Source organism: Sabethes cyaneus, chromosome 3, assembly GCF_943734655.1.
Source record: "Sabethes cyaneus chromosome 3, idSabCyanKW18_F2, whole genome shotgun sequence".
NCBI classification, from domain to species: Eukaryota; Metazoa; Arthropoda; class Insecta; order Diptera; family Culicidae; genus Sabethes; species Sabethes cyaneus.
Window position 1 is genome coordinate 86,180,786 of NC_071355.1, and position 72,089 is coordinate 86,252,874.

The 72,089-nt window shown below is 39.3% G+C and overlaps 2 protein-coding genes across 3 annotated transcripts in view; one reads left to right on the forward strand and one right to left on the reverse strand.

Annotated features, from left to right (window-relative positions):
- Positions 1 to 36,038: 36,038 nt before the first annotated feature.
- On the forward strand, positions 36,039 to 58,009 carry LOC128742203 (GATA-binding factor A-like). Its single transcript, XM_053838476.1, has 5 exons — positions 36,039 to 36,261; positions 48,027 to 48,131; positions 48,510 to 48,688; positions 48,864 to 49,128; positions 57,324 to 58,009. The coding sequence occupies exons 1-5, from the start codon at positions 36,039 to 36,041 to the stop codon at positions 58,007 to 58,009; spliced, it is 1,458 nt and encodes a 485-aa protein (XP_053694451.1).
- Positions 58,010 to 67,044: 9,035 nt separating this feature from the next.
- The window catches only part of LOC128742627 (phosphatidylserine decarboxylase proenzyme, mitochondrial), an 8,746-nt gene continuing 3,701 nt past the window's right edge, over positions 67,045 to 72,089 (reverse strand). The window contains exons 2-8 of one of the 2 annotated variants that reach the window (XM_053839045.1): positions 70,109 to 70,275; positions 69,879 to 70,021; positions 69,421 to 69,578; positions 68,790 to 68,931; positions 68,406 to 68,730; positions 67,733 to 67,940; positions 67,045 to 67,661 (exon numbers count right to left, since the gene is read on the reverse strand). In XM_053839045.1, the coding sequence (XP_053695020.1) occupies positions 67,544 to 67,661; positions 67,733 to 67,940; positions 68,406 to 68,730; positions 68,790 to 68,931; positions 69,421 to 69,578; positions 69,879 to 70,021; positions 70,109 to 70,275 (1,261 nt within the window). In that variant the 3' untranslated portion in view covers positions 67,045 to 67,543. Of the gene's footprint in view, positions 67,662 to 67,732; positions 67,941 to 68,405; positions 68,731 to 68,789; positions 68,932 to 69,420; positions 69,579 to 69,878; positions 70,276 to 72,089 lie in introns of both variants that reach the window. The other variant, XM_053839044.1, reaches the window with a different exon arrangement.

Genomic DNA, 72,089 nt, shown 5'->3' on the forward strand with positions numbered 1-72,089 from the left:
TTCGCCGGGCCTACCTCCGTGTGGTCAGTGCACGTTTATAATGGTGCAGTTGCAGAAAAGGGCTTTTTACCCTTAATATATCAATCCTCTCGTTGATCGTCTATTAGTCCATCACGCGATCCTGCATTCTGCCCATCACTACAAAACACCGTTCCCAGCTTGTTGGTCGTGGTCACTACACCGCTCTGATAAAATTGGGCCACCACGGATCGTCTACAAACTTGCCGTCTTTCTTTACAACAGAACTCCTACAGTGTCACGATTCTGAATTTGTGATGGGGCTGTCATCTTAGGTGTACTATCGAGGCAACACATTTCTTAATTCGGCCGCCCGCTCTGGATCAGACGCTGTCGTCAGCCGCTCCTAACCTGGAGTACAACCGAGCGCTTGAGTGCCTCCTTCCCTGTCGGTATACGACCTTAGTTTCCACCGGAGTTGGTTATCCGATATCTGCTCGAGGTTGCTCGTATTTCAGCTGGTACCACGAGGAAGTAAAGATCGAAATTGCTAGATAAGACTGTTCCCCAACCAACGGAATGACGTGCGGGCACGGTAAAATGATTGAGGCTTTCTATGATTGGATACTAACAGACATGATGTTCAGCTCTTCGATGACTGTTACCAACAATTTGGAAGCCAGCGCACCGTTGAAATCCGATAAGAATGTAGAATATATATCGAGAGATAGCTTGTAATGGAAGACTGGACTAGAAAAATATTGTCCGGAAAATCATAATCGTCTTTCTCTTTTTCATGTCGTACCTGTATGTCTATGTTTTGAATTACCAATTATGTTTCATCTCGGCCAGTCAGGAATATTATTAGTTCTAGTGAAGTTTCTGCCCAGTTAGCTTAAGGGTACGAACTGGTTTAACAAGCCACTCGTGGCCCTGTAGTTGTCCTATACTCTAACAGCCGGCTGCGAAGTCTGCAGGTAAAGAAGGGTCAAGTCTCGAAAAGCCTTTTAAGCCACTTTGTTTATAGTGAAGTACATTCTAAGCACGTTATTTACGGGTAATTTGCCTTCAAATATTTTTTTACAGAAACAATAAGTATTGTGCTGTCTTCGATGCGTATAGTTATGTAAGTTCCTGAAATACGGTTAACGCTAGATTGCTCCAATCTCTAACTATTCTGGCATAATTAATTAAAATACAGTGAAACAATACTTCTCTTGGATATTGTCAAGACTTAAAATGTCATTAATTTTACTTCGCGGTATGAATTCAACTGAAACAATGTGATACATAGTAACACAATATCAATAATGAAGATGAAAATGGTTTCTTTTATCTTATATCATTTACCTACTTGCAGCGGTGTTATTATTATTTTGCCACCTTTTGATCCACTCTGACTGCGTACCGTCGAGCACCGTGTCCTTCGATGTACATACAAAACATACAATTTCCATTAAAATCAGTAATGTGATCAAGACTTAAATTATCATATAATATGCATTTTGTCGTTTCTCTCCTTTCTGTTTCCTTTCCTGTTTGTTAGTGTCATGAGTGTTTTTTTTTGCATTTCGCTTTGTTGGCCAGCTTCGAATTGAGTTCAACTGTTTACATTAGCCAAGATCGATCATACGCGCTGCAGTTGAGAGTTCTACTGATTCTCAATCACTCGGAGGTGCTTCCGGTGACTAACGAAACCCCAGTCCTGATCTTTCTGCATGAGTTCAGAGAAGATACGATTAATTGCAAACCCAGGCAAGCCGCAGCACTCACTGGTAACGTACGGTCAATGGTGACTGATTGTCCTAAGAAAGGAGAGCAAAAGATACGGGCCTTGAGTTGAGAGCTGACCGGCGCAGTTCCATCAGGCGAAAAGTGTTTTCCGTACGCGTAAGTGCGTTCCGGCTGTAAAAGAAGCCGAGCGAAAGCATCGGCAGAACCTTAAGTGCCTCATAATATACGGTTATGGTGGTCGTAAAAATGTCTCATTTGTGAGCGGCGGAAATTTGCATACCTGTTTCTCTGCTCCCTGCTCGATCGTTGGCCGTAGAGTGTCCGACGACGACGACGTTGATCGTACTTTCTGCGACAAAATTTCATCTCCTTTCCTGCGGTGGGTCGGACGGTGGAACAGAACATCGAGAAGACGCGCTCGAAGGAGAAGGTGAATTAATTAATCAAAACACAGAGTAACATTATTCGATAATCGAAGGTTTTCCGCCGAAAAGCATTCCAGAGCTGTTGAGGATTAAAGCCGAACGCCGCACGGGATGATTCGATCACGCCGCGCGGGTACACGGCGGGTCATTGCTGAGGCCAGTTAGTTATAACAGATGCAGTGCTATTATTTTCTTTGGGTTTTGGTCAAATTTTTACTCGCCGTGCATTGGCTAGTTGGTTGGTTTTGATGGTGGACCATGGCAGCAAAGAAGCGCAATCTCCGCTCCTGCCACCCTGTTGTCACCGAGAAGCCGAAAATCGTGTATCGGCAGGCGCTAAGACAAAGAAGGTGCGCCACAGAGCATTTTTAAGAATGGGGATGCTGAATGAGAATAAATAAAGCCGCGACGCTGGCTGTCGTCACCGACCGAGGTGATCGCGACTAGTAAGACTGTCACACCGCCGCCCGGTTGGTCGGCCGACACGGGAGGGGAACGCAAACCTATACGGTAGAGTGTCAACGGATGGTTCCAGATGATTTGGTTGATGTATGAGCTGTTGCTTGGATGTCGACGGAAAGTCGACGTAATTAACGGGGTCTCCGCGCGACCTGTGCCAGCTCTATGCAGCCGGCGGGAACGCCAGCATTTGTTGACGTTAGAAAATATTCACCGGGTGTTGACTTTGGACACTAATTATAAAACTTTTTGCTTTCTGTCTATCGGTAGCTAGTGGCTGTGAGATATGCCGGCGAAATAAATGGACCATTTCAATATTGAATAGTATTAGCATTAACAATAAGCGGCGGCCAGTAGTTCACTGGATTGATAAATTCGTAAAATACAATATTATAATAACTTTATCTGTGTATATATTATTTTAGGCTCCAAGTTTAAAATATACTAACCATTGTTGATTATGACATAATACCAATTTTGCTGTGTTGATGCTGTCTTAATAATATTTATTGACAATATAATTATTTAAAGCTATTGTTGAATTGAAAAATATTGTAGACTACTAAGAAGGAGTAGGAAAATTCATACAACATTGAATGAATTGCCTCCTAGCTTTTAAACGGAGTATTCCTTCACAAAAATTAAATTTTTGCCAAAAATTGTCCGTACCTGTCCTCTTTTCGTCCACTCTAAATCTCAGTAAATCACTGTATCACCTTTGCCGATTGACCGCCTTCGCTACCGATACTGATTAGATTTTCCGCTGCCGAAACCTCGGTGGCAAATTGCGATGGCTGCTGACGATAGGTATGTATAGGTGCCTGTATATTTAGACTTCACGGGGACCAAACCGTTTCGGCAAAAGATCAAAGCCGCAGCAAAAAAAAACGGCCGCTCTGATCGGACGGAAGCCCGCAATGTGAAAAGCCGCCGCACGCTGACCGAAAATAACGACCTGCGCGTCGTTCGATGATAATGGAGTCGTGCTAATGACGCTCGTAAAACTGTCGATTTACAGTGGCGATAAGGATTCAATTTAAGGGGAAAATAAAGTTTGAAAACCTTTTCGAAAATGTCTTCCCCAAAGGAAAATGACGTTCGAGCGGCCATTCTGCGGCCGGGAAAACCGCTTTATCGTTCCGTCGGTGGCTGATTTTTGGGCGATCCGAGGGCGGAACCACAACGGTGGTAAGAATTTGGCCATAAAAAAGCAATTTCAACGCCCTCATTGTTTATGTTTCTAATCAAACCGGGTGGAGTAGCTATTTGAGCTGGCGAAACTTTTCCTCTGGTTTCGTTTGTTTATCCATACATACATTTGAGCGGTCCGAACTATGGCAAAAGCCAACGGTGAATGAAATTAGAACGCTTGCTCTGCTCACGGCTGTAAAATCGTTATATAGTGCTGTAGAGCTAGGGAAGAACAGATCTATAAAACTATTGTATGAAAAAGCAGTAAAATTTATTTAGAAAAAATGAGCGAAACTGAGCCGGTACGCCTAGAAAACTAGAAGCAAGTCCCGTAGCGCGAAGCTTCGCGATATCGGTGTATCAGATAAGGTAATTGTATTTTTTCGGCTCGTAAAAATTAAGAAATCATCCCAAATCTGCGTTCGTGATGTGATATGATAATTTACACACCGGGTCAGCGCGGTGCTAAACGTACAGCCACAGTTAGAGGAAAGAGTTAGAGTGTACAACTCTAGTTAGCGGATAGAGTGTTGTCTTCCCCTGGAGCTTTCCTGTACCGATGCTTAGGAAATCGTAAAAATGTATCAAATTTTCATAATTCATCATTTTATTGCTCTCTATCATTTTGTTTCATAGCCAGTTTTATAGCTATTTCCAGGGTCACGTTTGATGGATGAAGAATGGTTCAAGTTAGAGCTGCAATGCATTAAAATAGACTCAATTTTAGTTATGAATTGAGGCTTTTTCATTACAAGTTTTATTAGGAATTAAAGACAGAAATTTTTTATTCTCACCTCTGAATAGGGTTACGAAATATTTGCTTTTATAATTATTTTCCTATAAAAAATAAAATATGCTTTTAGTAATGGATGTAATAATACCATAGTAGATCACATTAAATAAAACAGCAAAGTCTTGGGTACAAACGTCTTCAAGACTTTGCCCTTCGTTATCGACAGACATCGCAACCGGTTATTAGAGTACATGACAATTACGGAACTAGTGCAGTGATTCCAGAAGCCCACAAACCGAGATTCGAAAATACGACGACTCGCTTGTTAGTTTCAGGAAGCTAACTGGAAGATCGAATTAAATATAATGTATTAAAAAAGTAATCAAAAATTTGGCAGATAAATAGTATGAATTATGTTATGCTTCAGTACTATCAGTACCACTATGACATCATCATCTTTTATTTTCGCGGCATATTCATTCGTGATTAGGGTAAATTACCAATTCTTGCACAGCTAAGCACTCGTCTACAGCAATTTGATGATTTTGAACAAATAAAAGCAAATTTTTATTTGGCAAAACCGCTTAGTATGCCAATAAACTAATATAAAATAGGTTCCCATAGCCGCCATCTGTGTGGAATTTCTTACAAAACTCGTGTAAAAGACGGTTTTTGCATAGCAACTCTGCACCCACTTATTGCACACCTTCAAATTTGATTATTGCGCACCTTACGCTCAATTGTTGCACAGCTTTTGTTTTGTTTTTGACAAAGCCACTTACATATACATACTTTAGGATTGCCTTAGCACCCTAGAAACCTTAAGACCTAGAAACCTCGCAATAAACGGTGAAAACGGGAAAATCGCGATACGGAAAACTACGACTACCACCGCTTGCGTTGATAAACAAAAAGCAACACCGCGGAAAGTGACCTGTCAAATCGGCGTTGCAGAAACACAGGAGTTAGGACAAGCAAAACAGGTGTGCAATAAAATTGGAATGAATTTGGAGAGTCATATGTAGTTCCAATTATTGAACTTACGAATTTATTGGCAGTTTGTCTTAGAAAGAACCAATTTTATTCGTTTATTGAGTAAAGTAAATTTCTATTAATGCTACGAAACCCATAGAACATGTTTAGTTGCATCTAACGTTCGATGAAAGCTTATTTTGTAAATCAACTTTCTTAATAATTTTGACAAGAAAATCGTTTGGTGAAAGCGAAATTCGGACACATATAAGAAAATTTGTTATTACGCCTAAAAACCACGTTGATTTACTAAGAAAATAGTAATAATCTGATGAATAATGAAATTATCTAGCCGATGTTGTTGCCAAATTACATTTAACATAATAAACCGTCGTGAAAAGGTGCAAACCCTACGCAGTGTGCAATAATTGGCAAATTACCCTAATTTCATCACTACATATTTCCCGTATTTTCCGGATACGGATATGTTTTAGTGTCGTGAAATAAGGCAGGTACCGAAAAAGAATGTTTCCAATAAGGACGGAATCGAGTGCTTCGTTTACCTCTGGAGTCTACGCGACTTTGGTTCCAAAATGGAATAACTCGTGATCCTGATCGGGAAGGCTCTGTAGTGCATATATAACATTCTTGTACTGGCTGTATCTTGCAGTGCCGATTGTCTAGAAAGTTATAGTCTTCGGAAATGTTGTTAAAATGACTGTCACTTAAAGGTGACATGGCATGGAAAATAGTTCTGAAATTTCTCCATGGCTAACGCCACCTAGAGTGTACATGCCACCTTCTTTTATACGCTACATGGTCCATGTAACCTAAGATATTACATTCTTTGGAAAAGTTTGAGTAATAGCAACCTGGTATGGAAAGAAAATAAATAAATCTTGCGTTGCTGACTATCTAGAATGTTACAGTCTTCGCAAAGGTTATTCAGGTGATTTTCATCTATAATATAACATGCAGAACGGTTTTTTCCATATTTTTTTCAATTTGCGGCACTAGTGTAGGGTTTTTTTCTAATTCCCGTCGTACTAAGTAAAGTCATTCTAATTTTCATCATTCGTTGGATGGATTTAATGAATACTCCAAAAGTTCTTGTGCTGATTTGACTAAAACACACTTACCTTCCGATCCGTGAAGTTTGAAATCACTGAAAAGCGACTATTAAAGCATATTATTGAAATTACGCAACTGACTTCATTTCTCAAATTCGTCATACCGTTTTAAAATCCGTCCATCAAAATTTTTCATCGTCCGAACTAAAAATCACAACAACGTTTACGAAGCTAACGCGCATGTATTTGTGTAGGACGGCATGACAAAAGGTTATTCTGCAAAATTTCTGCAGGCCAGGCAAGTTTTCCTGGCTGTAGAATAACGACAATGCCTTGCGTGAGTTATTTTCATTTATGAATGACGGAAATTAAAACGATTAGTCGACATTGTCTTCTTCGTCGCACGAAAAAACGTAGGAAATTTGGCTGGTAGGACTTCTTTAATGATAAAAAGCATTTAAATGGATCTCAGCTCACTTTGATTGATCGCGTATGATAGACAAGAAACTAAAATATTAGGGAATAACTAGTTTTGCATTGTGTGTCATAAAAATGCTGATATTTTTAATAATTTCTGTTGGATAGGACGGGAATAGGCAATTACGACGATGTAGCAACATACCCTATATATAATCTATGAAATTGCTTTTTTCGGATATCTTTTCGGAGAATTACAGAAGTTGGTCCATATCTGTTTTTAACTTACTTGCTATGGCAACCAGCACAAAACCACATTTTCCATTTTGCCACATGGCACGTTTATGCTATTATTATTCAAAAATTTGAGGGATGAAGAAGCAGAACTAAATAGGGCACGGGAGGGTATTTTCGGCCCATTAAACGATTGCAGCCATTTTTCGGCCTATGGCCTAGTTCTAGTGGAAGAACAGATGGTTTTGACGTTCTTTTAATTCAAAACAGTAGATTACTTACAGTCTTGAGAAAATAGTTATAACATATTACTGTTGTATGTCAGCAAAGTATTTTTATTGGGGAAAAAAAAAGGCAAATAGGGCGAATTTAGAAACCTGCTGAAAATACCCTATGTAGCTTGTACGGATGTTTTCTTAGCTGGAATACTGTTGACGGTCTCCGACTTCCTCTTCTGTTGGGTACTCTTACCACTGCGTCCAGTATTTTGAACTATTGTGGTATGCCCCGTTTTACTATTTTACTATACGCTTCAAGCTTACCTATCACTTAATGAGGAAGTGACAGGCTGGTAGCTGGAGCGAGACATGTGCCAATCAGGGATGACTAGGTTTATGAACCTAGTACCCTGATCGGCGACGCCAACCAGATCTCTTCTTTTTGAGATCTGCGTATTATTTGTGCTCCACGATTGCAGAGCAAGTGTTCCAAGGTTAAATAGCATCTTGTACGAAACCGAGATTCCGAAGATGATATTTACTCGGACAATGTCCTGTCGCAACGACACTCACTGATTACGTGAAACGTGTGTCGCTGGTTTAATGATGACAAGTTCTCGCGAGCTACTGAGTTGCCATGGCCAGTCTCTCAATTCAGAACTCTAGAGTCACATCGTCGTTTGTCGACTCACAACAAGTCAGCGTGTTGAGGATAGACGAGTATCAGGACTGAAGCTCTGCTAGCGCATCGTTCAAGTCCTGTTCCTCCCCTATTATCCTCTCCTACTCTTTCGTTTCTTTGTTCGTTGCATGCAAGGTAAGAATTCTTCCACTGCATCAGTGACCGGCTTGATGCAGCAAGGGCAAATTACTGTGGAGGGCACCCTGGTACTCCACAGGCTCCGTTGCGGCGAGAGAATTTATAGAATACCCTTTATCCATTCATGTTTTTACATAATAGCCATGGATAACGGCTATTAAAACCATCCTCCTTTAGGGGCTTTGGAGCCTCTGTTTTGGTTCTTAGTAGTTATACTTTCTATAAGAACCGTCTTGCAGGCGGAGAGTTTACACTCAGCCTTCGTATAAGTGCCCCCTTCTCTGTCCGCATACGATCCTAATTTCCACCGGTTGTCCGATTTCCACTAAGGAACGTATCCCGGATGGTATCACGAGAAGGTAGAGATAGGAGTTGCTGAATAAGAGGTTGTGGTACTTCGTGGTAGTTCTAGAGCGCATTATTCAACCATTTACCATCCATCTCCGACTTAGATCAAAGAGAAATAGCTACCGACGAGACGTAATGATACGTAATGAAGGCAGACATTTTTCGGCGAGTGCCACTCCCGAAATGTAACCTTTTATATCATAATTTTTTCTCCATGTCAATGTTTGCTACAATAATTGAAGATTTGTTTTGAAATTGGAAAATCGTGAGGAAAATATAATAGTCTTGTTTCGTTTATACTCTGTCCGCAACAACTTTTGTTCGTATACGGTAAGTGCATGTACGTCTTCCTTGAGCAATGGTATAGTCCCAAGTCTCTAGACGATTACCGGTGTGATTAGCGTTTAGTACATCGTCAGTCCGATGTCAACTGGGAAGCGTTATTTCAACATTTACCTGCTTTTATATCAATTCGATTTTTTTTTGTCAAATGAAGAACCCTGACTATTAACCAAAATAGTTTATGATGATTGAAAATAATTCCCCATTTCCTGAATAAACTCCTTAAGGTTAGGGCATGTCAAATTTCTTTTTGTAAAACTAGCTCTACGACTTCTTCTTCTTCTTCTTCTACTTCTTCTTCTACCAGCAGGTGGCTGGTTGAGGTGGTTGAGGTGGCTCTTGCCGTATAAAGAATTCTTCTAGACTGTACTCGGTCCTGGGTCACCTCAGGTCGTTGAGCTTCTCGACATACGCAAGTCGGCTTCTATGGGGTTAGGTCCTGGTGCCGGTGGAATTCTTGGAGAGAACGGACTGACTGTAACATATACTGCCCTGAAATCTTCAAAATTATGATGCGTGAGCTCGTTGTACTCGTGTCATTTCTGAGGGATTTGTCGAGTGTGAAGCAGTAGTAGCAGTAGTAGCACAAGCCCCTATAAAGCCCGCTTGGTATCATCCTTCGAATTCTATTGGTATTGGAGATAAACGACGTAATACTGTTACGGAGAGACCCTTGAAGGCGGCGTTGATCAGGGTAATATCGTGGTAATTACAGCAATCAAGGCGATCTTCCCTTTTATAGATAATCCTTGCTAGTACCCATCCTCTGGTAGTTTCTCCACTTCTCGAATTTTTTCTATTCCAAACTTCTTCTGTTCTGGCACTTTTTCTTCTCAGAATCGAGGTGAACTATTGGGCATTAATCGATACTTGGCAAATTTCTCTCTGTCTCGCTCTCTCTCTCTCTCTCTCTCTCTCTCTCTCTCTCTCTCTCTCTCTCTCTCTCTCTCTCTCTCTCGCTTTCTCATTCTTAGTTAATTTTTCCAAACTTTTTTTTTCCAATCCACCGCTAGCTGGCATTAACAGTCAAACCAGATATTTCGCGCACTCAGGGTTTCCTTACTCAATGTTGTTGAGGCTAGTCTGATGGCAGCGCTTACCCTTATACATCTGTCTTCGACGGTGTAACCATCTTACTTTACAGAGGAAGGTGAAGACTTATTCAGCAGACCCGCAAGGCTCTCGGTTATTTACGGGTTATTCAAACGCTGAATGTTTGACCAAGAAGGACGAAATTGTCACGAATAATGATGGTCCCGCCATCGCTGAGAACGCGATAGATTCGGTTTATTGCTTATTGGTCAGGTGACCTCCAGATGACTTTGTGGGTATGCGCAAAAGATGTTACTCTAGTAGAAGTTACTTACAGGGGTATTATTTCTAACACCGCGGAGACATTGCTGGATTTTCTCCTCCATAATGTCCCGGTGAGCTTCCTTCTTTAAAATATCAATGAATCTTACGTTTTGCAATAAGAATATTAGTAGAGATTAGCTGCAAATCGAATGAACTATAGTTTCCCTTTGTCACGTTTCAAAATAATGAGCTGTTAAACTCTTATTGAGCAGATGGTCAAAACATATACATTAGAGTGTCCCAAAATAGCACTATGTCAGAAAACCCGGGGGCTCACCCCTCAAATGATAGCTTAGGGTGTCACAACAAAACTTTTATATGACGTCAACATTGGTTGCCGCGATTTAGGGGTCGCACATTTAAGTTTTATGAAAAAATGGCATTTTTCAGGAGTAAATTCAAAAAAATATTTTTAGAAATGTTATAATAGATGAAACAAGGTACCTAACTATTTTTTTCATAATCATTGGGATCTCATACATTCATAAAAAAGTTATGGTGGCATGTCTGGAGTCATATTTGATTACAAAAATTTATTGAATTTTAGAAAAATTCAAAATTTTCGAAATTTCATTTAAATAAACGTCAAAACAGGGTATCTTAGAGCAACGTAGCTATACTGTATAGATGGGAAATTTTATGACGAACAACTTTGCCGAAGAAAGTAAAGATGTATCTTTAAATCTCGCTGAGATATTCACCGTTTTCTGAAGGCAGAACAAAACACATTTCTGTAATTTTCAAATTTTAGCAGTTTCAGGTGCAAGAGGTAAATGAAAAAACTTGAACTGTTTACTCTAAACGTCACTTACGTTTTTGATAAGAGGAAACATGCACCTTCCAAAAAATTTGGCACCATTTAGGCTCAAGAATCACTTCTAAATAGGGCGTATTTATTTTAATAGGTACTATGTTTGAGAAATTGTATCTCCTGAAACTTGGTTTGCTCCATAATGAAGCCTAAGCGTGAGTTTTTGAAAATTGGGTTTTAAACATGAAAAAATAAACACTGAAAAAAAATTCACTATGCTCCAAAGTCAGGAAAAAATGTAAAATTAAAATATACAGGAAATGGTAACCTCGATTTTTTTTGGAAAAATAGTGGTGATTGAATACATTTGGAGACTTTTTCTGAAATGGTGCAACATTTATCAAAGGATTTTGTAGAACAACGACTTTTATTAATATTTTGTAACCTAAGATTATTATTATATTTCTTATTATTATTCTTATATTTATCGTTATACATATACGTAATTTGAATTTGAAAAACAACTTCATATGTGCTTGACAACACGTGTTCAAAATAATAATTAGCTTCTAAATGCAGCCGTATTTAAGATATTAAAAAAAAAAGTTTAATATATTTTATATTTTTATTATAAACGTGCCGTTTTCATATGTTATCCGCGTTATATTACCATGTTAGCAACTAGAATAAATATTACTAGAATTAATGTTTGTCTGAATACACCTTGCTGATTCTACTATCTACTGATAGAACAAAAAGGGTCAAAAAAAATTTCAGTATTTATTTTTTCAGGTTGAAAAATCAATTTTCTACAACTCACGCTTAGGCATAATTTTGGAGCAACCCTAGTTTCGGGAGATACGATTTTTCAAACATAGTACCTATTAAAATAAATACGCCCTTTTTTAAAGTGATTCTTGAGCCTAAATGGTGCCAAATTCTGTGGAAGGTGCATATTTCTTCCTATCCAACACGTAGGTAACGTTAAGAAGACATACTTCAAGTTTTATCATTTACCTTTTTCACGTGGAACTACTAAAATTGCGAAAATATGTTAGGTCCCGCCTTCAAAAAAACGTGAATACCTCAGCGAGATTTGAAGATACGTCCATACTTTCTTCGGCAAAGTTGTTCGCCATAAAATTTCCCATCTATACAGTATACGTACGTTACTCTGAGATACTATTCGATACCCTGCTTTGACGTTTATTTGAATGAAATTTCGAAAATTTTAAATTTTTGCCAAATTCAATAAATTTTTGTAACTAAATATGACTCCAGACATGCCACCATAACTTTTTTATGAATGTATCAGATCCCAATGATTGTGGAAAAAATAGTTAAGTACCTTTTTTCACCTACTTTAACGTTTCTAAAAATATTTTTCTGAAATAACTCCTGAAAAATGCCATTTTTTCATAAAACTCAAATGTGCGACCCCTAAATCGCGGCAACCAATGTTGACGTCATATAAAAGTTTTGTTGCGACACCCTAAGCTATCATTTGAGGGGTGAGCCCCCGGGTTTTCTGACATAGTGCTATTTTGGGACACTCTAATATACATGGAAATAAATCGTTATATATTTTGACCACACCTTTTATTTATTGATATTTCATGTTTTTACTAAAGTGAATCAAATTAAACAAAGTTTCTCTGAACCATTTAATGCAATTAGAATGGATACATTGCATTTCCTGTATCAAAAATATCAAATTGAACGTTGACCATCAAACGTTAAGTCGTCCTGAAAAAAGTGTATTTGATAGGCGGCTAGGATTACTGGTAATATTTTTATTTATTAGGGGAACTGTGGGTAAGATGAACAGGGTGGGTAAGACGGACAGGTGGTTGATTCTACCAGTTAAGCATGAAAATTTGTAAATGTTTTGATGGGCATGCAACCATCTTCCTATCTCATGATGCCTGAACGTTTCCATCATCATTTAGAACTTTCAAATTTTGATAAAGTACTGAAAAACTGAAAATTGGAAATGGTTCTGCGTCTGGATGTAACTTTTTTTCCATCGAAATTAAGCTTTTTGAGTGGTTTAATTCCAAAATGTTGCCCATGGCATGAAGTATTTCGATTCAATACCTTTTCAAGTAACCTCTGCATTAAAATAACACATAATTTCATTTGCGTATGAAAAATTGTGAACGCTTTAAAAATATGTATAATGGTGGGGTGAAATGGGCAACTGCTAGTGTGGGTAAGATGGTCAGTGAACATATCATAATAAAATGTTTGATTTTACTTCTTAGTGATATCTCAAGCATATAAATGAAAATTTAACCGGCAAACGTGAACTTCAAACAAATTAGCAGCGGCCAGGCATGAAACAGTTTATGGAATGCTTGTTCATATTGCCGCTGCCAAACAATTTTCTATTGGCTGCTTCTAGTGGGAGGGGGTAGACTACCCCCTTCATTTTTTGCACGCTATACCACCATATTTTACGTATTTAATTTGTTAAGGGTTAAAAATAATAATATGCTCGCAGTTGAGGGGATTTACAATACCTGTCCATCTTACCCCCACACATTGTCGGTTTCACCCGCAGCACTAAAAAAGTTCACTTTTTCGGACCATTTTTAATACCCAAAATACACATTGAAAAACATTTTTTGCTAAATATTTCACTAGCGGCTTTTGAAAACAATATATTGAACTGAAGTAAACTGTATTTAGGTTTTATAAATCATAAGTTCTCTGTATTATATTAGCTGTTCTTCTTAACCTGTTCGTCTTACCCACAGTTCCCCTACATGTGATAGGCTTACAAGTAAATAACAGCATGTAAAACATTCTGTAGTTGATGTGTAGTCCTATAAATCCAGATGTTGATTTAGCTTTATTGTTGTTTATTTTAGGCGAACAAAATGTTTTTTTATAGCCAGGTGGCGGAAATATATACGTGGCGAAAACATATTCGTTACCCTATATACAGGTGTGGCAATGTTGGTAAAGCAATGTTATTGAAATGAAGAAATTTCATCATTCTGTTGGTGGAAGTGGCGGTTAGTGGTTTGTTTTGGTACTCCATTACTGATGCTTTGCTACTAATTCCAATTAAACTCCTTCTTCTTCCACACCTTATTATACCTTATTGATTAAAAGTTGTGGTTCGTTCAGCTCATGTTTGGTTAAATAGAGACGTTAATAAGCAAAAATTGACACATTTGGAGTAAAGAAAACCCTCGACCGTGCGTATTGTCGAAATATGGTAGGATCTTGAAAAATCTCTGCTTGATGCACTCTATGAGCCGGTGGAAACATTGTTAAGTCACGGAAGGTTGACTAAGGAAGACAAAATTCGTCGCGTTGTCACTGATATGTGGATTTCATTGTTGCAAAAAGCGATTCAAAATTGGATTCCCGGATTAGGTGTCCTCCGAATTAAAGCCCAGAAACAAAATATACGGATTTTAATATGTTGCGGATCTCGTCTGCCAACTCCCGTCCCTAGTAATCAAACTGTTTAATAGCTTTAGTGCCTACCAAAACGACTCATTTCGTCAGGTAAAGCATGTGTCTATCATTTTACTACTTCAGACCGCAAAAGGGTTAATCATTTTAGCGTTTCTGTTTACTGGTTTGAATCACAAGTTATGAATGAGTGACCGTCGTCAGCTTTCTTCCCGACTCTCCTGCCGTCTTGTTCCTCCTCGTTCAGGCAGAGCGAAGAAGCACTCAGCATGTGTCATAAAATATGGCATCAAACATCAAAAGTCAATTCATTTCGATTCGAGTTTTTATATGTATATTTGAGTCTGGTGTGTTTTTTTTTCGACTTCGAGTTGGCACGAGCTGACAGGATTACTCCATCCGATGCAGCGTGTATACAAATTTCTTCGAGAGGACAGTTTACTTCAAGCCTATGACCAGGAATATCCATTACGTTATTTTTGTGGGTTGACGAAAATCCTTTAGCATGATTTGGCAAAGGTGCAACAAAGGCTAACAGCTTTACGAAGGTGAATTTATTCAAGAATGTTTTAGCTATTTTATTTGTCATAATATACTGAAGAAGCTGGCAATTTCGCCGGTTGTAAGTTTCTTTTGTTGAGTCTTCTCTATGTCACATGCGGCCCGGGTTGACTCTATTCGTTTCTTTTCTTACCTCGTTGTCGGTATAAGACAATCTACCTTTGAACGAATCCAAACCAAACGAAAACAGAGGAAAGGTAAAACCAATAAAATGAGGAAATAAAAACCTAAAACAAATATATAATTATTCAAATGAGCTGTGTATTTAATATGACCATATACATTATAATAATGTTTGGTGTTAGAATTTTAATTTGTTGCAATTAATTATACTAATGGAGTGTGCTGCGGAGGGCAACAACAAAGGGTTGCGGTATCGATTGATGAGTCGCATCAGGGGAGATCAAAGAGATCGATCGGTTCTGCGAGACGAGAGTCACCTTGCCTAGACATATTCTACCGACTAGATCAGCAGTGTGTCACCATCGTTGGTGTCGGCCGTAGGGATTTGAAAAAGTGGCGTCGTGCCGAATCCTAACATAGTTTGTTTCAGTTTGGTCACAAATGTGCTGCATTGTTTTGTTTCGAATCTTCTTTATGAATCCGTTTCAATCCACCTACCACTCGAAAGAGTTTTCCTTGTCATGTTCATTTTTCGAAAAAGGTTTTTTTTGTTATTCTCACCGTAAAAAATTTAAATGTAAATTCTTATCATCTCAAAATTTCAGAAGTTAGAACAAATTATTACGGGCTAGCTGTAATGACAACAATCGATTCGTTTGAAGCGGATACTGACAGAAACACGGACGAAATATGCAACTAAGTACGAGTTGGTAACATTCCAGCATGACAACGCTTGGCCGCATGCTGTTATACCGTTTAAAGTATATGTTAGTAGTTGCTAGAAAGGTTTACATCATCAGCCGTATTCACCAGACTTGGAAGGTCTGTAGGTTTTCACAGGTGTTGTGGTTCGAATCTCTATACCTTAATTTATACTTTATGAGAATCTAGTCACAGGAATTGAAACATTTTGAATGCAGTTCTTTTGGAATTCTGAATATTTCTGGAGAAGATTTGATTTTGGCGGTCGAAAAATGCCAAGATAAGGCGAAACATATTCTTGGATGGAGCTCTTTGATCCTATTCCGAAGTTTCCAAATTCCGTGAATCAACCTTTTTGGATTTAAACTAAATTTGGGTAGATTGTTCATTTTAGATTAAGAAGTTTGGTAAAAACTAATCACTTCACAATTAGTTGTCAAATCATAGACTTCACGTCATAAATTTATCTAATCAAGATAGCAAACTATAACAATACTCGACACTACGAACTATCAGGTAGATTTTAAAATCATCGGCGCCAACAAGCATGCAACCATTATCTCTTGCATGAGCTGCGTCATTGAAAAATATAATAAAAAGGAGCGGGCCAAGAATAATACATTGCGGTATTTACAGCTGATCATGTGTTCAAAAGACTGTTATTAACCGTTATGTGTGCAACAAAAAAAACACCTTTAGCAGGGCGACAAGGGTACCCGGGTACCCAAAATTGATATTGTTAGAACATCAACAATTTTAAACCGATTTTAATTAAATAGGTCTCATTTGATTCGTTAATTTATCTAGTTTTGAATTATGTGGCCATTTGGCCATTAAAAGATTTACGCGGCCCGAAAATCCGGAATTCCGACAGAGTGTCCGCTGTGAGGTAGGGAACCGTTTGTATTGCAGGAAAATCAGTCATGCGGATATAAAAACTCTAAAAATTCATACAATGAACTATTTCATATAATGAGATGAATCAGGTTGGCCATTCCGGAGTAGGTTCCTGTGGGGTCATGGGTGGCCAGTCTAGGATTGGAGGTAAAACCTAGCAATATGGGTATCAAAGTTCTTGGAATTAGTTCGGGAGGTGATATTTTTTACATTTCAATGCATTTTGATTATTTATTTCGAAAACGGTTTCTACGGGGTCACAGATCAAACCGCAGGATTCAAGATAATGCTTAGCAGAACTATCCGTTATACATTTGGAACCAGTTCCGAAATTATTATTCAGTACTAAACTGGCCATATCAGTTCAAAACATCTAAAAGATCCGCTAAACCAATCCTAATATTGGATTAGGCACCCAACTGGCCATCTGTAACCCTACAGGAACCCAATTCTGGGATGGCCAAAGCGATCTAAAGTCACCAATTTATATAATAAGATGAAAAAAGGGTCCACAATGTCAAGTTCAAAGCTAATAGCTTTGCTGAAAGCTGATATTCTTTCAAAACAAGCGGCTTCCCACGTTTTACCGGACGTTGCTCCGGAAATACCGATTCCCGGGAACTACATGTCATTTGATGGCCAAATGCTTTGTTTAATCAAAACTAGATAAATGTACGAATCAAATGCCACTGGTTTCATCCAAATCGGTTCAAGATAGCCAAAGTTATAAACATAACAAATCATGGGTACCCGGGTACCCATGTCGCCCTCCTACGTAATAAAAAAATTCAAGTGCCTCTCATTGGTAATCCCCTTTATGGATATGCACCAGAAATACCTCAATTACTTAAGATCAACGAGCTTTACGATGTCGCAAAATTTCAATGTCGTATGTTTTAAATTAAATGAGTTATAACTATTTTAAAACTGAAAAGGTACCCGGGTACCCTGTTGCACACATAACGGTTAATAAATAGGCTATCAAAGCGGTAAATACCGGTTGGTTTGTATTGCCATCGTACATTTCTGAGTCGATTTTTAAAAAAATCGTTGGACAAATTTTTAAGTCGCCTTTTGAAGTTTTAAAGGGTAAATTGCTCCATATAAAGTAATCAATAATTACCAATAACACTTCTGCAATGAACATAAATCGCAGTTGGTATTGATTTTTTTGCAAAAAATGTCCATTAGCGACCAGCTTTGGAGTTTTGAGCTGTAATGGGAGTCTTATTATGGGACTATCCGAAAATGTTACGGATTAAGTGGCCGCTAGGGGAAATGATCAATATCGAAGAAAAGCGAAAACTTATCATGCGACGCTAGAATTTAAAAACTAGATCAATGGAAGTCAGATCAACCACCTAGGGTCACGTTGGTTATGTTTGGACCAATTCCGGAGACTCCCAAAACAAAAACTTATCGTTCGGCACCCTTAATTACGCTGGAATTCAACATCTAGATCAATGGAAGCGAAATCTGCTATCTAGGGTCATGTTGGTCATATCTGAACATGTTCCGGGGATTCCGGTATCCCCTAGCGAAGTACAATAACACAATATGTAGTATTTTTATAATAAAATCACACAAGATGAACAAGCCCACTGCTGATAATCTCGAAAATAAAGAGAAAAGTAGATGAAAAAATAATAAAACCATTTCCAGAATTGGCAATTAGGGCCCTAGGTTCTTAATTTGGCTTACATCGCATTATTCTTAGAGTTTCTGAGTGATTTGAGGTGTCGTATGAGGTGTCGTATTTTTGTTCATGTTAAAAACGAACATGTCCAGATATGACCAACGTGATCCTAGATAGCAGATTTGGCTTGGTTGTTGAATTCTAGTGTGATTTTAGGGGTCGAACGATAAGTTTTTGTTCATGTTGGAAACTGGCCACCTGCCGGGTATGAAATGGGGAAGGCAAATCAGGAAGCGTCCAACATAGCTCCAACCATCCCAAGCCCCTACCTAGCGCCTCCACGTAGCCTTACCCGGTAATACTCTATTGAGTAGCCAAACTAGGAGGTGCGATGATGGGTGGTTCCCGGCTGCCTGATCTCAAAACTGCGGATTTGGTTGACGGCTGAGCCACACGACCTCGTGTAAGCTTAACATAAGTTATTTTAATTATTTGTTTCGTTTTAGCTTATGGTGAGATTGTTCTATTTTTGTCTATATATCTACATATAATGTGCATTCATATAACACATATCTTATTACATTGCCATATACCATCATTCTCGTAAAGGCAAAGGAGCATCAGGGTATCGAATGAATCGAAGACTGGATGAGGGATGTGGTAACCAGCCCAAGTCATATAAGGTCGGAGAGGATTTTGACGCACCCTTCTAGCACACAAATCATCACGCAAGATAAGTTTGTACGGCGAAGTTATGTATCTAGAAACCGGAAGTCTATGCTGGAAGAAGGGCCTTATATTCCCGTGGAATCATATAAGCGACATTGCTTATAGATCCACCCAACCCTTTTTAGTCCTTCACGAACAGCATTGACATGAAAGTTGCTAGGTAGATAAATTCGATTCTGCAGTAATTCTACTTGCATACAATGGGAAACCCTTGAGGTGATGGTGGCTAACCCCGTACATACATACATGTTGGAAACTGGTCACCTGCCTGGCGGCAAGTCAATCCGGAACATTTCCGAATAGTCTTAATACAGCTCAAAACTACAAAAATGATTTCGATATATAGGCCTAAAATATATTGGTTCGTTCAATGGTAGGGGGTTCGCACCCATGGTTTTTTGATTGGTACCCGAATGTTTTTTTAACTAAACTACTGCCATAACCTTGTATTATCAAAGTAAAGCCTAGGTGCTACATCCCGTTATCGAAACTTGACCTTCTGTTTTTATACGACAGACTTCGCAGCCAGCTGTTAGAGCACGGGACAATTGCAGGGCCAGTTGCAACGATCCTATTGACTCTAACAGCCTCTCCCAGCCGAGATTCGAACATACGACGACTGGCTTATTAGGCCAGCGTCATACCTCGAAGCCAACTGGGAGGCAAAATCTAATTTGGGAGGCAGTCTAATATCGAATGTTGTTTTATTTTCCCAGTTCTATCCATCCACGTACCATATACTCGCTTTGACAACGATAATTATTTTTTGAATGATTGCTCTTTGTTTTCTACCGCCGAAAAGATACCCAATCAACACAATTTTGGTACTTCCAGTTGAGATGACATATTTACAACAAGAATTAGTCATACAAGCAGAAGCCACAGCAACTTTATAATAACTGTGTTAGCAGGGTAGACTATTATCTACTTGGTTGGTGCGATAGAAACAGGCGGTCTGTTGCCGGACGTTGATACGGCAAGTCTAGTGTAATTTACAACCACAGGATGTTTTCTTATCTTTGTTTTTTTACTTGTGTATGATTTTATTTCTATTTCATTGCTTTATTGGATATCTTCTCTATAACCTTACTATTAACACCTCCAGGTTTTGGGCAATGGTTGAATTCATTATGATGCACGGCTGGCTCATCTTGTCGCACTTACAGAACCAAACTGCCAAACCAAGAATTTTTGTTTCTCGTTCTGTTCCGGTGCCTTCCGGACCTCGAGGACGTTGAGGCCGAAACGTTTCATCATTATTTGGACAAATCAGATGAAAAAACTCTCCTGTTTCGCCACAACGAGAAACGAAAGGTTTGGCTAATGCTTGAACAGACACAATACCGTCCTGACCTTAACCAGGAAATTTGTCTTTGGTATTTTTCCGCTGTCCGACAAACGTACGCTTCTTAAAGCGTAAATTAGTTTACTTCTACTTTCGAAAACTTAGTTAAAATTTCCTTTGGAGTCATTTTCTTCACGATTTCTCAACTTCCCAAACACAGACGATATAAATGATGGTGTGGTTAATATATTTTTGAAACGATGGTTTTTACAATTGGTGGAGAGACGGTAGGGGAAAGTAATGAATTTTTTTTTGGGAAAGGAGGAGTGGAAAGGAAGGGGGGATAATAGGTAGCTACGCTTAACAAGTTGTCGTTGTGTCTCCTATCTTTTGTCCAATGCTGGTAGGTGCATGGGTCGAACCAAGCTATAATCAGAGATTATAACCGGATTTGAACCCACAACACCTGCCAGGGCGTGTGGCTCACTGGTACCCGTGTACCTTTGCCATAGAGGCGCTGGACAAAACAAAATTGCGCAACCCCCTTATTATTGCAGCGACCTATCTGGTTTTTGGGTTATTTTTAGACACACAGATTGTGTGCCTCTTCCTCCGTCAACTGTAGAACCATCGACCACCACCCCCCTTCCTTTCCACTCTTTCCCCTCCTTTCCCAAAAAAATTTTTCAAGGTCAAAGACTAATAAACACAAGTTTGGTAATTGGTGTGAATGTTTGGGAAAAAGGTAATATTTTTTCATGATAGGGTGACGGAGTCACTTCGTCATACGTCATCACGATTCACACTTTATTTCGAGTTTTTGAAGCAATTATATCCACAAGTACTCAAGTTTTCGGCACAAGATAAATCTTTCGCTTCTTGCCTGTACCTACATGTCTTACCACCCATTTAGACAGATAAAATATTTCGGAACTTACATTTTTTACAGAAACAAGTTTTCTTGTTCAGTGGCAGTTCGTTATACGGACAATGCACTTTGTCATAAACAAGATTTGCATTCGTCTACCATGGACAAACACAAATGCTTAAAAATATATGCATGAACCGTGGACCCCCGTTCGTTTGACCGTTTTTAATCTGAACACTTTTTAATTGAACCCCGTTGGTTTGCACGACGTGCAAATTAAAATTGGTTCAAATGTCATTCTCAACATGACATCATATGCTTATGCACACAATGCACTTAAACACGATTTGCTTGCGCTGACCAAGCGTGTTTAATCTGTTTCACATTCCGTTTTCCCAACGAATATGATAGAAATCCGATCGGAAAATGAAATATTCGTTGCTTGCAACTGCCAACTAAATCAAACCATCAAAACAATAACAAAGAACAGGGCGGCCAGTTCATACGAGTTTCAGCATATTTAGGGTTGTTCAAATTAAAAAGTAACCCCGTTAGTTTGCATGAGGAATCGTTCAAACGAACGGGGGTCCACTGTATTCGATATACCGTGTGCATGAGCTATTGAACTTGCTCAAAAAATGCAAATAGCTTGAATCAGAGCTCAAATTTCGATGTTTTTATTCCGAGTAACCTGCTGATCTGCTGCTGATGCTCTTCGTCATATTCAAAGCGGGTAGAAAAATTAAAGGGACTTTTGTTCTTGAAAAAAATATGAAAAATAGGGTTTTTCCTACATTATCTTTTGTCGACTACGAAGAGACAATCCATAAATATTGATGCCAAGTATTAGTTTATATGTAATTCGCACCAAAGTAGCTTATCATGCTTTTTGTCGCGCCAATGTCGGGAAAGTGGACGAAGATCCTCCGTAGACGAAGCCGTCCAGTACCCTATTTGTTTCTTTTTTCTTTTAAGACTTGAAGAAAGACCATTAGCTTCCGATTGATTTTAGTATTGTAACTTGCGCGGAGCTCTATGAAGAACTTACTTTCAGTGAATTTCAGTGAAGTAAAGTTTCCGTCAAGGACTATCTGAAAATTTGATACCTTAGATTATGAGTTTTACAGAAATGAATGCAAATCTTATTTTATGTAGAGCAATGGTGATGATCCCTTTTTGAAATTTAGCGTAAAAATCATTTTTTGTTCCTTGTCCAACAAACCAAACCAAACCCTTACATTCTTGGTCTCATCGTGACTCTGCCCCATGGCACTTCCCATAACGCATCGCATCGGCTAGCATTGCACTGCCACCGCCGAGGTCTGCAATGCACAACGGCCAGGAAGCTACATTTTTCATTCAGCTCAAACTGCACTCTCGCCATTCACCCGCAGTCACTGGCATAACCGCTGGATAATAAACGTTCAGAATACAAAACAGATTCTTTCCATTAACTTCTTATCGTTTGAGAGGCGCCATAAGCGCGTCGTCTTGGTCGTAGCCGTCGCCCGTCGTTGTCCCGTGGTAAAAGCAGAAAGAAAAGGCACGCAAACGTGGAGGAATCTGCTTTCCAGCACATCCAGCAGGGTGATGCTGCATGCACTGAGATGTTACCCTTTTCTCCTAAGATGGGAAGAAAGATCTGAATGGATTGGGTTTAAGGGTCGAGTTAAACGACCTTTTGCATGAAGTAGAATTTCCGCCCGATCGAATTAAGTGCATCAGCAATATAAACCGGAATGGTTGGTGAATTTGCTTTGGCACCAGCGAAAAAATTCTTGCGACTTACAAAATTATAAATAGATGCATGTAATAAACTAACAGTTTTGTCTCAGCTGATTCCGAATTAAAACATTCCTCTGAAATAAGAACCAGAGACATGAGATGGACTGCTAAACTTGTAGCCATCTCCCACACGGCCAATCGGAGACCGGTGAGCTTTCTGCAGTTGTGGGTACAGGCGCGATGTTGTTGTCGGGGGCGAATGGTAGCGGGCGGAGACCAATCAGATCGAGTCTTTAGATTCGGGTTTCTCTCCGTACGCTTACTCGCGCACTCTCGAACAAGAGCACGTCGAGCGAGAAAGATAGTGCACCGCACGATGCTCGTAGACAGAGATCGACAACATGACAAGACAGTAGTAGTGTGTGGCATGTATAATACACTGGCTTTAAAGAAGAGGGAGGGGTCAGTAATAGTCGCTCCAGAATGGAAGACAACCAAAAAAAAAATAAAAATAAAAATAAAAGCGAAAGTGATACTAAATTACAGATCATAAAACTGGCTATACATACTAAGATAAATGACCAGTCAAACGGCTTCCTTTCTTAGTTATTTATTTAGCACGCTGGACTATATTGACAGATGAACTGTTGGGTTAACATTATAGGAAGGTACTAAAAAATCGGAAACTGTTTCACAGTGCTTCAGTCGTTCAGGCAGCATTTTTTTAAAGCCGTATTTTTAAGTTATTGGAATCAGTATGAAGATCTAACTGTTTATTGCCGTAAAATCATACTGTTTATATAATGTTCTTTGAATAGGGTTTTTTCTAATTCCCGTCGTAATAAGTAAATCCATTCTAATTTTCATCATTTGTTGGATGGATTTAATGAATACTCCAAAAGTTCTTGTGCTGATTTGACTAAAACACACTTACCTTCCGATCCATGAACTTTGAAATCACTGAAAAGCGACTATTAAAGCATATTATTGAAATTACGCAACTGACTTTATTTCTAAAATTCGTCGAACCGTTTTAAAAACCGTCCATCAAAATTTTTCATCGTCCGAAGTAAAAATCACAACAATGTTTACGAAGCTAACGTGCATGTATTTGTGTAGGACGGCATGACAAATGTTATTCTACATAATTTCTGCATGTCAGGCAAGTTTTCCTGGCTGTAGAATAACGACAATGCCTTGCGTGAGTTATTTTCATTTATGAATGACGGAAATTAAAACGATTAGTCGACATTGTCTTCTTCGTCGCACGAAAAATCATAGGAAATTTGGCTGGTAGGACTTCTTTAATGATAAAAAGCATTTAAATAGATCTCAGCTCACTTTGATTGATCGCATGTGATAGACAACAAACTAAAATATTAGGGATTAATTAGTTTTGCAATGTGCGTCATAAAAATGCTGATATTTTTAATAATTTGTGTTGGATAAGACGGGAATAGGCAATTACGACGATGTAGCAACATACCCTATAATTTGATTAAAATGGAAGTGGTTGATAGTCCCAACCAGGGCCTTTAATTATCACCGAATTTCAAACCAAACCGAAAATCTTTTTTCTTAGCATACATTGTTTTTTTATGCCTCTGAGTTTCGTATACACAACTGCGCAGTGATTTTCATCATAGTATACAAGTTCAATATATCGTGAAAATAGAACAGGAGAAAATGATTTTCAAACCCAGAAGGTGATATTCACTTCAGGAAAAAAATAATTTTAAATGCAGTAAATGAAAAGAAAAATCTTATGTCCAACAGCTGAACGCAATAGATGCTAAATAACAACATAAATTTTTTTTATTGATTTTCACTGCTCAAACGTGAATATCAGTTTGTTACAATATCACAGGGCGCTGATATTCTATATTCTCGAGCATGAAGTTCATGCTTGCTGTATATAGTTATTATGTACGTTTGATCAAAGCAAGCAGATTTTCAATGCAAGGTAGACTGATAATCCAGAAGTTTGAACGTTATGCTGATGAATATTAACAGCACTGGTCCCAACATTAAAGATTACTACAACCCGTTCAAAAATGTTTGAATATATTCATCCAAGTTGCTGTGGCACGCATTATTTTGCAAGTGTTTAGGATGTATTTTTGACAATATGGGTACCGTTTTGATTCAAACTTAGAACAGTCTTAAACTTCGAACACTTCAGAATAAAATGCTGGTTAGTATCACTAATATGATAAAATATTATGCTTATTGTGTTCCACCGTGTTCGTTAGAATGTCTTCTATCCGGTGAGATATGACATTGAACTGTAGGACTCCTTGTAACAAATTAGCAGGCGCTGAAAAAAGTGAGAACTCAGATTTTTACTTGGTTCGCATAATCTTAGCGTTTTATACAAAAGTAGCTGTTTTTTCGTTTGCATTATTTTACCAATTTTAGAATGTTTACCTACCCATTTTGTGATTATTAGATAAGTGCTAAGGTACGTATGCACTAAAGCATAGTTATAATACACTATTTCATGCATTATTTCAAAGATATTAGATAAATTAAAGTGTTCGAAGTTTGAGTCACGTTTTCAGGAATTGTCTGCATTATAAAGCTGCACAAAGTCAACTTACTTTAGATGTGATACAACGAATTCGAAAACATTAGCAATTGACTACAGAAGTATGAATTGAAACTAATTATTGTGTGAAAAATTTAAATCACACTGTTAAGTGGATTTAAAAAGACAGTGCTTAGAAAACGGACATAGTTTCACTCATTTAAGTTGAGTGACACTAAAACCAGTAATACTTATCAAAGTAATACAAGTGTTCGATGTCTGAGACTGAAATATTCGAGCTTTTAATGTCGACCATGAAAGTGTTCGAAGTTGGACTCAAAACCGAACTGTAACTTTTTAGTGTTTTTTAATGTAAAATAACATTTTACCCTCATTTTTAAAATTTTATCACAACAATAACTAAATTGTCATGCTACTAAACCATTTATGGGAGTAGAATAAAGATGTTTTCGAACATTTTACTTTGAAGAAAGTTTCAGCAGAGCTTAAGCGTTCGAAGTTTGAATCAGAACGGCAATATACTTTTGGACTTTGGTTGATTATTATATTCGTAAGGTATTGTTGAGTAAGAACCGTCGATTCGGGTGAAATTGATCAGTCGGGTGAAATTGATCACCAGGGACCAACGACTTCTGTAATTATCTGGCTGCGCTTTGATACTTTCCATTAATAAAATAATAATGCTATAGAATTTGTTTATATGAAACTTTGAAACAATGAAACATCATGGACTGAGACAACATTGGTTTCTAAACCGCTATGGATGCGCATCAACCATGCTAATGTATGCCAACTGCCCCATTTTTCTACCAGTAGCCTATACGCGACATTGTTGCCTATATGAAGGATAAATCTTGATTGCGCCAAATTTTATACTGCACGCTGGTTTATTGCTGTCAGAGAACATGGTTTGATAGCAACATCGTCTTGAAGATCTATGTGAGCAATTTTACGCGCCAGCCGCAAATGTGACTTTTCATTTTCCCGATTACATTGAATTGTATCTAAAATAAAGCTATTTATATAAGATGTACATAACACTGTCGTGTAGCCAACACTAGTGTACTTATTTTAAAATTGAATCATCTTCTTAAATATGTTCAAAGATATTTAAAAAAAAAATATTCGAAAATCTATCAATTTCACCCCAATTTATGGCATTTGGTTTTTGCCGTATTTCGCACCAATTCAACTTTCTCCGATTTACGTTGTAGCTAGGTGTACTTCTTGATAGCCCGCAAGATTCATAACATCTTCTAGCGCCACGTTGAATGGATAGGCAATACCATCCCATCCCCTTAGCGAAGTCCCTTGCGTGTTTCAAACAAACTTGATAACGTGTTCGATATACTCACACAGCACTGTACACTGTCCATCGTGCGTTCTCATTCACTATTTCGCATAGTTCTTCAGGATCGACAGTATCATAAGTGGCCTTAAAATTAACGAACGGATGGTAGGTAGGGACTTGGTATTCGCGACATTGTTAGAGGATGTGCACACCTGAGCTTTGAATATCAGCTTCCAATGCAATGTTGAATAGCAAATTCGATAGTCCGTCACCTTGATTCTAACCATCTAATGTCACAAACGAGTCCAATGTCTCATCTGCTATTCTGACTATTGATTTTGAACCATTAAGGGTAGCTCGTATCAGCCTGATCAGTTTTGTTGGAAAACCATGTTCAAGCATAAACCGGCACAGCTCATTTGGTTTAACAGAATCGTACGCCGCCTTGAAATCTATAAATAAATGATGAATCTGCAATTTGAATTCCCGGAACTTAGGTAGCTCGTAGGTAGTTCCTCCTCAGCCCATGCCTTTGATGTTACTTGATAGATTGCTCTATACAGCCATTCGCTCCTGACTTACAAAAGTTCGGTGGGGATGCGCCCTTTCCAGCTGCTTTGCCGTTTTTCAGCTCTCTAGCTGCTTTTTAACATAGTGCAAAGTTGGTGGATCCACTGCTTGTCTATCATCCTCAATCGTTATCCTGTTTCTGTTGAAAACTCCATCTTGTTCACCATTCAACAGTACATCGAAATGTTGTTTTCAACGCCTGGCCACTTCCGATCTTTCGGCAATCAGGCTCCGTTCCTTGTCATAACAGGAGTTCGCATGGTCCGATTCCTGATTCCATTGATTATTTTAAAGAAGCTTCTCGTACTGTGGCTCTGGAAGCAATTCTCCAAGACCGCAAGAACGCGATCTCAGTGCTGGCGTTTCTTACGACGGTGAAGTTTCTTTTTGGCAGCTCTAGCATCTCGGTATCTTTCTCTACTCTGGCGTGTCACAGTTGCGGCCAATTTGTGACTTCTGGCTCGATTCTTCTCGTCAGTCACTTGTTGGCGCTCTGCGTCGAACCAATCACTGGAAGTGTCTGCAGCAGTAGTACTCAACACTTCTCGCGTTGTATTACTGATCGTATCGTGGATGTGCCTCCACTCCGCTCATCAGTTTTTCGAGAGTACTCGGTAGCAACTTCTACCGTTGATAATCGCCGAATGTTTAGTTGTATCTTCCTCGTTGGTCTCGATTTGAATACGTTGCATAACCGGGCGCAAATGTTGCTTACTACGAGAGATCCTAAAATTAATCGCATAAATTTATTTTGCAGGCTCTTGAACTTAAATATGTATTTGTGCATTATATGCAAGGAATAAGATGGATGGAAAAAATCTATATTTGGTGAAATGAATAATTTATATCAAAGGATTTTGCTACTATTTTTTTCACTTCTATTTCTATTTGTGCTCCACAATTACAGAGCAAGTGTTCCGAGGTTCAGTATCATTTTGTACGTAACCGAAATTCCGAAGATGATATTTACTCGGACAATGTCCTGTCACAAGACCGGTAAGCTTGCTGAGATCTTTCTTATTGAGACTCAGCAAATTTTGAGTAACCTTAATACTCGACGTTAAAGATTTTTAGATTGTTTGAGCGATTGTACGATCATCCAATTGGCCATGACTGTTCGGCTTTCCTTTTGTTTCAGCTCACCCTTCAGAGTTGGAGCCACCTCGTCTGGCGACTCACTGCGAGTCGGCGTGTTGGGGATAGAGGAGGAACAGGGATAGGTGTTCCTCTCCTATTCTCCTCTCCACCTCCTTCGTTTCTTAGTTTTTCGGCAGAGAGAGCAAGCTCGGTAAGAAATGGTCCACTGTATCAGTGACCGACTTAATGCAGCAAGGTCAAATTACTGTAGAGGGTGCCTGATACTTCACAGGCTCCGTTGCAGAATTTATAGAACCCCCTCCACCATTCATCCCTCGGCACGGGTCGCGTCACACCTTGGATTAGGGGTTTACCCATTCAAGTCTTTACGTAATAGCCATGGATAACGGCTATTAACACCATCCCCCTTTTAGGGGCTTTGGACCCTCTGCTTTGATTCTTAGTAGTCATACCTTCTACAGAGAACCTTCATTGCAGGCGGAGAGTTTACACTCAGCATTCGCGGGAGTGCCTCCTTCCTTGTCCGCATACGACCCTAGTTTCCACCGGTTGTCCGATTTCCACTAAGGAACGTATCCCGGATGGTACCACGACGAGGTAGGAATAGGAGTTGCTGAATAAGAGGCTGTGGACCTCCGTGGAATCTATTTTATAGCTGCAAGCTATGTCATGCCCTGTCGTTGCAAACGTTCTAGCCGTTGCAACTCCGTTATCACCTCCGTTGCCGCCCTATCGACGGCACCCCATGCGCGCTGCTCAGCGCATATTCTCTGCACGATGTTGTCAACGTTGGTGTCTTCCCCAACGACCGCAAGCATCACCCGCCGAGTGGTCGTGAAACGCGGGTAGTGAAACATCACATGCTCCGCCGTTTCCTCGGCTACCGTGCAAATGGGGCAAAAGGGTGAGCCTACCCACCCACGCGTATGTAGATACTTCTTAAAGCATCCATGTCCCGACAGAAACTGGGTAAGGAAAAAGTTTACCTCACCATGCCTTCTACTGATCCAGGACGATATGTTCTGGATCAGCCTATGGGTCCACCTGCCGTGATCGGTGTGAACCCATTCCACCTGCCAACACCTAATAGAGTCCAGTCTAACTCTGTCCCTAGCGCCCCTGACGTTCCTCTGCCTATGGCACTCAATGTCCTTACCTAGAAGTATGCATATGGGAATCATGTCTGGAATAACCCCAATCGCATCCAATGATATGGTACGGTATAGGTGGTCTCGATCGGCTGTATCGTATGCTGCTTTAAAAACAATAAAGAAGTGGTTCGTGGGTAGGTTGTACTCCCGACATCTGATATGTCTGATCTGTCGAATGGTAAAAATATGGTCCTTAGTTGCCCGAGCCCCATGAAGCCTGTCTGGTAACTCCCTTCGAACACCCAGATAACACCCGGTAACACTCAGTATAACTAGATCTAGGAGAGTACGTAGTAGGCGGCTTTACCAGTGTTATGCCGCTTCCAAGCAGCACACATTTGGCACTTTTAGTTGCAGCAACTCATTTATGACTAAAATTGGGTATATATCGGTTGCCACAACTTAACACTTGTTATAACAACTGTATTACCAGGGCTCCTTAAATCTAGTTCTCCGGCAGCTTCTCCTCCTCCCATATCTTGGAAATAACCCTCGTCCCTATCACATGTAAGATTTCGGTGTGTAATATCATAATTACAAAGCACGTATTCGTTTGGTTTTTGCACGTGAAAAATAAGGAAGAAATTATTTTATACACTGAATTTTTCCGGTTTTCAATTTCCAATGGTGAATATTTCTGGAGGGGGCCTAGTCCCATAGGCACCCTCTCTAGTTACGCCTATGACGATTTTCTCAATCTCCGGATGTTTGGCAAGAGTATTTTAGACAAACTTTGTTAGTTAGGTAATACTCGTAGTAGTATAGTTATGCATTGCAAAATATTTGCGTAATGGTTATCCTTAATTGCAGTCCAGTTTTGAAGTATTGTACCCATATTATAATGCAAATGAAAATTTTCTTACTTAGCCTTTCGCTAGAAATATGACAATTCACGTTAAGCAATTTATTCTATCAACTCGCCAGAATTATTAGTCAGCATTTATCGTTGGATTCCGTCACCATACAAAATAGACTGAAATTTGACACTCTGAAAACAGTCTAGCATCGATCATTAGCTAAACGCTAACAGGTTAGCTAGAAAAGCCGTTGATGGTTCAACCGAAAAAAATCACTTCACAACGGGATTGCGTGTGGTATCGCATGTGACAACGATTGATTTTCTTTTTTTTTTCGACGACGATTCCCTCCGTACGTGAGGGACGAAGTTGCCGCTCGGTTCTCGGCGGGTTTTCTTCCCGGCCGGCCTCTGTACGTTCCTGATGGGGAGATAATTAGGGTAAATGATTTTGAAATGGACCTAGTCGAATTCTGATCTTGAATGGACCTATTTTTAAATAAGAATTTTAGGATATAATTATCAAGTCTTTGTACTGTATTTAGCTTTTATGTTTATCTTTAATCATTTCTGAACGTAAATATACTAAAATTAAATTAAAATTATAGCCAAAACTACTTTATTGCCGCGTATTTAAAAGTAGCTGTTTTTCAGCGTTTTGGCAGTCACCATAGAGTATTTTCAAACTGTTACTACCCGGAACCCTTCTGGTTTGAAATAAAACAATACTCTTAAAATCATGCTAAAATATGTGTAATTTCAATTTAGGTATTTAAAAGTTCAGTAAAACCAGTAAAATCTTCAAATTCTTGAAAAATGTTAACCCCCTTTTTTGATCTTGAATGGACCTAGTATTGATTTTAGAATGGACCTAGTTTTGCGCTCCGAGACATCACTGCCGGTAGCTATCATTGCCTACCACCAACGAACACGCCGTTGTATATTCCATAAAACTGCTTGTTGTCACTATAGTATCTCCGTTTATAATTAATCTATAAGCACGGGATATTGAAAGTAGGCTTGATTTATAGCCTAAATAAAAACTTAATTATATTGATAAAACTAACTATCACTCATCCTTTTTCGTAGTTGCTTCATAGTGTTTGTATATTGTAGCCTCTAGTTTTGAAACTAAAAAGTCTTCCTAATTAGTTAGCTAACATATGTCATGTTATGCCTAAAATAATATAAACTTAATTTGTACAAAATCGGTATTGTACAAAAATTTTAACCATCATTGATTAAAAGATAATATGGATCAAAAGATAAGAGGGATACTAACTGCCTTCTGTTAAGGGGGCATAGTACCTTTTCAATTTTTTAAAACCTATATTTTTTGATTGATTATTTCGAAAGATTAACATTTTGACCATATGTGTTTGAAGTCGTTTGCATGAATTCCAAATATTGACAAAGTTACAGCTATTTGTACCACGCATGTCTGGAGCGATTAAACAACGAGTAAAAACTTCAACGTCGTTTTTCTCGAAACCAGATTTTGAAAGTCGGTACCATAAATATCTCAAGAACGGCTCAAGCAATTCTTATGATTCTTTTTTTGTTTGAAAGCCAACAAAATTATCTAGTGTTTGACCCATCCTTTTCTTGATATTGTAATTTTTGTATTTTTTAGAAATGCTTAAAGTCAATTTTTTCGCTTAAAAGCCATACTTTTATGTATTAATTGTCGCCATTTTGTTATTTGTTCGGATTCTAAAAAAGGATGGATCAAACACGAGATAATTAAATGTTCTTTCATGTCGTTTTGGAATTTTTCAATTCGGATAAGCCCCCAGCGCCAATCCATGGTACCGCAATTCATGATTTTTTTGAACGACTATCTTCAAGGAGCCGTAGGGGCAAGGGCCAAATCTGTTCTTGCTTTTAATATATACGTTATTATTTTCCATGCAAAAAGGTACGAAAAGAAGACAAAAACGAGAGAATTTTTTTGGACGATTTTCGGAAACTACGAATTCGAATTTCCATTTCTGTTTCGTGCTAGAAGTGTTAAGTACACTCATTTTTCGAGTTTTTCAGGCTGTAGAGCATACTGACAATTGATTTTATACTCATAGCCTACAAATTTTTTTTAGCCCCCCGATTTTTCAAGCCAATTTCCAAAGGGGGGGTGACAAAAACTTAAAAAATATTTGGCAAAGACCTTATATTCCGCCGATAAGTAAGCAGGTTGACTTCACATCACCTTTTGATCGATTGACAGATCGATTAAAAATCAGTTTAGTAAAATATTCAAAATCATGCAACTCGACTAACGTTGTACTACGTCATCCGCGGTCGCATCTTATACACAACCCCTCTGATTTTTTTCTTGGGGATGTAAAGTTTTCTTTAAGCACCTCTCCCCTCTGACTTTTGACAAAATTAATACCTCCTTGTCCACCGAAATTGAGTGACCCTGAGATCTAAAATATTCAACTGTACCAGATAGAAAATAGGAAGGTTCACCTATTTTATATCTGGTACAGTTCTTCATCGACTATCATTTAAAATTAAAACCTTGTATCTAACCTTACGTTTAAACCTAGTAGAATTACCAAGTCTAATTTTTTCAAGCACCATTTACAGTATGATTTCGAATTTGACAACAAATGCGTGTCGCCTATGTTGCCAAAATCGAAACCGTGGCAAAATCTAGACCATTTTTTAACTGAAAAAATTGCATATAAATGTGTCAAAAATTGAATAATTACCACTAATTAACGAATTTTTCACGATTGCAACGGTTTTATATTCAAAATGTTCGATAGGGGCTTTCGCAAACCTTTAGATACTTTGCAGTAAGACGTAGTCCTACGTCAGTAAAAGTCTGACCTTTCGAAATATGTAGTCACTAAATAAAAACTCGAACCCCACTGTACTTAATAAACTACGTTTAATACAAGTTATATTACATATTTTTAATGAATGGTTTAAATTTTTGAAACTAATAGGCGACATAATTTTTTTATGACGTAGAAATCGTTTCAACCATATCTGAACAACAGGTAATAATAAATTTCCAATATACAAATGTCACACACAGATACATACATAACGCATATCAAGTCACTGAAACATTGTTCAATTGTTGGGCTGACATAAAAACAAGACCCTCGGCGACTGTGACTGATTTCAAATTTTTCAACCGACTTTCATACCTTTCTAACAGAGTATAAGAAAGGTAAAAGCTGTTCAACCTTGTGTCCTATTAATAAATAGCAGTAGTATAGTTGTACTATTAAAAAAAAGTTCTTTGTTATTATTTTGTTCATTTACATGGAAGAAACTATGACAATCCAAATTTAGGTCCATTTCAAAATCAAAAATAGGTCCAATTCAAGATCATGTTGGGTCCATTCAAGATCAAAAATAGGCTTTGGCTAAAAACGATATATTTAATAAAAGTTTCATCAATTATACATTTTTAAAGTACTGATAATGTAGAAAAAAAGGTGATACTTTCCAACAAATAGTAATATCACCACATATTATTTATAAATGACGAGTAAACTGAGCAGGAGTGCGAGTGGTGGTGTTAAAAAGCGCTAAATAGGTCCATTCAAGATCAATTACCCTATCATATCGATAAATCTTGGTCGTGTAAAAAAAAGAATAAATAAATTGTCCCTTGTCGCGCGATTCACTGGGCAAGAATGACAGCCGACACGTGTTTCACACCTTTCGCCTTTAACGCTTTGTAGGCAGATATTCTTTGTGCAGTTTCATTGATGATAAAATCGAAACCGATGAGCAAAGAAACAAGTGATAGGACGGCGGCGGTAGCGTTAGATGAAGATATATTGGCTCTATTCGATGGCTTTCCGATAGCGGTGTGGGTGGGTAGTCAAGCTAGTTTTTCAAATAATGTCGATGCGTTGCGTTCTATTAGCTTACCGGAAAATATTAAATAGAAGTGGTTTGGTTCAGCATAAGCTTAAATCGTATCATAGTGAACTTGCTCATGTTGTAAAATGCTTCTAGTTTTCCGTATACGTAACGAAGGAGCTCAATTTTAAAACCTAAAACTCGGGCATTAGATGGACGGTGATCCGACCGTAACGACTTTCCAAAAAACAAATTCCATATACAATGCACAATTCATGTAGAAATTCTTAACTTTATGCTGGTTGTAGCATAGGGTTGTTTGAATCTTGTCACAAAACCTGTTTGGTCCTCATATAACGTACAATCGGAAGGATTTTTATCATTGTTAACTTACAGCAACAAGCAAACTATGCTGGTCACACAATACTAATTGGGGCTTGTCACCTCAAATGTTATTGCGCATAGAAAAGATTTCATGTTTACGTATTTTGTTGTTCGTTGGTTTGTAATGGTCAAGATGTCCATACACGCACTCGAAACAAAACTGCGTGCCTCTGGCAACTGTTATGCTTCCTTATCCTGCGAGCCCATATATTTCCGAAAGTGACTTCCGTTCCCGGGTTTACCTAGGTATCTCGTCCGCAAAAATATCTCATATTGTTCAGGCATTCCGTCCATATCAGCTGAAACGAAAAAATTAAATAACAAAGCACTTAGTCGATGGGTACCATCATTTGTGGAGCGTCGCAGTCACGGAACGATGAACTCGTCAAGCCAATCGAATAAAGCCGGTTCACGCTAGAGTAAGCTATTTCCAGCTGCGCACTCTCTAGACATCATAATCATCATCACTCATGCTGATATGCTGGTTGGTTGTGACGTGCAAGGAAATACACTGAAGAATAATGAAAAAAAAAATGCAAAAAAAACGACTGAAAACCATTTCACGTTTTAGTGGCTTTGTCGACTAATTTTGCCCTCAAGCCGGCAAGATAAGAGCTCAATAACGACGGCGCGGCAGCGCGGCGATCGCATCGCATCGCAGGGAACATCGCTTGTATGTATTTTGTCTGTGGACACCCAGCGAGCGAAACGCATCCGTTTGCACAGACAATAACACATGTGTGCTACTGTAGTACTGTGATAACAGTGCGGCACGATCTGCGTGTTGGCGGAAAATGACTGATTGTAAATCGCTTTTAATACCCGATAGTGGTGCTGTATCATAGTAAACCGGGGTGGTGGAAGGTAGGTACGAGCAACGATAGTGATTCGAAACTCAAGTGTTATTATTGCTTGCTACTTGATACATAATAACAACGTCGTTTGTTTTTTAATCAATCACTGAAGTCAATTATATTGAAATTTTGTAATCACACAATTACCAGCCACACTGCTAGGTCAACCAACTCATTTCATGTCGCGAAAATTGTTGAACTACTTTGACCTAACTTTATATGTGACTCATTCTGACATGCTCTGAAGATATGATTTTCACTTTTTGAAGTTTTAAACTGTTTTACTTCGCCATCACCTAACCCATCACTGATTCATCACTTATCGTTTAACCCACTTCTCTGCTGAATGTACTTTATAATAATCATAAATTCCATCGTCTGGTTTTTGCTTTCAGTAATTTATTTCACTCTTCAAAGAAGCGTTCGACATTCCATTCCGTGGGCCTGAGAATTTCTCGGCACGCGTGGCAGCGGCTCCGACAGCAGCAAATTACTGCAGCAGCAGCATCGGTAGCGGCGGCGGCGGCGGCAGATCATGTTTCATTCGACTGCAGCGGCCGCGTATTCCGACATGACGGCAGCTGCGGTTGCGACTGGAAACTCGGGTTCCTACCATCAGACGGCTTCGGCAGCAGCAGCGGCCGCAGCAGCCGCCAATGCACCGGTCTATGTTCCTTCCAACCGAGCGCTTACCCACTCGCAGTACGGCCATGCGGCTAATTTCCCCGCGCAAAACGGTTGGCCGGCGGATAGTTTCGGTAAGTGGACGCACCAAATTTCCTGCGGCTTAGAGTTGTATATTTTCAGCAGTTTCTAAAAGATATTAATCGATAAAAGATGCTTTTTTAGGAGTTTCCTCGTTTAAATTTTAAATATAACACTAAACTTGCAAAAAAAGTATGAATTTTTTGAACCAATAAATTGGTAACTCTGTCTGGTATTTATGTATTGTAGAAAATTTCATACAAATAATAACCGCGAGTATACTTGAGGTAATCCATACCAAAGGTCTAGTTCTACACGGTGTAGAACTACACCATTTGGCAAGCATGCAATTTTGGAAAACTTCAACGATGTTAATACACTAGAAACTCATTTACGCCCATTCATTTTACGTGATTTATTTTTACGTTCAAAATTCGCCCTTTTTTACGTCCAATATTTGAATTACCGTCCTCTTTTTTACGACCGATTTTTACGTCTCTTCAATAGTGGACGTAAAACGAGACTTTATTGAACACGATTCATTGACTGCTAGCATCAAACTATAAAAAGACATTTTTTTTGCAAAAAATGGCATTATTTACGATCGAAATCTAATATCATTCTCTGAATAGTTATTTTGCGATCTTTAAAGTATTTCGAACGAAGATTTACCGAATACCGTGAACATGGAAGCAATTCTAATGGTAAATCATTGAATTTTACAACGTTCTCATCGACTTTTGGATGGTGCATACTTTTGTAGAAACTACGGGCTTTCTTTGCGATAGAGTAATTGATCCAATATTTGTGGTAGCACCTTTGCTATAGTTGCGCTAATATTCACTATTAGTGTATTTTTTTTATCGCCGAAGCATTTTAAATAAAACAATTACGTCTTTTATATAATAACTAGCTGACCCGACAAACTTCGTATTGCCACAAATTAACCTGTGTTGTACATAAATCATGAATCTCGGATGATCTTTGTCACTTCTCGAGTTTTGCAAGCTCCCCAGTGGGCGGCGCTTCCGACGGCGGGTCACCGGCAACACTCGCGACCGTCTCGTCCTGAATGATCTAGTGTTACTATAGATAGTTTTTGTGGTCTTGTTATTGATTAATGTTTTATGGAAGAGTCTCGAATTTCTCGAGTTGGATTAGTTTTTGAGTTTCGCAAAAATTTCTGTTTTATTTGTATGAGAGTCCATATCCCCCTACCACAGGGGTGAGAGGTCTCTAACTATCATAAAATAAATTCAAGACTCAAAAATCTCCTACATGCTAAATTTGGTTCCATTTGCTTGATTAGCACTCAAATTATAAGGAAATTTGTATTTCATTTGTATGGGAGCCCACCCTCTTAAAAGGGAAAGGGGTCGTAATACACCACAGAAAAAAAATTCTGCCATCTAAAACTCTCACATGCCAAATTTGGTTCCATTTGCTTGATTAGTTCTAAAGTTATGAGCAAATTTGTATTTCGTTTGAATGGGAGCCCCCCCCCCCTCCTAAAAAGGTAAGAAGTCCTAATTCATCATGAGAAAAATGGTTGCTTCCAAAAACACCCACATGCCAAATATGGTTCCATTTGCTTGATTAGTTCTCGAATTATGAGGAAATTTGTATTTCATTTGTGTAGAAGCCCCCCCTCTTGAAGTGTGGAAGGATCCTAATTCACCGTAGAAAATATTTTTGCCTCCAAAAACCTCCACATGCCGAATTTGGTTCTATTTGCTTGATTAGTTCTCGAGTTATGGGGAAATTTGCATTTCATTTGTATTGGAGCCCCCCCTCCTAATGTGGGAAGAGGTCCTAATTCATCACAGAAAAAATTCTTGCCTCCAAAAACACCTACACGCCAAATTTGGTTCCATTTGCTGGATTAGTTCTCGAGTTATGAGGAAATTTGTATTTCGTTTGTATAGGACCCCCCCTCCTAAAGTGGGGAGGGGTCTCAATTCATCATTGAAAAAAAAATTGTCTCCAAAAACACACACATGCCAAATTTGGTTCAATTCGCTTGATTAGTTCTCGAGTTATGAGGAAATTTGTATTTCATTTGTACAGGAGCCCCTCCTCTTAAAGTGGGGAGGGGTCCTAATTCACCATAGAAAATTTTCTTGCTCTCGAAAACCTTCACATGCCAAATTTGGTTGCATTTGCTTGATTAGTTCTCGAGTTATGAGGAAATTGGTATTTCATTTGTACAGGAGCCCCCCCTCTTAAAGTGAGGAGGGGTCCTAATTCAACATAGAAAATTTTCTTGCCCTCGAAAACTTTCACATGCCAAATTTGGTTCCAATTGCTTGATTAGTTCTCGAGTTATGAGGAAATTTGTATGGAAACCCCCCCTCTTAAAAGGGAGAGGAGTTATAATTCCCCTTATAAAGAGAGGAGGGGTCTCAAATTACCCTAGAATAAATTCTTGTCACCGAAAACACCCACATGCCAAATTTGGTTCTATTTGCTTGATTAGTTCTCGAGTTATGCAGAAATTTGTGTTTCATTTGTATGGGAGCTCCCCCTCTTAGTGGGGGGAGGGGTCTCTAACCATCACTAAAACCTTTCCTGGCCCCAAAAACCTCTACATGCAAATTTTCACGCCGATTGGTTCAGTAGTTTTTGATTCTATAAGGAACACAGGACAGACAGACAGACAGACAGACAGACAGACAGACAGAAATCCTTCTTTATAGGTATAGATAGTTGTTGGGAGTATAGGTAGATAGATTAGACAATTTGAAATTAAAGCATTTCCTAAAATACCGACTTTATAAAATCTAATACTATTTTAGGCGCAGCTGGAAGACACTCATTTCTATAACGGGTGACAACTAAAATTTGGGAATTTTTTCTCAAGTTGTCAAAAAGTGACAAAGATACTTGAAGAAGATCTGAGTTATCGAAATTAAAGATACATTGTTCATTGTTGAAAAAAAATTAGTGTACATTTGAGAACGGTCCGTAATCGGCTGTTCGGCGTAGCTTCCGTTTGATGTCGGAACAGGAGCGTTGTACGGTCGTCATGTCAACTTTGCGAATGCATCTCTAGATTCTACCAATCAACTGTTTGCAATTCGTGGCTCTCCAGTTTTTTTTGTACACGAAGGAACTCAAAAACCCAAAGAAATCTTCGATTGGGCGCACTGAGACAAATTGGTCGGGTCGTGGTTTTTGAGTACAAATATGATCGAGTGGGTATTCAGGAACAATTGTGTTTTTTTTGTGTAATGTGATGATGCTCTATTCGGCCAAACCACGTATTGTCTACCTGCATGTTATTTTTGTAGAAACGGGATCAAAAATTTCTTCAAACATTCGTAGGGTACACATCTTAATTGATAGCCAAACCTTGGCTTGTTGTTGAAGACACGAGAAAGAGAACGCTGTCCTTCTATGTCCATAATTTAGGCTGGTCTTCTACTATCTTGTTTGTGAATAGTTGTTGGCCAGCTTACGATACGGTAAACAGTCGAAGCCGCGATATATTCGCTTTTTAAATGTTATACAGTATACTTTTTGGCGAGATTTTTGTGGTAGTTCGTAAAAGTGTGCAACGCGGTCCCGAAATGCTTCTTGTTTCGACGCCATTTTAAGCAAAATAGGGCAAGCATAAACAAAACAAAAATTCAGAGGGGTTGTGTACAAGACACGACCGCATATATAGGTGACGCAGGACTACGTAAGTCTCTTTGTAGTGATAGTGGCATGTATTCATGCTTGTAATCATTCGATTCTTCATGTATACATGCTACATGCGTTGTATGTAACATTTATCAAAGTAGTAACATTGCATACGTTCAATTCTCAAAAGATAGTGCATTTGAAAACAATTTAATAAAATCAAGAACACAAACTATTGCTTTCCTGCTACCTTACTGAAATTAAAGATTGTTTTTATTATCCATGCACAGAGGAGTATTTGGACCAAAAAGCTGGCCAAAATGAGGAAAATTAAAACTCGTTCAATATCCTCCAAGTAAACCTCGCTGTCTTTCCAGATACCTATCACACAATATAACGTTTATTTTGAAACCATTTGTTTTGTTTTGTTAGAGCTGTCAAACTTCGAGTAAAAATGGGCCATAAATTTTCGCTCATATAGGTAAGAATGTTGTCTTTCACATTTCTAAGGCTATATATATCCTATCGACCAGCTGTAAAAAGGCTTTTTAAACTCAAAGATTTTACAATTATTTGTTGATACAGACTTTAGATTTCAATGAATATAATGATGACAAGCGAGCAGTATTTATTATAGCAAAATAGCATAAATATGTTGCTACTTTAAAGTGATATTTGTTTATGTTCTCACCATTTCTCATCACAATATTTGATGCCATTTCATAGCTTAGAATCCCAGGAAGAGAGTTGTGAGTGAAATTTTTGCAACTTTTTGCAATTTTATGAAATAAAAACTTTTTACTAAATGATAAAATATTCAATTTCGCAGCATTTTTCTTATAATCAATTATACTATCATGAAATTTCAAGCATATGAAAGATAAATTTTATGACATTGTACTTGTGAGACACCAGAGGAATGCGCTATAAACTAATTGAACAAGAAATTTCAGGTATTTTAAGAAAAATTCGCCAAATTCCTCTACTTTTTATCAAATTTGCGTATGCTTTTAGTCTCTTCATTACGCAATTCATTCGATAAGCGTCGATAAGATCGCATCTCTCTCTCTCTCTCTCTCTCTCTCTCTCACACACACACACAGACACACACACACACACACAGACACACACACACACACACACAGACACACACACACACACAGACACACACACACACACACAGACACACACACACACACACAGACACACACACACACACACACACACACACACACACACACACACACACAGACACACACACACACACACACACACACACACACACACACACACACACACACACACACACACACAGACACACACACACACACACAGACACACACACAGACACACACACACACACACACACACACACACACACACACACACACACACACACACACACACACACACACACACACACACACACACACACACACACACACACTTTTTCTCTCTTTTCTCTCACTCTTTCTCTCACTCCCACTCTTTCTCTCTTCTCTCCGATTCGTTCTCTCTTCTGTCTCACTCTAACTCTCTCACTTTCACCACTCTCTCCCTTTACTCACACAATTTTTATAAAAGTTTCCATTCTTCAACTACAGTAAAAGCAACAGCAGAAAAGTTGTGCTGCACTACTAGGTATATACGAACATAATTCCATTAAAAATTACTTCAAAGAACTAATAATACTATTTTGCACTCATTACCGCTCATTTACTCTAATAAAAATGATTAACAATACTTTTGGCCAACTTTTCGGCTTAAATACTCCTATGTGCCATGGTTTCCCACGTTGAAGGATTTTACCAATTCAGTCCTATTTTATCTACAGCACATCTTTCCACTAGACTTCTAATGAAACGGCAAGCATGCCTATTCATACAAAGTCGTATTATAACCGAACACTACAGCTGTAGCACATTTTTCCAACACAGATATCAAGTTCACCGAGGTTTAATCGTCTCGCAGTAAAGAATTTGCGATCTGTTGGGACAAGGAACTTGTGTCATTTTTTGTGGCACACTTCCCTAACACAGACATCAAATTGGACTAGGTTTAATCGCGTTCGTAAGAAATCTGTTGGCACGAGGGGGCTTTGTTAATCTCTCTGGCGTACTTCCCAAGCAAGGACATCAAAATGGTCTAGGTTGAACCGCGGTGTTACGAAATCTTGTTGAAATGAGGAAACTGTCACTTGTTTTGGCTTACTTCCCAACACAGATATCAAATTGGTATAGATTTAGATCATCGTAAAGAATCTTCCAACCAATCACGAAGCGAGAATTCTGGTAAAACATAGGTTCATTATTTTCAATTTTTCAATAGTTAAACATCAAGAATCCATACTTTGAGTCAATTCTTAGAAAATTTTCCGATCGATTGGTGTAAGAATATTGAAAATCGATCGGAAAACCGCTGAGCTATTAGCGCTCAAAACCTTTCATTTTTCGTGACGCTCGCATTTTTCGATTTTTTGGAATGACACCCTTTCTCAAAACTTGCCGTAAGACGTAGTCCTACGTCAAAATATTGGCAAAAAGAGGGGAGAGAGAGAGCTAACACATACATACTCTCATTTTCTTTGAGCTCATTTGATGTTGAGTATAGGTGTCTCGAAAAAATTCCAAAATTTTAGCTGTCACCCGTTAGTTGCGCTACTCCGTTTTCCAGCTTGCAACATATACAAAATAACACTATTGAAGGAACATTGGCGCGTAACTTTTGGTGCAACCTAATTGAACCGGAAAACTCATTTTTTTCTTAATAAAGTTCCTGTTGCAACAAATGCAATTGTTTGGTTTAATGGCATATACCTTGTATTTAATAAATCAATATTCCATTAAAATTAATTCCCAAGGGACATTTTTCTTATGTAGCAGCTTATCAAGCGCTTGTTCCATTGGTTTTCGTTATACAATAGCTGAACAAGCTACCTCTAAACAAAAATGTTTGTTGGGTTGGAGCACATATCACAAAGAACAAGAGAAAACGTTACATTGTGGTTAGTAACGCCATTAATGGAGCGTCTAACCTATAACGTTTTTGATTTGTTTGCAACGTCTAATCATTCTAATTGCCTAATCCTTTGGTGAAAAGCCACGGCACAAAACTTCATGCGTGTTTTAAAATATACAGGGTGACTAGTAATAATTGTCAGTAAAGTAAATGGTCACAACCATAAGACGCTTGGATAAATTTTAATTTTGAGTGAATTTCGTGTAAAGTATATACTAGAGACGGTCGGGTCTCGGGTCGGACGGTCGGACCCGAAATCCGAAAAAAACCCGAACCCGCCGGGTTCGGGTCGGGTTCGGGTTTGACATTTTTACCAGGTGTCGGGTTCGGGTCGGGTTCGGGTTTGGCCAAAAAAAAATATTCGGGTTCGGGTCGGGTTCGGGCTTAGCGAAAAAAATAAGTCCGGGTTTCGGGTTTGGGTAATGAGAAACCGAACCATCTCCACTTTAATGATATTTAGCATGACTCAGATATCAGCTACACTGGACTGGTTGCATTTTAGACGGTTTAGTGTTTTCAGTTTTAGATCGAGTTTAGACCAAAAGTTATATATTCCAGAATTCGCCAGAATTCGTTAGTTGAATCATGTCATAACTGCGCCCAAACTAGTGATAGGGTGGACTGACAGAAGACTAAAATTGTCGGCTATCATAGATTATTGGTTTCTACTCCGATTTCCAAAAAGTTTCGTGCCTCGGAATAGTTGTAAGTTTAGTTGTCTGAACTGTTCAGGTACACTGAACATACCATGAAGCAGAGCTGCCACAAATACAGATATTTGTGCATGCATAAATTTGGGACCCATCAATTATTTCAGTATTGTGATTTCTGGCTCTAATGTTCCTGAATTTTAAAGTACTTTATAAACTATTTATGTTTTTTAAAAATTAGATCGAGAAAATAAAATACTCCGGAGAAAACGGTAGTCCCAAATTTATGCATGCACAAATATCTGTATTTATGGCAGCTCTGCCGGGAAGGGGGATCGCGGGATTTCCGGTCTTCTCGCGAATATTTGTAGAGTGAAGTCGATATGTTTAGTGTTAAAATCAATCCCTTTTATGTTTGCTACCTTTAAACTAAGGTGCTATAGCTATACTACTAACTATAGTGCTTTAGACTATGAACTAGCTTTCGGCTATTAGATACCGGTGTAACATAATGAAACAAGATCCAAGTATTTCAAAATAATATTTCATGTAAATTTTTCTTTTCGCTTTTTACAGGTTTCATAGAAAACTTAAGAGATATTCCCGCGAAAAGTAAAAGAAACGATTCTAGTGTATACTTTAATTTTTTAGAATTTTCAATTCAGTTCCAAAAGAAATAGAAGGGTGATAAAAACCTATAATTTCAAATGAATATTAGAGCTCGAACGTTATATAGAATACGAAAAGAAAACTTCCGAGATTTAAATCGAGGTGTGAGTTTTATAAAAATTAATATAAATTTCAAGTTCAGGGCGGGATCAAATTTAACATAATATAAAAATTCGGGTTCGAATCGGGTTTTGGTTTAGCCGAAAAAAAAAAATTCGGGTTCAAGTCGGGTTCGGGCTTAGCGAGAAAAATAAATCCGGGTTCGGGTCGGGTTCGGGTTTGACTGAAAATAAAATTTCGGGTTCGGGTCGGGCTCGGGTTTGACAGAAAATAAAAATTCGGGTTCGGGTCGGGTCCGGGTTTGACAGCAAAAAAATTTTCGGGCTCGGGTCGGGTTCGGGCATGGAAAATATGAAACCCGACCATCTCTAGTATATACATAACATTTGTCTTAAATTAATCCTGTTCAGATCTTTCTCCCTTTGCTTTAATTACCAGTTGCAATCGTTGTTGAAAAGCGTTTCAGCTGGTATACACGAAATCCTGAGGCATTTCCTCCCAATTCTTCTCCAAACGTTGCTTGAAAGTATCCTCAGTAAATCCTTTGGTACTCCCTAGTTTGCCTAGCATGTAACCCTATGCATAGCAATCGAGAGGATTCAAATCAAGCGAAGAGGCAGGCCACTCTTTCGTAGAGATAAAATCCAGAAAATTGTCATCACTCCAAGCCTGTGTGGCTTTCACTTGGTGAGGCGGTGCAGAATCTTGTTGGAAGCAGTATGACACATTATCGTAGTGTTTTTTGACGATGGGAGGCAAATGGTTCTTCAAAACATTATTGATGTAATATTTAGTGTTGATTTTAACACCAGCTTTGGTGTACAGCAATGGAAACTTCAAATATTTGGTGAAACACGCCCATACCATCACCCTGGAAACATTCTGGAACCATTGAACAGCCAATTTATCCCGAGGAACGCCAGAAAGGTGTGCTGCATATATCTGACCATTTTGTTGGTTGTGGTGATCCTTTAGCAGGAACAATGTTTCGTCCGAAAACAGAATTTCACAATCACCGTGTCGCTTGAGTAGCTGTCGACATCTTTCGACTCTTGTGATCTTCTGCTTTTCAGTGAAATCGTACACGCGTTGTTTTTTGTATAGAATCAATCGAAGACCTTATTTTAAAGTATTCTTGAATTCGCTCTCTTACTCGTTTCATGGCTTCCGGTGTCTGTACAATGCGTTTATGGTCAGGTTTGGGGAGTATTTTTCAAGAACCGGTTGCCTTGTATCATTTGATGGTACGAAAGATAGATTTTTCGTTTATTCCAAATGGCTTCAGCTTCTTCAAAATATCACACGGTCGAACATTTTTTAAAAACAGACATAAGTTTCCTTTTTGCGTCCGTCATTACCATTCTTAAACGAATGAAAAGTCAAAACAAACTTGCAATCTATGTTGACATTTGAATTTCAAACTTTCAAACTTCACTTTTCGGCTCCAATCAATTTATTTTTAGACCGTAAGGTTTCGGACATAGGGGAATGTCCTCGGTTGTGAAACCGATTTTGTTTTTTGGTCATAGATTTTGATCAGATTATTCAATTTCAAATCTTTTTAAAGCATTTGAAAAATTGAAGACTTACGTACCTTTTTTGCTGAAGACAGCATATATTTTTCGCTTGAAACAAAAAAGTTATAGCGAAATTGAGAAACGTTCAGCGCCTCTATAGTTCAAAGGTACAAGTACCAGCGAGCCCCATGCCCTGGCGGGTGTTGTGTGTTCGAATCCGGTTATAAACTCAGATAGCTTGGTTCGGCCCATGCACCTTCCAGCATTGGACAAAAGGTAGGAATCACAACGACAACTTGTTAAGTGTAGCTACCAATATTCCCTCCCCCCTCACCTTTCCACTCGTTCCCATCCATTTTCAAAAAAACTTTTCATTACTTTCCCCTACCGTCCCTTCATCAATTGTAGAACCACCGTTTCAAAAAAAAAGTTATCGGTTGTGAAACACTTCGGAAATTCCATAAAAAAAATAAAGATAACGAAAAAATAAAGAAAATAAAATATTGCATTTAATTATTAACGGAAAACACCTTACATGCAAAATAACTTATCAGTTTCTCAATTTAGTCATCCAAATCTGAATTTCAATCAATGCACGTAACAACAGGAAGTTCGAGATCTCAAATATTCGGATTTGGCTCTCATGTGCCTGAAAATGGTGTTGAAAATGTTTGTGATCATTAAAGTATTGAATAATCGTTTTTCTGAATTTTTCATAATCGGAGAACTTCACTGTTTCACAACCGGGGCGGACCACTATGGGCCAGAAATTAAAATTTCTGGACAAAAATATTTGCGGTTAAACAGCATGTCTCAGCTCAATGTGGTCTTCGGCAACTTTTTGAATAAAAAATTGATGCATATTTTGAAGGGGCCGTCCTAAATTGAAGCGTTACTTAAACAACAATTTAAGTAATAACTTTTTGAGTAAACTTTTTTTTACCTTTTTGGTTTCAAAATATTAAAGATAAACCAATTTCAAGCAATTTTGTTAAGATATGAAACTTCTACCTTTTACCCATTTTCAGCAATAGACCTTTGTTTATAAACGACCCCTCAAAACACATTTCTTCTTGTAATATGTTTATTTTAATAGACAGCTCAATGTGATGTTCTAGAAAATATTTTGCACATAAAAGAGGAATATTTTTGCTGAAGACTGTTTTGGTTTATATGTATTAACTAATAAGATATAACTGATTTTAGGTTAAAATTGAGCTACATTGAGCTGAGACACGCCGTTTAACGGCAAATATATTTGTCCCGAAATTTCAAATTCTGGCCTATAGTGCGGACGTCAGTTTGTAAAAATTAGTGTAATATTTTTTGAGTAAATTAAATCGATTAAAAATTGTTTGTGTGATGAAATAGAGGTCCAAAAATAAGGGTATATGCATTTTACTGCCTTTTTCTATTGAATTTGATACACACAAAATCAATCTCACAACATTTTTAAACATTTTTCGGGTATTTTTTTCGAATACATTTCCTACAAAACAAATATTTTTATTGTTGTTTTTGTTTACTGAAAAGCTAGAATACCATGAGACGAGACGTCGGTAGTAACTTGGTAGTGCTAGTTTAATAAACACGTCAAAAATGATGGGTGTTTCACAACCAGAGCCGTTTCACAACAGGGGACAATCCCCTAATAATTTTTAGATTTTTTCGGATGTTTTCAGGAGTAGCAACCTAAGTTCAAATTTAACATTGAATATCTGATTGACTGGGATTTGTATCAAATGACGGGAGTTCCATTTGTTGTAACATTTTTCCTAATATTTATTTTTAAATGAAATTATCTCATTCACTGTCACTGTCATAGATAGTTCTACCAATTTTATATGCCAATAGATTTTGATGATTGGCATATTTCAGTTTTAGATGTTAAAAGATTTGAAGGAAGTTAACAACAATTATTAACTTTTTGTAAATCTAATCGAAATTTTTGTGTAATTCTTGCAAGAGAAACCCGTACCACTTTGAGCAATTCTAGTGCAGGTATTTATGAGTAAACTTTATAATGCGATATATGGAGCAAGAAAGGGATTTAACTTTTCCAGCAGTAACAGAAAATGTAAATCCCTTCCATGATCCATAAGCAGTATAAGCTGCTTTCAAGTTTCTTCTATTACTACATACATTGTCGAAATCCTCACAACATGCAAAGCACTTACGTTCTACTCCATTTTGTTCTGCTTCTTCCCTTGTATGTCGGACCACGGCACCACCTTACGCGAATCCGTCTTACGAAACACGCTCACCGTCGAACGCCAACAGGCACTACCCACACTCAGCTCCCGCCGCAGTTCTACGCGCAGAACATGATGATGGGCTCCTGGCGCGCCTACGACCCGACCGGATTCCAGCGAACGTCACCATATGGTAATTTGAAGAAGGTAATAACCGGCGAATAAATTAACTAAAGCATTTTCTCTTTCCCCTTCTTTTTTCGTAACTCCCAAATGCAACGGCGGTTCTAAATAATCCACCCGCGAATACACACCCTAAACACACTCTCTTCTGCCTGCCGATTCGTTCGTTTGAAAACTAAATGAAAATGTTGCACGCGCGTCCTTCGTCCAATTAAATTGCTCCAATAAATTCGATTAATTAATGGCCCAACTTCGGACTGTGGCGTGAAAATAAATTGATTCCGATTGCCATTGCGGAACCCTTCGCCGCCGGTTGTTGGATGTGGGTGGACGTGCCCTCACACATACACGCGCTCACACACATCGACGATGACGCAAACTCGTACAGATAGTGCAATGGAATTCCCGTTCGGCGAGGGACGAGAGTGTGTCAATTGTGGGGCCATCTCAACACCACTCTGGCGTCGCGACGGCACCGGTCACTATCTCTGCAATGCATGCGGGCTCTATCATAAGATGAACGGTATGAATCGTCCCTTGATAAAGCCAAGCAAGAGATTGGTGAGTGTGAGTATTCCAGTTTTGTAATAACATTCTTCCCCTCTCCCACTGTTTTCCTGTTCGTTTAGTCAAGACACAAACCTCTCTGTATTTCTTTCTCTTTCTTAACAAATCGCAGTTCAGTAATGCAAACTGTTATAATTCAGTTTATTTTTTCTCTTTTTCTTTGCTTCCTGTATAGACTGCCACTCGCCGTTTGGGTCTTTGCTGCACGAACTGCGGCACACGAACCACTACGCTGTGGAGAAGAAACAACGATGGCGAACCGGTGTGCAACGCGTGTGGGTTGTACTTCAAGCTGCACGGCGTCAATCGACCGTTGGCGATGCGCAAAGATGGCATTCAGACGCGTAAACGAAAACCGAAGAAAAGTGGTTCCGGGGCGGGAGGAGCGACCGATGTGATGGCCCTCGTTGGGGCTGGCAAAAAGGAGGAAATGAGTGACGGTGAGTTTCCGATATATTTATATGAAGATTGTGTCCTACATCTTGTTTAAAACATAGTGCCAACTTGCTGAAGTTGTCACAGCATTCTTCTATATTGATCATTGATTTTTATTCAAAAATGAGTACTAAACATTGCCATTTATATATAAAACGGATAAATAAAGGTTGATCACGCTTTTCCTACACCTCCCCTAATTCTGCCAACGGTTTTCCACTAGTTTAGCAGCCAAATTCCATTTTCGATTGAACTCCTTCCTGTCGATTATATTTCCATACTACATGATATTTGATGGAACTTGGGAACCACAGTGCACAGTGGTCCAAAAGGGCGAAAAGTGGAACTTTTTTTCTAGTGTTTTTTGCCTTCATTTTATTATTTATGGTCTTCAGCACTTTTGTTCATATGAATATCTCCCTTAATTTAAAACTGTCAAAAGTTTGTCATTGCTTACCATAATGCAAAATAAAAAAATAACTTTTTTGTGTGAGGAAATACAGACATAGTTTTTTCGGCAAAGTTGTAAATATTGTAAAGACAAGCAACTTTGCTGAAGAAATAAAATTTCTATTTTTATCGAGTGTTGAACTATAGGGCATATTCTTTAAAACTTCTAAACTGGCTTTTCATACTTAGCTTTTCTTAGTTGCATTTTACAAGAATACAATGTTCTAGGCAATTATCGAAGCTCTCAAAATACACGTTTTTGCACCTTTACTTGCTGTGTTATTGCTTATTCAAGCTTTAAATTTCCATAGCTTCACGAGCCCGTGGGGTAAAATGTGGCAAGCGGATTTATGAAATCAGTACTTCATCTTAAAGCTTAAGTCGAGTACTAAAACCTTATTGAGGGACTCAATACACGTTTTTGCAGAAGATTGCAAATCTCTAGGACCTTTCCCTACAAAGTTATCGCTTTTGACTCATGAAGTTAAGGAAAAATAAAGCTTAAATGAGCGATAACATTGTAACGTAAGGTGCTAAAGATTTGCAATCTTCTGCAAAAACATGTGTTTTGAGTCTTTCAACAATCGCGTAGAACCATATACTCCTGTAAAATGCAACCAATATACGCTAAATATGAAAAACTTATTTTTAAAGAATTTCCAAAGAAAATGCTCTACAGCTCTGCATTCGATAGCAATAGAAATGCCATTTCTTTAGCAAAGTTGTTTACCTCTATATTTTACATAACTTTGCCGAAGAAACCTTGTGTCTATCTATGAACACAAAAAAAAATGCACGTGTTTCGAGCCTTTCGCGAACGCGAAACACATAATGCGTATGCTTGCCGTATTCTCATTTGAGTAGTTGAGTAGTTGGCGAAACCCATACAAGTTTAGAGTACTCGACTTAAGCTTTAAGATGAAGCGCTGATTTCATAAATCTGCTTGCCACATCTTACCCCATGGGCTCGTGAAGCCATGGAAATTTAAAGCTTGAATATGCAATAACTCAGCAAGTAAAGGTCCAAAAGGCTTGCGGTTTTCTGAAAAAACGTGTATTTTGAGAGCTGCGATAATTACCTAGAAGATTGTATTCTTGTAAAATGTAACTAACAAAAGCTAAGTATGAAAAACCAACTTTTAAAGAAGTTTTAAAGAATATGCTCTATAGCTCAGCTCTTGATAAAGATAGAAATTTTATTTCTTCAGAAAAGTTGCTTGTCTTTATAATATTTACAACTTTGCCGAAAAAACTATGTCTATATTTCCTAACAAAAAAAAAGTTATTTTTTCTATTTTCATTATAGTAAGCAATGCCGAACTTTTGACAGTTTTAGATTAAAGGGGATATTCATATGAACAAAAGTGCTGAAGACCATAAATGATAAAATGAAAGCAAAAGACACTAGGAAAAAAGTTCCACTTTTCGCCCTTTTGGACTACTGTGCAGTGACGCCATGGTTGTCGTATTATGAATTTATTTATTTATTTATTTATTTATTTATACTAGTCTTCGAAATTTCGTACAGACAGTTCTTAGTAATTACTTATTCTAAGTTTGAAAGTAGTCCGAGTAACATTAAAATCATAATCGTCAGAAACAGTATTAAATACACGACAACATACGTCAAATGGATTGTTTTGAGCGAATTGAGTACGGTGCATTGGAAGCCTAAAGAAATCAGCTCGTCGAGTATGCCTTGATGGAACGTTAAATCGGACTCGACTTAGGAGCTCCGGGCTGTCGATATTACCTCCAAGAAGATCAAAGATGAATAGTCGTTGCAGCAAAGTTCTCCTATTCGCCAACGTTGGCAGACGTATCAAAGCGCATCGATGTTCGTAAGGAGGCAGTCGAATTGGGTCATCCCAGGGCAGCAACCGCAGAGCGTACCGAACGAAGTGACGCTGGATTCGTTCGATCCGGTTGATATGGACAGCGTGGTAGGGCGCCCATACAAGCGCTCCATACTCAAGGATACTGCGTACAATCGCACAGTAGAGAGCCTTCAAGCAATAAGGGTCGGTAAACTGCTGCGTATTCCTTTTTATGAAGCCCAGAATAGCGTACGCTTTAGCAGTAGTAGCTGTAATGTGCTGAGTGAAACATAATTTGTTATCTAGAAGAATGCCCAAATCTTTAACGGAATCGACTCGGGTGATACTAGCTGAATCCATTTTGTAGTCAAACAAGGTGAGATGCCTATTTCTGCAGAATGAGATGACATTACATTTCTGCACGTTCACGTCCATTCCGTTGAGTTTGCACCAACTTAACAGCGAATCGATGTCGGATTGTATGGCAGAGCAGTCAACACTGGAAGCGACTACCCGATAGAACTTCAGATCGTCCGCAAACATATACTTGGACGATTTTATCGTGGAGCACAAGTCGTTTGAATTTAGAATAGCGAAAGCACGGACAAGCAGATGTAATGCTCATTGTCCTATTCTTCGTACGCTGTAATAGTCATTTCAAACGTCTCCGTATTCGTCAAAGTGGCGCTTTTCAGCGAAAGGAAGGAAAGACCACTTGTAACATACTAGCTCGATCGAGGGATATTCCTGTTGTAAGTTAACATTTGGGAATGTCGGTCATAGATGGTGCTAGTGCTCAGGTAAAATGTGCGTGGCTATATTTTTGTGAGATTTTCTTCAAATAGCTATGTCTGTGCTTACAGTGTGCCAAGTAGGGCCAGAAAAGTCAATCAGCCTCACTGCACTTGCGAAAACGTAACGACCTCTTCTGAATGAACATTCAATGAATTTCCTGCTCCGTATCAGTAAATTCTCGCACAGTTTCCTTCAGCGTTTTTTACCAAAGTTTGCTTCTCGTTCTAGTCTTGTATCAATTTTACCTTGAAACTACTCAAACTTCTCTTCTTTGCTGATTAGACAAGGAATGGGCCTGGTGTTCAGCACAATGCTATTTCAAACAATCGTCTATATTCTAGTCAGGTGTCTCAGAAGCCTCAAGTTGTCTTCAACTTGATTCAGTCATTTCGCACGTTATGCCTTCTCTTCTTGGTGCTGCTGGGGTGATTAAAAAGAACGGTTCTAGTCGCATTCGTCCGGCATCCTTATAACGTATTTGGTGCATCATAATCTACCGACCTTCACCACATATACGATAAAGGACACTCCAAGAAGTGACTGTCACTTTTGTGTGCCATCGTTACTTGCCGCTTTCAGGTTGTTTTCGTTCAAAGACCGCTTGAAGCACCTTCCGCTTAAATACGGCAATGACACGTATGTTAGTACGTGTGTCTTCCATGGGTAGCGTCACAGTTTCCAGTCCATAAAAACTACAGGTCTAATTAGGGGTTTGTAAATAATTAGCTTCGTAGCGTATTGCGAAGGGCGTGATAGCCTCGATTTACTACTTTAATGCGTCGCTGAAATTGCTTACTCGTGTCGTTGTCCGCGGTCACCAGCGATCCCAAATACACGAGCTCCATCTGCCACTCTAGTCCGTCGCTGTCTACAATTACAATTCGTGGCAAGCGCACATTCGTCTCCTTCGAGCCTGTACCTTTCATTACTTTCATACTATTTATGTTAAAAAAAAACATGTTTTGCAACATGGCCACGCCACAACGCTGGTGTGTTGCTTCGAGTTTTCAGTATAAAACCGTACAAATGTAAAAACCTATCAGTATAAAACCCTACAAATATAAATTACTCCGCAACATGCATAACAGAGGGTGTTAATGTGCAAGCAAAATGTGTAGGACGTTGCTTTTTATTGGATTTTTTCTACCTGTCATGCTCTTGGCTCCGTCATGGCTTTTACTTGTCGCCAGGACAGGTTTTCGTTTACAGCCCGGATGTCGTTGGCTAGGCTGCGTCGCCATGAGCCTCTGGATCTGCCTCTTCTACGCTGTCCTTGCGGATTCCAACCGAGTGCTTCTCTGCAAATCTTGTTCGTTCCTTTCCTCAAGGTGTGTCCGATCCACTTCCACCTACGTTCACGAATTTCTGTAGCTATCGGCCGTTGATGACACCGACGATGGAGTTCCTCATTGGATATCCAGTTATCAGGCCACCAGGCACGAATGATGTATCGCAGGCAGGGCCTTTAATTATCACCGAATTTCAAACAAAACAGAAAATCTTTTTTCTTAGCATACATTGTTTTTTATACCTCTGAGTTTCGTATGTACAACTGCACAGTGATTTTCATCATAGTATACAAGTTCAATATATCGTGAAAATAGAACAGCAGAAAGTGATTTTCAAACCCAGAAGGTGATATTCACTTCAGGAAAAAAACAATTTTAAATGCAGTAAATGAAAAGAAAAATCTTATGTCCAACAGCTGAACGCAATAAATGCTAAATAACAACATACCGTTCTGATTCAAACTTAGAACAGTCTCAAACTTCGAACACTTCAGAATAAAATGCTCGTTAGTATCGCTAATTTGATAAAATGTTACGCTTATTGTACACCACCGTGTTCGTTAGAATGTCCTCTATCCAGTGAGGTATGACATTGAACTGTAGGGCTCCTTGTAAGAAATCAGCAGGCGCTGGAAAAAAGTGAGAACTCAGATTTTAATTTCGTTCGCATACTCTTAGCGTTTCGTGTAAAAGTAGCTGTTTTTTCGTTTGCATTATTTTACCAAGTTTAGAACATTTACCTTCATACTTCGCGATTAATAGGTAAGTGCAAGATATATATGTACTAAAGCATAGTTAAAACACAATATTTCATGCATTATTTCAAAGATATGAGATAAATAAAAAGTGTTCGAAGTTTGAATCACGTTTTGAGGTGTGATTCAAACTTCGAACACCCACGAATAATATCCGGTTTTTCCGGATGTCCCTTCGGGAAAATGAATTATCTGCATTGTAAAGTTGTACAAAGTTAACTTGCTTTAGATGTGGTACATAGAGTTTGAAAATATAAGCAATTGACTACAGAAATACGAATTGAAACTAATTATTGTGTGAAAATTTTGAATTAAACTGTTAGGTGAATTTAAAAAGACAGTGTTTAGAAAAAGGATGAAATTTCACTTATTTAAGTTGAATGACACTAAAAACATTAATACTTTTCAAAGAAATACAAGTGTTCGATGTCTGAGACTGAAATATTCAAGCTTTGAATGTCGACCATGAAAGTGTTCGAAGTTTGAATCAAAACCGAACAGCAGTTTTTTGGTGTTTTTCAATGTAAACTATCATTTTATCCTCATTTTTAATATTTTAACACGAAAATAATTAAATTGTCATGCTATTAAACCATTTATGGGAGTAAAATAAAGATGTTTTCGAACATTTCTCTTTGAAGAAAGTTTCAGCATAGCTTAAGTGTTCGAAGTTTGAATCAGAACGGTACATTTTTTTATTGATTTTCACTGCTCAAACGTGAATATCAGTTTGTTACAATATCACAGGGCACTGATATTCTATATTCTCGTGCATGAAGTTCATGCTTGCTGTATATAGTTATTATGTACGTTTGATCAAAGCAAGCAGATTTTCAATGCAAGGTAGACTGATAATCCAGAAGTTTGAACGTTATGCTGATGAATATTAACAGCACTGATCGCAGGCACCGGTTAATGAATACCTGCAGTTTTTGCGTTGTCTCCGCTGAGACGCACTACGTTTCGCGGGCATACAGCAGTACGGATTTAACGTTTGAATTAAAGATTCGGGTTTTCGTACGTAGAGTGATCTGGTTTGAACGCCAAATGTTTCACAGACCTGCAAAGGCACCCCTGACCTTCCTGATCCATGTGGCTATATCAGTCTTGGTACCACCATCGGACGTTGTTTGGCTGCCAAGATATTGAAAGGCGTCTACCTGCTGAACTTATTGTCCCACTACTGTGAAGTTGGTGGAATTGTCAGTGTTCACTACCATAGACTTAGTTTTCGCTATATTGACTGTGAGACCTGCTGCCTGGGAGCTTTCGTAGAGGTCATCTAACATGCTCTGCATATCGTTTCGGCGTAGTGCGAACAGGACAATGTCGTCGGCTAGGTCAAGTCATTTAGCTGCTCCATCGCTACAGGATTTCAAGGCATTCCTCCATTTGATCTAGTGTCAATTCCTCCAACTAATATCTTATCCATAACGATGAGAAACAAAAACGGTGATAAAATGCAGCCCTGTCTCACGCCAGCAGTGTCCCTTATAGGGTCGGACAAGACGCCGTTGTGCAAAACCTTGCACGAGAACAACTCGTACTGAGCCTCGATGGGATGGACTAGCTTATCTGGAATTCCTTTACGCCTAAGTGCGCCCCAGATGTTTTCGTGGTTGAGTCGGTCGAATACCTTTTCGAGGTCAACGAACACCAGCAGACGAGAGTCCTGAAATTTGTTGATCTGCTCCAATATAATGCGGAGCGTTGTGATGTGGTCTACACATGATCGGCCAGCACGGAATCCATCTTGCTGCCGCCGGAAAGTAGCGTCGATCTTCGAATCGAATCTGGTTGAGGATTACCTTACAGAGCACTTTGAGAGTAATACAGAGAAACATGAAGCCACGCCAGTTACCGCATTCAGTTAGGCCCATCCAGTCCACCAGAAGAGTTGCTGTTTTCCATGCTGCATAGTGTTTTCCATACTCCATAGTGTTGTCAATTGATTTGCAGCAGCCATGGCAAAAACAGTCAAGTAATTACGTTTGTTGCTTTGTTCGTGCTGCCAGCTCTATTCCGGAGTGAAGAAGTTGAAGATTATGAGATACTTTGTGTCTGCCGGATATAGCCGATCTGGCATTAACAAAATCCTCTTTCTTTTGAAGAAAGGCAAAAGTGTCGAACGGAAGCCTGCTTCTGGTCGCCTGATGGTGCTGCGCGCTCCTAAAATGCAGCAGAAATTAAAAAGAATCGAGAGTAAAGTGGCCTCATGGTTTCATACCTTGGGCCGTGGAGGTTGGAGCAGCCGGCCAAATTGTAAAAAGTACTTGGACAAGATAGACATTTTTACGGGGAAGCGTCAGCCTAGGCCAGCCGTATCTGAGCAGCAGGCAGAAGGAAAACATCTTTCCAATGTCCTGATCCTTCTATGGTTGACGATCAGCGAGAAGCGAATGTCCAAGCCGCAGTTTTTTCCTTCGTGGCTTGCGGTGAACAAGGAAATAGTAATTAGTACAGAGCATCACGCTAAGGATGATGTAATCTGGCAGGACTTAGCCTCAGCTCATTATACCAAGAGATCACAGGATAAAATGAATCTGCTGAAGATTAACGTTCTACCGAAGATCGCCAACCCTCCCAAGCTTCGACTAATAGCACCATGTTACGTAGCGAAATTTCACCATCCAACAGCTATCCAATTACCATCTTGGCATAGTTTTTATATTCCGCTTACGGAACTTGATCATCTGACAGACTTCACGACTTCGAGTCTCTTCTAGACGCGGCGAAAGTTAAGAGTTGCGTAAGTTGAGATGATGGCTTATCATCGAGGGATGATCCAACGAGTGCCAGGGGTAGACTGTATTTCAGCCGAGATGATGTATTAGCTTTTCAGCTTTTCAGCCGTCAATTTATTGCACACAACAGATTTGCTACGATTAGCGATGCATGGGTCGAATCTCCAGCATGTGGCAGGGTAGACACATGAAAAATCGCTAAAATCAGTGCTTTTTTATGCTTTCGCTAGTTTAGTTTTGTGTTACGCATATAATTTAGAAATCAATTTACTTGGGTATTTTCAAATTGCACAGTCAAACTATTTATTTTGCTTCATTGATCCTAATGCAAATTCCTCTTCTATTTCCAGGCTCCCATCTACACACAGATCGCAATGGAAACTCCAAAAATCTGTCGGTGAGTCCTAAGACGCCGAACTTAACGTCACCGCCGCTACGATCTCTACACATATCGCCTCATCACCACCAATCGTACAACCTGTCCTCGTCACTGACGTCGTCCCATCACTCATCGTCGCTGAACCTAGGAGGCAAATACGATCTCTCATCGCTGTCCTGTGCAGGGTCCTTGGGCGGTGGTAATCTCACCGGTTCCGTTTCCTCATCCCAGCAACAGCAACAGGCGCACAACACATCCCCATTTTACTCGTCCTCCGCATCGAATCCTGTGCATCATTCTCCTGCATCAAACAACTACATCCACAATTCCGGAACCAGCCTAGGAGCGTCTCCGTTCGGTCAAATTAAGTCCGAATCCAGTCCGCTTGCCGCTTCAACTCCAACTTCAGTCGGCTCTAACGGATATGGAGATTATATGAACAACTGTCTGCAGAGCGGTTACTTTGGGGGCACTTTTGGTTCTCTGCACAGTCACCATAGTCCTCACTCGGCAGCTGTGAGCGGAGCCGTCAATGGAGCTCTAACCCATGGTCATCATCATCATCACCACCATCATCACAGCACAGCTGCCGATCTCGCTGGATATCATCATCAGCACAACGTTATACAAGCAGCCAAACTGATGGCCTCGTCCTAGGTGTCATGTGTGTGTGATCGCACAGACACGTTTATAAATAGAAGCAAATAAAGTGTACTTATCCCCGTTAGTTCCTCGCTTGGTAATGCTTAAAAGTTTTATCGTTAGCCTATACATACGAAGGAATTCAATTTGACAATTTAAAAGCTTAAGCACAGATAAAATTTATCTGCAGTAAATTGTTTTTAATAACGATAAAATGTATAACGATTATGTAGAAATAGACCTCGAAAAAAGAGATAGCCTAAAAATTGAATTTTCGCGATTCAACTGTTTTGTTATTGAAATGATGTGCATTTCAATTTCGTACTATTAGCAAATTAAGAATCAATCTTATCACAGTATTTTTAAGCATAGAAAAGGAAATCTCATCGTGCTGTAAATATTATCTGATTCAATGAGGCACTCGTAAAATTCCATTTACTAAATTAATGAGAGTTAAATATTTATACTAAGAATTGATTCACACTATCATAGCCACCACTCCGTACGAGTTTCAAGGCAGTCTAGCATGTCCTATTTAATTTTAGCTGCGAACATTGGTAGATGTAGTACGAGCTTGTAAGATACAGAATATTTTATTAGAAGAAATAAATTGAATTTCGGTACTTTCATCGACATTTTTCTCTCATTCACTTGTACATCTGTTATTGTAACGACAATTCTCTTAATGCAAAAAACAAAACACTTTTTTCTTTCATTTGACAGTGTCTACTTGCTATGTCACTTCCTTTTATGTTGTTGCCCAGCCACGTGTAAATCTGTCTTCTTCTTGGTAATTCCTATAATTCGACACAAAGCCTTCTTTACGCCTTTGAATCTCTGCCTTGTCAATGGCCCTCCTATTCCTCCTTTCAGAAATCCAGCAACTCGTACCGTGCAACTGCTATCGTGCCAATTAGAGAAACGCTCCTTAATCACGGCAAACGGATCACCCACGGAAAAGTTACCGAAAAAGAAAGAAGAAATCTCTCTGGATTATTGGCAACGACCTTTAGCATGAAAACACGGACACGAATCGGAACATGGAATATACTGACCCTTGCCCAGCAGGACAAGCTGGCTCAACTTGCATGGGAAGCCAGCCGCTTGAAGCTTGAAATCTTGGGGCTTTTCGAGGTCCGCTGGCTGGGTACTGGCGAACACAGGACATTAACCGAGCAAGTCTTGCTCTACTCTGACATACGAGATGAAAATGCTACTCGAGAAAGAGGAGTTGGATTCCTTCTGAGCCCAGGGGCACATGCGGCCCTGATGAAGTGGGAACCGATAAATGAACGAATAATCGTTGCCAGATTCAGAACACGGGTTGGGAACTTTACGGCAATCCAGTGCTATGCGCCAACGGATGCTGCCGACTTGCAGGAGAAAGAGTTTTTACAGCCAGCTGAACAGCGTGGTTAAGAAAATCCCGAAGGGGGACATCCAAATTCACATGGGCGACTTCAACGCGAAGATTGGCTCAAACAACGCGGACCTTGAACGCGTCATGGAACGCCATGGCCTAGGAGAGATGAGCGAAAACGGGGAGCTGTTTACAGAATTCTGTGGTAATAACGACATGGTCATTGGTGGATCGCTCTTCCCCCATAGACCAGTACATAAAGTCACGTGGGTTTCCCGCGACGGCCGAACAGAAAACCAAATCGACCACATATGCATCAGCCGGAAATGGAGAAGAAGCCTTCTTGATGTACGCAACAAACGCAGCGCTGATATTGCATTCGACCATCATCTTGTTATCGCTGAGATACGTCTGCGCGTCGCACGTGTTCAACGACGGGAGGAAAAAATTGGATGCCGCTACGACCTCCGCCGATTGGAGAATCCTGAGGTGAAAAGGGTCTTTGTCGAACCTGGTGGAACCGTCGAAGAGCAATGGGCCGGCATCAAGAACGCCTTCATCACGAACAGTGATGAAACCCTCGGCAAAGCGCGCAGCGGGCGGAGGTAGTGGATTTCGGATGAAACTTGGAGGAAGATCCACGAGCGGAGAGAGGCGAAAGCCGGCATTTAGCTAGCGCGGACCAGATCGGCTAAGACAGCTGCCCGTCAACGATACGCCGAACTAGAGAGGAGAGCACAGTTAAACGTGCTTGTAGGCGGGACAAGAGAGCCTGGACTAACTCCTTAGCCGAACAAGGAGAAACCGCCGCCGCCAATGGTGATATCCGTTTGTTGTACGATATTTCTCGCCGCCTTAGTGGTGCCAGGTGCATACAAAGATGCCGCTAAAGGACAGAGCTGGTCAGCTATTGACTGACCGTACAGAACAGCTTAAGCGATGGACTGAACATTTTGAACAACTCTTCCGAGTTTCAAATGCCAGAGACCAACAAAACCAGCCGCGTATGACGCCTACAGTTCGTCGAATCAATCGCGTGAACTCAGAGGCGCCATCGCCGGATGAAATTGTAGCAGCCATCAAGAGTATGAAATCCAATAGAGCGCCAGGGATAGATCGCGTTTCAGCTGAAATGCTCAAAGCTGACCCATCTTTGCACTATGGGCCATTAATTGAAATTTCGGGACAAAAATATTTGCGGTTAAACAGCATGTCTCAGCTGAATGTGGTCTTCGGCAACTTTTTGAATAAAAAATTGATGCATATTTTGAAGGGGTCGTCCAAAATTTAAGCGTTACTTAAACAACAATTTAAGTATTAACTTTTTGAGTAAACTTTTTTTTACCTTTTTTGTTTCAAAATATTAAAGATAAACTAATTTCAAGTAATTTTTGTGAAGATACGAAACTTCTACCTTTTACCCATTTTCAGCAATAGACCTTTGTTTATAAACGACCCCTCTAAACACATTTCTTTTTGTAACATGTTTATTTCAACAGACAGCTCAATGTGATGTTCTAGAAAATATTTTGCACATAAAAGAGGAATATTTTTGCTGAAGACTATTTTGCTTTATATACTTACTTACTTACTTAATCAGCTCCAGGCCGTGGTTTCCTCTGCTGTACGAAGAAGTCGTCTCCATTCTACTCGGTCCATGGCCGCAATTCGCCAGCCACGTAGTCTACGTAGGGTCCGCAGGCCGCCTTCCACTTGATCGATCCATCTTGCTCGCTGCGCGCCCCGCCGTCTCGTTCCAGTCGGATCGTTATTGAGAACTTTTTTAACCGGGCAGTCGTCCGACATCCTCACGACATGTCCAGCCCATCGCAGGCGACCGATTTTTGCGATGGCAGCGATGGGTGGTTCCCTAAGCAGCTGATGCAATTCATGGTTCATTCGCCTCCTCCACGTTCCGTCTTCCATCTGCACTCCGCCGTAGATGGTGCGCAACACCTTCCGTTCGAAAACACTAAGGGCGCGTTGGTCCTCCACGAGCATAGTCCATGTCTCATGGCCGTAAAGGACTACCGGTCTAATCAGCGTCTTGTAGATTGTTAACTTCGTGCGGTGGCGAATTTTGTTCGATCGCAGCGTCCTACGGAGTCCAAAGTAGGCACGATTTCCTGCCATAATGCGTCTTTGTATTTCTCTGCTGGTGTCGTTGTCTGCGGTAACCAGTGAGCCCAGATACACGAACTCTTCTACCACCTCGATTTCATCACCGTCTAAATGAATCCGGGGAGGGAGGTCAGCATTCACTTCTTTAGAACCTCTTCCTTTCATGTATTTTGTTTTCGATACATTAATGACATACATTAATGATACATTAATGGCTTCAGCTTTCAGTCCGATGTACGTTTCCGCCATCCTCTCAAAGGTACGTGTAATGATGTCAACGTCGTCAGCGAAACCAAGAAGCTGGACGGACTTCGTGAATATCGTGCCACTCGTGTCTATACCCGCTCTTCTTACCACACCCTCCAAAGCGATGTTAAACAGCAAACATGAAAGCCCATCACCTTGCCGTAACCCTCTTCGAGATCCAAAGGGAATCGAGACTGCCCCTGATACTCGAACAACACACATTACTCGATCCATCGTCGCCTTGACCAATCGCGTTAGTTTATCCGGAAATCCGTAGTAGTGCATAATCTGCCATAGCTGATCTCGATCGATCGTGTCGTACGCCGATTTGAAGTCGATGAATAAATGATGCGTTTGCTTTATATGCATTAATTAATAAGATATAACTGATTTTAGGTTAAAAACTGTCTGATGAAAAATCCGAATATCTTAGCCATCTGCAAGTATCTGCAATTAGTTTGCATACCAGTTTGTAGGGAATTATTAAAGCTATGTATCCAAATGTGTATTTCAGAGAATACCTGGGAATACCATGGCTGGGAATACCTGGGAATAGTGCGGATTTTTTTTCATACATTTTATAACTTAATAAATATGCGTCCTAGCGGCAAACAGTCTTCACAGAAAATATGTATTTCAACATACTAAATAACTTCCTAGAACATTTGAAAGCAATAAAATAATCGTGTGCAAAGTTACACTCAATAACTGATTTTTAAATGCTCTTTTTTAACACATCATTATATTTCGTAACCGGTAAGAGATAGATAGTTATTTTATTCAGCAAAACACTAAAATGTTTTCTGCAACTTTTGGAGAAAACAACTTTTTTTTTAAATTATTTAAGTAAACAAAAAATTTGTATCACCCTAATAGGTGAATTCATGGTCACCCTAATAGTGCAGGAAGATTCGCTATATTTTATTATTTTACTTCACCGAAGACACCACCCTTGAAAAAATACACATTTTTGATCAAACGGTTTTTAGCCTAAAAACAGTTATATCTTATTAATTAATGCAGAAAATGCAAAATGGTCTCTAGCAAAAATATTCCTCTTTTATGTGCAAAATGTTGTCTAGAACATCACATTGAGCTATCTGTTGAAATAAACATGTTTCAAGAAGAAATGTGTTTTGAGGGGTCGATTATAAACAAAGGTCTATTGCTGAAAATGGGTAAAAGGTAGAAGTTTGACATCTTCAGAAAAAATACTTGAAATTGGTTTATCTTTAATATTCTGAAACCAAAAAAAACGAAAAAAAATTTACTCAAAAAGTTATTACTTAAATTGTTGTTAAAGTAACACGGAAATATTGGACGAACCCTTCAAAAGATGCATCATTTTTTCATTCAAAAAGTTGCCGAAGACTACATTGAGCTGAGATACGCCGTTTAACCGCAAATATATTTGTCCCGAAATTTCAATTTCTGGCCCATAGTGCTTTGTCAGCCCAGATGATGCATCAGCTTTTCAGCAATATTTGGGAAACCGCAACTTTTCCGGTGGACTGGATGCATTGCATATTGGTCAAAGTCCCTAAGAAAGGAGACCTAACTGAATGCGGTAACTGGCGTGGCATCACGTTGCTCTGTATTACTCTCAAAGTACTCTGTAAGGTAATCCTCAATCGGATCCAGGATCGACGCTACTCTCCGGCGGCAGCAAGCTGGATTCCGTGCTGGCCGATCATATGTAGACCATATCACAACGCTCCGCATTATATTGAAGCAGATTAACGAATTCCAGGACTCTCTTCTGCTGGTGTTCGTTGACTTAGAAAAGGCGTTCGACCGACTCAATCACGAAAACATCTGGGGCGCACTTAGGCGTAGAGGAGTTCCAGATAAGCTAGTCCATCTCATCGAGGCTCAGTACGAGGCGTTCTCGTGCAAGGTTTTGCACGACGGCATCTTGTCCGACCCCATAAGGGTTACTGCTGGCGTGAGACAGGGCTGCATTTTATTACCGCTTCTGTTTCTCATCGTTATGGATGAGATATTAGTTGGAGCAATTGCCAGTAGACCAAATCGAGGTTTGCCTTGGAATCCTCTAACGATGGAGCAGCTAAATGACCTCGACCTAGCCGACGACATTGTCTTGTTCGCACAACGCCGAAACGATATGCAGAGCAAGTTAGACGACCTCTCCGAGAGCTCCCAGGCAGCAGGTCTCACAGTCAATGTAGCGAAAACTAAGTCAATGGTAGTGAACACAGACAATTCCACCAACTTCACAGTAGCGGGACAACAAGTTGAGCAGGTAGACGCCTTTCAATAACTTGGTAGCCAAACAACGCCCGATGGTGGTACTGATTTAGCCACACGGATCAGGAAGGCAAGGGGTGCCTTTGCAGATCTTCGAAACATTTGGCGCTCAAACCAGATCACTCTACGTACGAAAACCCGACTATTTAATTCAAACGTTAAATCCGCGCTGCTGTATGCCTGCGAAACGTGGTGCGTCTCAGCGGAGACAACGCAAAAACTGCAGGTATTCATTAACCGGTGCCTGCGATACATCATTCGTGCCTGGTGGCCTGATAACTGGATATCCAATGAGGAACTCCATCGTCGGTGTCATCAGCGGCCGATAGCCACAGAAATTCATGAACGTAGATGGAAGTGGATCGGACACACCTTGAGGAAAGGAGCGAACGAAGTTTGCAGAGAAGCACTCGACTCGAATCCGCAAGGACAGCGTAGAAGAGGCAGACCCAGAGGCTAATGGCGACGGAGCTTAGCCAACGACATCCGGGCTGTAGACGAGAACCTGTCCTGGCGACAGGTAAAAGTCATGGCGGGTAACCGTCAGCAGTGGAGATCTCTGATTTCATCCCTTTGTTCTGCCGGACCGGCGGACATGGACACATAAGTAAGTAAGTAAGGGGCAAAAATGCAAATCCCGCGGGGCAAAAGTGCGAAGCTCGAATCCATGAAATTAGCACAACAGTATCTAACAAAACCATATTATCTTCAACCTGCGGTATGTTTCGGTAAGGAATATTCTTAATTTGCATCTTTCCTATTTTCCGCTGGTGTATTGCAGCCTCCGTCAGATCGAAACTTTTCCAAACGTTGTTTTTTGTTTCATCAGCGGAAAAACATTGTTTTCCTTCAGTCAACATCTGTAGAGCATACAGTTTTCTGCAGATCTTTCATTTCTAGTATCTGTAATATAGTGCCTAAAGCTGTATATAATTAGCTATAAATTTTTGCCTCGTCCATCAATCGCACTTTTGCCACTTTTGACGAAACTAGCTTTCATTTCTAGGGGGGGCTAAAGCCCACGGCATTTTTTTCAACCATTTTATTTAGTCGGCCAAGTCCATTTTCTAGGGGGGGCTAAATCTCTCCTAGGGAGGGCTTAGCTTCCCCCGCCCCTAGTTCCGCCAATGCTTTTGCTCTGTCCGTGAATCGCACTTTTACCCCTCTAGGCGCTTGACGGGGTGTGAATAAATTATGGAAAAGCGAAACATATTTTGTAAATTCTTTACGCTTTTTCAAGTTAGGTGAGTGATGTGAAACGCTGCTACAAATTTTCAACAAGTAGGGTATGTTGCTGCTTCGTCGTATTTGCCTATTCCCGTCCTATCCAACACAAATTATTAAAAATATCAGCGTTTTTTATGACACACAACGCAAAATTAGTTTTTCCCCAATATTTTAATTTGTTGACTATCATACGCGATCAATCAAAGTGAGCTGAGATATATTTAAATGCTTTTTTTCATCAAGCAATTACTAGCAGCCAAATTTCCAACGTTTTTTCGTGCGACGAAGAAGAAAATGTCGGTTAATTGTTTCAATTTCCGTCGTTCATAAAATGAAAATAACTCACGCAACGCATTGTCGTTATTCTGCAGCCGGGAAAGTTGCATGACCAACAGACATTTTTGCAGAATAATATTGGTCATGCCGTCCCACACAAATACATGCCCGCTAATTTCGTAAACGTTCTTGTTGTGATTTTTAGTTCGGACGATGAAAAATGTTAATGGACGGATTTTAAAACGGTACGACGAATTTAAGAAATAAAGTCAGTTGCGTAATTTCAATAAAATGCTTTTTAGTGAATTCAAAGTGCACGGATCGGAAGGTAAGTGTGTTTGAGTCAAATCAACACAAGAACTTTTGGAGTATTCATAATATCCATCCAAGAAATGATGAAAATTAGAGTGGCTTTACTTACTACGACGGGAATTAGAAATAAACCCTAATATCCTCCTGTTGATATCGTATTTGCCGAATAACGAAAAATTACATCAAAAACACCCTAAATTAACATTTGCACATAACTCAGCAACTATGCTTCGTAAGCAACCAAAGTTTACGTTAGATTCAAGCTGTCAAAGTAGTCACACTTCCATGCCAATGTAGTCAATTTGCTCGGAATCTGCACCGATAAATCATTGAACCGCACTTTTACCCCCATCGCACTTTTACCCCTTCTTACTCTATAGATTTACTAACTTATATTGCAGATTCAGCCTAATGACCAGCTGAACCATGCTCAAAGTTAGTTTCAGTAGTGATCTTTTAACCCCACAAAAATGGATAATAATGAATTAGAAGCATGAAAAGATATTGAGTTTTTGGACATTGGAGATTTCAAATCCATGCTATTTGTTCACAATCTTCGTCAAATCCGAAGAAATCCAAAGCTTTGTAAGAATTTCGGTTGCAGTTTTGACTCATTTTTCAAAACTGTTTAACAACCAGGTAGCGCAAAGAGAAAAAAAGAATGTTGAATATAAACAAAAATTTGACGTTTGTTCATCAAATCCGCTGAATCTTATGTCGAATTTGTTTATTCAATCCGGGTTAAAACTGGATGAATTTTATCTGTCAGATAGGAGCAAATGAACACAAAAAGTTCATCCAGTTCCAATCCGGATTGAATAAACAAATTCGACATTAATATTGGCCAAAACTAGTTAACGTTTTAGCGACGAAACTAATAAAAAGAACACGAAGCAGCCTGAAATGAGTTTTTATTGAGAAGCAAGGGTAAAACGGAATATGCCCTTATTTTGCTTTTTAAAATTCGTGACTTTTAGAAACAAAAATTGCGAAAAAATAACAATCTGGCTGAAGACATCAAAAATGGCTTGATTTGTGGGCTGTTTCAGACAGATGAGAAAAAGTTGAAGCAAAAATTTTAAAGGATTCAGGTATTTGCAAACATTTTTTCTCACGGTTTCTGAGCATTGCTCGTGCTTTTTACAGGAGTAAGTTAAAATTTCTCTATGTTTTATAGGGATAAAGTTTATATTTCGGATTAAAGAAAGCAATCAAACATTTATAAGAATTTGGTGTTTCTATACTTGTTACCTTCCATACTAACCGATGAGGAACATATGAAAAGTATGACAGGAATATGTTGATGATGACTCTTCAAACAAACACGTTAAACTAGTGACAAATATAGTCAAATCATGTTTAGACTCTTTAAAGTATGAGGTAAAGTTCTTGTAAAGTATATTATAGCTTATATGACAACGGTAGAATTCACGTACAATATGTACTACATTGTTTGCAAACCATTGAATATACTGAATATTTGTTGGGTAGTTTCCGAAAAAAGAAAATACCTTTCTAATGTCAATTTGTTCATCCTACCTACCTATATTCTCCAATGTAAAGCCCTTCTGTGCTTGCAAAATATCACAAAATCATGTGTGATCTATTTAAATTAAACTCTGTTGCCAATTCTAATCGCACGAGTTTCGATCGGTTAACATTCGATAAAATCTCTAAGGTATCAACTTCTATAGCTATAGGTTAGTTACGAAGAGTTAGTTACGGGTTATCACTATCAGTTATAGTGTTTCTATTATTTTCTTAATTTTGCTGGGATCGACCGCCCCATCTTCGTTATTATTCACACAACCTAGGCGTTGTCCAAGTTTAACGACTTGACCAGCTTGCAAACTGAATCTGTTTAAAAAAAAACATCAATCAATTAGCCCCGAAAATCAAAATGCTAGCGAAATGTATACTATACTCACTGGAAATCTCGCGGTGCTTCGAATATTAGCACAACGGTGCTGCCCATGTTGAATTGTCCAAGAAGCTCTCCTTTCTCCAAGAAAGTACCGGATGGAAGTGAAAGCTCGTCATACTCTGGACGATGAGTTCCAACTTCCAGTCCAACCCATTTGTTGGTTTTCAGCTTCTCGTCCATATAGATTTGCACCGAACCGACGTTGGTAGCTCCTGGAAATTTATTGAATCCAAATACATAGCTGATGTTAGAATGGTATTTCAAAAAAAAAAAAAAAAAAAATCATACAAATCAAAAGAAATAAAAAAATTTGATTCGATTTTTGAAGCATCCTATTCATCACTTAGATTTTGTGAATCATGCGAACTTATTTTGCAGCATATGATTCCCACCAATCTGTGTCTATGTCACGCGATTATTAAGTAATCATTCACCGACGGCAAGGTTACAAATTATGCTGTTGCGAGGATCCGTGTCAATGCTTATCGCGAAACCGTCTACGCTACAACAGGACATTGCCGTAGCAATTTATAAACAACTTTAATTCATTGGAGAGATTACACACAAGGGAGCTGATCGAATGTTGTGGGAAAATCATCCGTTGGGTTAAAGTCAAATGATAATGTCCTACGTTAGATCCGGGAACAGTTAAACGCATGCGTTAAATAGGTACTCACCGACAGCAGTGAAGCTGAAAAATCCATGCATCCATTTGCCGACGTAAAGAGCGCGTTCGTTCAAACAAAACAAGCCCGGCATCCATTTTGCGATTTTGGGACTAACGGACAGCAGCTCTCCGGAAAAATGCCGCCTCAATTCCGGTTTCCAAACGGTGGGTGAATGAAATCGGTGATAATCGCCGGGCGCCAGATAGATGACGCACTGATAGAGCACATTGTCGGGAGATTTTTTCTTTAGCTTATCAGCAAAAGTGGAACATTCCTTGTTGCACCACGTAGCCGGTCCGAAAAATGCCTCCAGGCTGTAGGTAATACCTTTGACCTAAATATGTTTGACCAATGTAGTTTTATTTTTGAAACCGGTTCTTAAGAAAAACGTACTTGCTCTATTTGGCAATCGGTGGCGGTTCCAAAGTGAAGGACTCGCCCGTCACAAGGTGAGACGATGCAACTTTTGGGGTCAATGTAACGCACATCATCTCTGAGTGAACGAGTGAAAAATTCTGCCAGACTTCGGTAGTTTCTGCAAAGGGGAATATTGTGATTAGTGTACAAATATAGCAAGTTAGTTAATAAAGTTTTAACAAAACGATAAGCCAAAGCCGAAAAATGCAAGAGCAAGATTAAGCGAGCAATAAATTAACGATTGTGCTTTCATGTTTAATTTTGAATGAAAAATTCCTTAACCCACACTTATACAGGCGTAAAATGTTATACAGTCATTTAATGTAGTTTTATTGCCGCGATTAGCTCTATTAAGAAGGACAATTTGGAATAAAACAAACACCAGATTTATAAATCTATTCTACGTACTACGTTACCTCAATATATACTGAAAACCAATTGTTTTAAATATTCAAACTACAATGTTTTCACTATTTCATTTGTTTCCCACAACTTGGACTGGCTTGAGGGTAAATATTGATACATAGGTAATTTTGAATAACCAATCATGGGATGTGAAATAGCTTTTAATATTTTAAATACCGAAAAAAACTCACGATTTACTTACTTCAAATCGGATGTCGCTGCTTCGTCGATGTTTACGCCAAACGCGGTCGAGTACAGCCCATAGACAAGCGGTCTAGCCGGCATCGGCACACGACGCTCTGCTAACCAGCCCCAACATCGGCTCATCAGCCGTAGGGGAAGTGAGCAATACATGTTCATCTGCATTGATGAATAAAGAAAATTAAATAATGGTTTCATACAACTGATAAAAGTAGAGCGAGAGCAACTGAAGGCAGATATTCGTAAGGCAGAATAATAAAATCTTGTTAATTATAAAGAATTTGGGACGAGATAACTTCGTTCTCTCTGGTCAGATTTTTCTTTGTATGGGTTTACCTTTACTTTTAGGAACAATTAAATCATCACTCGTTGGTTTCATATCTTTAGCATATAAATCTGTGTTTCAAATTTTCTTGATTTTAAGATTCTACCTTTCGTAGGAAACTGCCACTCACTTACCTGCCATTGAGCGGCCGTACGCGGTAGGCCTTTACGATCTAGTTCACGATTGTGCAGGTGCCATTGGGCCGCTGCAACCATGCAAATCCCCAGCGGGGTCCAGCGGAGAAAAACACCCCGCCACGTCAGCCATCCGCCGGCAGCTAGTAACCACCAATCCAAAACGGATAATATAGTCCAACCGGCTCCCGCTTTCCAACTCCATTTTTTCTTTATTCTAATAAATTTACCTTTCGACTGTTGACTCTGCTGATACTGCTGCTGCTGTTGACCGGAATGCTGCTGATATGAAGACTGATCATGGTTTTTCCTACTGCCGGATATTGAACGTCGCACTACGGTCCATTTTGTTGACAGTTTGTTGGGAAGTGGTTTGAAATTAACCGCCCGCAATAATCTGTGATAAGAGAGAGTAAAACAATTCCACGCTTGGGTCAAATCATACATGATAACGATTAGCTAAAGCCGGCACATCACGCGACGACACAGGTTCAACAACCTTTTCCAAGCGAAAGGAGTCATTCGATCACCGGGAAGCCTTTTTTTGAATAGCATCGTACGACTGGTGGAGAGCAACTGGCTCGAAAAAGATAAGCTGGACACTTACTTCGAGCAACCTATATCTACATCTACAAATCATATCTAGCGGCGAGTGGCACAACAGACTTGCGCGTGCATATTCTCATTGGTGATTTTCAATGAATACAACCTTGGCGTCAAATTAATGTGAGAGCTACCGGCATACATGAATATCCGACAGTGATATAGAACCAGCCAGTTTGGCTGATTTTGCCTTTGCAACAGTTAAACGACGTGTAATTTTTGCAAGTCTTCACGTACAATAGTAGCGAATCAAAATTTCGTAGATATTGCTAACGTTGTAGGATTATATCAATTGATTTTATTGTATTTTCCTAAAGAAAAATAATATGAAACACAAGTATTATAATACTTTCAAGTCGCTTTTTACGCGCAGGATACGTCCCGCGTAACAAAAAACCGCGTAAATTCCGAAAACCGCGTAAAAAACCGCGTAAATTCCGAAAACCGCGTAAAAACCGCGTAAATTCCGAAACCCGCGTAAAAAAACCAAAATTTCGCGTAAAAAAAACTTTGTGGATTTCAACACTACGCGGAAAAATAGACGTTTTGAGCACATCCGCGTAAATTCCGAAACCCGCGTAAAAATAGTCGCGTAAAAAGAAACCGCGTAAAAAGCGACTTCAGTGTATTACACTATAATTAAAACTAACAATCTACAAAGTACACATATTTTTTCCAACTTCGCAGCTCATTAAATTGACCCTAGAGATGGTCGGGTATGAAAATTTGAATACCCGAACCCGACCCGTACCTGATTAGAAAAAAAAATTAAAAACCCGTACCCGTCCCGAACCCTCAAGTTTATTATTTTTGATACCCGAACCCGACCGCAACCCGTCGGGTACGGATACGTGCCCGGGTACGCGACCATCTTTAGTGTTAAATGTGGTCAATTGAGATACCCGACCCGACCCGTACCCGGTTTCCAAAACAGAAATTAAGAACCCGTACCCGACCCGAACCCGCAAATTATTTTTTTTCAATACCCGAACCCGGCGGGTACGGGTACGGGTGCGGGTTTCGGGCAAATTTTCCACTACCCGACCATCTCTAATTGACCCGTCCCCGACGTCTGCTTTAAGTTACGTTGCTATGCTAACAAGCCAGTCATCGTATGTTCGAATTTAGACTGGGCGATGCTGCTACAGTCAGTAGAATCGTTACACTAGCCCCGTAATTGTCATGTCTAATAAACGGCTACGAAGTCTACCGTTGAAGAGTCAAGTCTTAAAGACATTTATACCAAAGCCTTACTTTGCTTACTAAAATGATTAAAGCTAATACCAGATAAAAGCGATCTGAAGGAATCTAACCAGAAAGAACTCCAGCATGGCGTAATCTACTGCTTTCCTGTCTTGCATCTCATCGCTCCTCTAAAATACTTCAAAATTATGACCATAACCATAAATTTTGACTATTACCAATAAATTTCCGAAAGTAAAGAGAGAGTAAGTGTATAAAACAACCTTAAACCAACGATAGAATTTTTATCACATTCATTTAACCCAATATACCGTGCAAGCGCCATATTCAAAACAGGTACAGGCTCAGAATTAGGCACTGTTCTGAATACGGTGCTTGCACGTTAGTCGAATTTCTCGAATTACG

Bases quoted from the DNA above. Each gene is read 5' to 3' on its own strand.
- LOC128742203 (XM_053838476.1), top strand. From the start codon at position 36,039: ATGTTTCATTCGACTGCAGCGGCCGCGTATTCCGACATGACGGCAGCT. The intron at 36,262-48,026 runs GTAAGTGGACGC...GAACGCCAACAG, and splicing joins TTGGCCGGCGGATAGTTTCG to GCACTACCCACACTCAGCTC. The intron at 48,132-48,509 runs GTAATTTGAAGA...AAACTCGTACAG, and splicing joins CCAGCGAACGTCACCATATG to ATAGTGCAATGGAATTCCCG.